At 32.6% G+C, this 60,948-nt stretch overlaps 1 protein-coding gene and 3 long non-coding RNA genes across 4 annotated transcripts; 3 read left to right on the top strand and 1 right to left on the bottom strand.

The window, feature by feature from the left end:
* Window positions 1–5,404: 5,404 nt before the first annotated feature.
* Window positions 5,405–5,898, bottom strand: LOC146904273 (uncharacterized). Its single transcript, XR_015018344.1, has 2 exons — window positions 5,789–5,898; window positions 5,405–5,629 (listed from the first exon to the last, which is right to left on the bottom strand). It is a non-coding gene; the product is annotated as an uncharacterized LOC146904273 (long non-coding RNA).
* Window positions 5,899–26,562: 20,664 nt separating this feature from the next.
* On the top strand, window positions 26,563–27,434 carry LOC146904272 (uncharacterized). Its single transcript, XR_015018334.1, has 2 exons — window positions 26,563–26,987; window positions 27,187–27,434. It is a non-coding gene; the product is annotated as an uncharacterized LOC146904272 (long non-coding RNA).
* Window positions 27,435–35,880: 8,446 nt separating this feature from the next.
* LOC146904271 (uncharacterized) lies at window positions 35,881–37,669 on the top strand. The gene is made up of 3 exons (XR_015018342.1): window positions 35,881–36,719; window positions 36,813–37,054; window positions 37,169–37,669. It is a non-coding gene; the product is annotated as an uncharacterized LOC146904271 (long non-coding RNA).
* Window positions 37,670–48,155: 10,486 nt separating this feature from the next.
* LOC146904270 (putative galacturonosyltransferase 14) lies at window positions 48,156–51,182 on the top strand. The gene is made up of 3 exons (XM_085725052.1): window positions 48,156–48,324; window positions 49,319–49,621; window positions 50,355–51,182. The coding sequence occupies exons 2-3, from the start codon at window positions 49,427–49,429 to the stop codon at window positions 50,637–50,639; spliced, it is 480 nt and encodes a 159-aa protein (XP_085581178.1). The 5' UTR covers window positions 48,156–48,324; window positions 49,319–49,426; the 3' UTR covers window positions 50,640–51,182.
* The last annotated feature ends 9,766 nt before the right edge of the window (window positions 51,183–60,948 follow it).

Below are 60,948 nucleotides of genomic sequence, written 5' to 3'. Positions count from 1 at the left end.
TATTTATTTTTATTATCTTCAATTAAACATCTTTTGATAGTATGTATGTTGACATTCTCTCTTGAGCATGTAACTGATCTCAAATCTTATAATACGATGCAGTCGTTGCAATTCATTTGACGATGCTTCAAAACTGTTAGACGCGATCCACTTGTTTGATAACCAGGTGTATGGTGTAACACATGGACTGTTCATGGGTTACAGAGGACAAGTATGGTTCCAGGCTCAAACTCTATTCGATGAAACGATGCGTATGGATTCTTCAACTGCATCTGCCTTTTATTATACACTCACATATATGGTGTGGCACTTTGGTCAGGTAAAAAGTCCAGCCATTTGAAAAAAAATTGAAATTTTTTTGCATCAGTTATAGTATTGTAAGAATTTTGCTCATTTTCCGTATTTTAATATTAAAATTGATTTTGACATCAGAAACGCGGAGCTAAAATGGTTGCAATTGAAGGAAGACGCCGAAATGTGTGGAAAGGGGAATCGTCAATTTCTTGCTTGGATCTTCACCTGATGTCTGTTGGTGCTGCTTGTGCAATGATTCATTCATGGTTGCTCAATATGCATTGTACGCATGAATAAGTATCATTGTGTCTGTACATGCAATCAACAATTCTCTCATTTGTTAATATATATCTTCTTCTCATTTATGAATTCTATCAAGAATTGTAATAGTAAGAGCTACATACATATTCATATAGTTGATCCTTAAACAATGAAACATTGGCACATGACGTGAACACTCACATTGACACTTAAACATAGTAATGATTTGAGAAAATGGAAATGAATACATGAAACTACACGTGTGGGTGTTGAGTCGGAGACGGACACGGACACGGGTACGCCTTCCCTCGAAGTCTAGAGTGTCTGTTGAAACATTATACATAACATTGTGAATGAAAGATTATTTTACATAATTTCTCTGAATTTCAATCATCAATTTCTGCTTGCATTGAATTAATGATTTTTGTCATGATAATTAGGATTAAAGAGAAAAACAAGAATCAAATGGAGCAAACTACTATTATTCATTCAAATCTTTTTTTTGCACCCTACAACCGGGCAATACAAAGATATTGAAAAAGACACTTAAAAAAGAAATACAAAGATATTGAATTCAAGAACATTAAACTAGAAAAGCAACAAGATACTTGTATTCTATGACAAATTGACACAGACATGGACATTGACACTGAACACTATGCTCCAACACTATAATTTGAAAAAGAAAATTGAACCTAATCACATGTGCCATAGATCGACACATGCTAGACACCCGACAAACATTCGATTTGAAGTCTCATAGCTTCAAGTTTACAAATGGAATTTACAAATGGTTACTCTTGATTGTGATGTGAATCAAGTTTTAAATCGAAATTTGATGTAAATAGAACATAATTTTTAGGCTAAATTTCTATTTTAGTCCTTTAACTATTTTTTTTTTTGTATCGCTTTGGTCCCATAATTTATTTTAGTCCCTTCCGTTAAGGGGTTGACCCCAAATGTCTAAGGTGGACCAACACTATAAATGGTTCACCATAAACCTCGATAATTTTTTAATCTTAACCGTTTAAAGCAACTGTCAGATCCAAGAATCATAGTCCGCTGCCGACTAGCTCTATGGTTTGATTTGTACAACAGTGAATATGAAAGGGACCGGATTTCATCTAATTTTTTTGCATCTTGATATATTCTTCAAGACGATAGAAATAATGGCTGAGACGGCAAAGCAATTAAAAAACTTTGTTGGTGGATTTTCTACCATTCCCTACATTTTTGCAGAAAGAGTTATTACAGTCTCTAAATGGCATTGAGAATCATTTGAGTCCTTGAGTTGTGACATTAAAAAAACATCCTCTATTTTTGGTTGGTGAAAGGATATACTATTATTGATATTCTATGGAACAATATAACAAAGATTCCATAGTTGAATATTGGAGAATAAACTGAATGGAAGTCACTAGGACCTGTTACATCAATCTTGTTGGTGTTGAGAACATTACTACTAGGACAGTTAATTTGTGAGGTTCCCCCCTTCTAGAGAATCATTTTTTAGTTTCTTTAAATTTTATTATTACCAATTTTTACCTTCACCAACTTTGATTTGTTATTATCATATGATGATGGTGAATTCTAGGAGTAGTTCATGAGATTGCTTTGTTACCGGTCCATTCAATTGGGGAACTGTTTGTAGGATAAATATATATATATATATATATATATATATATATATATATATATATATATTGTTATTCATTATGTAAGCTACCAGACATTGGAAATGTGCAGTAAATTCTTTTTTCCTATATTCATTCTCTTCATTTTTCTTTTCATATTGCTTTCACAATGTTGTTGCTTAAATATTGTTTCCTCATCACTTCCCCCTCCAGTGGCATAAAATAGGCAAAAGTAAACGCTTAGGGTGCATTACTCAAAAGCTCACAGGATTTATCGGATCATAACTCCAAACCACATAAAATAGTTACGACCCGATTATTGTTTTTTTGAATTGGAGCGTAACGTTTAGAGGTTCAGCAATCTGAGGGGCATATAAAGCAACCTCCTTGCCTTATCATACACATGATAAATCCACATGAAATCAATCACAAACAAGACACTGAAATTTGGGTTGTTACTATTTGAAGGTTCAAAGAGAAAAATTGTGTTGAAAAGCAAAACATATTTCTTGTAATAGAGCATTGCCAAATGAAGACAAGTTGCTTAAAAGGAACAAGGTTGTGTCTTAGTTTGAGTTAAACCTAGGAGATATTAACAAGATTGCATTCAATGTTTTAAAAGTGAAAAAAATCCTTAAGAAAGAGAATGAGCTAGATGTAGCTTCGGATTGACAGTAAACTACTGTAATTTTTGTGTGCTTCTAGTCCTTTACTGTACTATGGTTATAATCCTTTACATTACTATGATTATAATTCTTGCAATTAGCTAGATGAAATAGCAAGGACTACATCTGCAACTTCAAATGAAATGTTAGTTCTAAAGCTCGTTCCATGTGACCAACCAGCCATAACTTCGCATGAGGGGGACAATGTGTCACTTGCTAGTTAACATCCTTTTTTCTGTTTTCAATAAGAATCATTGTTCAAATGTTAACAAGGACTTTGAAATCTTTCAGCAAGCTCTAACAGACACCAGCAGCAACGCAGAAGCACTCTTCATTACGTATTTATCGAAGTCGTAAAAAAAAGAAGGCAAGTCGTTCAGTAGTTAAAACCCGGTTTCAGGGTCCTCCAACTCCGGGTTCTCAATGAAGATCTTATTTTGGAACATTCGTGGAATGGGTCCCTCATTTATAATGGCATATTCTCTTCTAATTTGGGGGACATATATTTTTGAGGCTGACTTGCTGGGATTCATTATTACTAGGGAATTTGTTGCGCGTAATCACTAGGGGTTGCTTTGGATCGAGGGAGATTCTTCTTGCGATTAAGAAACCTGAATTGATGCCTTGTATCTAGCGAAATAGATGACATAATTGTTTCACTTTGGGTCTTCAAGTTCTTTCTTCTCATTTTTTTGGGGGGATGATTTGCCTGATTTTATTAGGGAAGATTTCTTTAAGGACATATATGGCATGCCGAATTATCGTTTTCCATAATTTTGTTTGATTTTCATCTTTTCTTTCTTAGTTGTTTTTTTAGAGGGTTTTGGTTTGGTCCCCCCTCTCTTGTACAAATTTTCCTTTTTTTTTTGTAGTAATATTTATATGAGTGAGTGGCAGCGGATAGGGGTTTCTTGGAGGTGCCGACCTAGTCGGGATGTCTAAACTTCTTCTTGATGTCTTCCTCACTTAGTTCAGTAAAAAAAAAATTGTTCTTAGAAAATATTTTTTTCATAGGATTCAAAATATTCTTTTGTATACTCTAAATGCTTATGATTTAATCTTTGAAAAATTAGTCTTGATATAAGTTTTGAGAAAAAACCAGAGTAAATTATCGAACCCCAGACCTTGCATATATTATACATTGTCCTTACCAATTGAGCTAACCTCACGGGAAAGCGTGGCTGCTTGTTTCAATTGTATTGGCATGGCTTTCAATTGCAGCAGTGGAATTATACTCAATTAGAGATTCCAACACTAAGAGGTTTCATTCTTCTTGTTTTTTTTTACTTACGTTTTGGTATGAATATGAATTTGTTAAAATTAAGTTTAGATTATTATTTTATTTATGTCTGAGTAGATTTTTATAGAGTCCGGAATATGATAACCGTCGTACCAATGGTACTATGTTAAGTTGTATGCTTAGAAACTGTAGCAGGAATTATTTTGAAGTCTGAAAATTATAGTTTTTAAACGATGAATATTTACAGTGAAAGCTGAAATAACACGATATTGGTGTCATCTTGAAAGAGTGAAACCTGTATCTGACCGTAGAAAATTCAGAAATTGATTTTAAAATTCAGCGAAAGCGTTTTCTTTAATTAATTTAGAAATTATAAATTTCCAAAAAGAGATTTTAAAATTTTAACTGTGCATGCGAAAGCTGGCAGTTATAAGCTTAAAATCTGGTAATGGGCGCGCGAAAGCCAACAATACCTTTAAATATGTTTTCTACTAAAAATAACTTTTCAAGCAAACATTGATTATTTTTCAAACGGAGTTTTGAAGTTGTAAGGCGTACGCGCGAAAAGCGGTCGAATAGATTACAGTCAAGATTCGGTGTCGAACAAGTAAAACCTGACGATCCCTTTAATTTAATCCTCTTGATGCGCGAAAATATTTTCCTGTTACAGTAATAAAATTTAATTTAACAAGTATTCACGGTCGACGTGAATTATGTTCCGGTCTCTCGTCGTTAAAAGTAATTAAAAACAAATTATTTTCCCAATTTTGCAACTAAACTAATTAGCACCGCCTTATATAAACGTGACAATCACTACTACAAAAATGGGATTATATAGCGCTTTTTTTTGTCTTTAGGTAGCGCTTTTGAAGCGCTATTGTAAATGGCGCTGGTAAAGGTAATATAGCGCTTTTTTTCTGTATAAAGCGCTAGCTATAGCAGGGTTTATATAGCGCTTTATGTCAAAAAGTGCTAGCAAAGGTTATCCTTAGATAGCGCTTTCAAAAATAAACGTCATCTAAGACAAGTTTAAAAACAGCGTTTTTGTTTTAAAAGCGCTATGTAACAATAGGTTTAGATAACGCTTTATAAAGGAAAAAAAGCGCTAGGAAAAGCATTTATTTTATTTTATTTTTGTCAAAAAAAATTCCTTTCCAGATAGCGTTTTTTTTATTAATTTAAAGTAATATATATATATATATATATATATATATATATATATATATAAAGTCTGAAATTTAAAGGGAAATGTATATAATTTAGGCACATTATAATTGAGACTATTATTTATCGAATAAAACATAACCATATCATAAAAAATGTATGTATATATAGCATAAAAGTCAGAAATGTATAGCCTCTAATATGGTAACATGGATATCTCTAAGAGTTACAACTAATTAGTTGACATAAAGATCAATATCTTCTATGGTATCATGCAGTCTTCATCTATCTTCTTGGTCTTCTCAACATTTTTATCCAAAACAAGCACACAAATCATCATTCATTTCCAAATTTCGTTCACTCTCCTCCACCTGAATATATACCAGAAAACGCCATTAAGCAATAACGCTATATTATATTAGAGATAAATTCAAAGTACTACTGATCATGAGTAGAAATTAAAGCAAGATTATAAATTAAAACAACTACGTACCACTTCTAGCAAATATATTTAGAAACATTAAACTCACCTTATTATAAAAAAAATCATATAACTTTTAGGCTGATCATGAACCGACACCATTCTTCTTAGATTTCTATCAGTTTATCTTTTGAGTATGTCACACACTTGAAACCATCAATGTACTGTATATATTATAACATTAAAAATAACCATGTTAGTTAATAAACTTAATTATACATAGATATTATACTTTAATATAAAAAAACATACCAACTTTGGAATCTCATTTAGTTTTGAAATGAGAATATCTTTCATAAACCTCATCACAAAGTACCCGCAATCTATACCATTTTCTTGGCAAGGACACTACAAAAAATAAAATAATAAGTAATTGTATAAGTTAGTTTATTTGGTATGCCATGTAGAAGTCACGATGGATGATTATGGAATTGATTAGTAGGTTATACAAAAGGCATATGCATAGTGTATATCATATTATCACATCATTCAATTAGTTTATTAGAAAATAATTCTAGTCACACACAAAAAGTGTTATTGTTTATATATATATAAAAAAAATTGAACCAAAAGAAAAATTATTCATCTTACTAGTTGTGTGGAGTTTAATTAAACCCAAAATCTTTAATAAACAATTGTCAAATTTCAGTAATTATTCATCAAACAAAAATTTTGAATTTTCGATTGTCAAATTCATCCTAATCACTAACAGTGAAGTCTTAAATTTAGTTTGAACCTTGAAAACCTAAAATATCCATATGAAAATATGAAAAAATTAAAGAATATTTGAGTTAAATTGAGGTAAGGAAAGAATGAAGATGGTACCTGAGATGAAGAATTGAGTATTGAAAAAGCTGTAACCGGTCGACGGCAGCGACGATATGATGCACCGCAATTAAGAGTGAGATATAGGTGGTTGGTGATGAATGAATCAATAGAGGTGGTGGTTCTGGACTGAATTTCCTGCACACGATCTAATGAAAGTTTTGAGTAAAGTAGTTTTGGGTTATGTTATTAATTGCTTTAAAAAATACGTTTAATGAAAATTATGTTATAGTTTTTATTTTATCTTTAGGATGCATTAAAATAGGGATTTCCATTAAAATTGGGATTCTTTGTTACTTTTGAGTATATAACAAAAAGAAGTTACGCTTTGTTGTTAGTGTATAAAGCGTTTTTTTTTGTGTAACAAAAAAAGCATTTTTTTTCAAATATAAATAAAAAAACAAAAAACGCAAACTTCATGAAAATTATGTTATAGTTTTTATTTTATCTTTAGGATGCATTAAAATAGGGATTTCCATTAAAATTGGGATTCTTTGTTACTTTTGAGTATATAACAAAAAGAAGTTACGCTTTGTTGTTAGTGTATAAAGCGTTTTTTTTTTCAAATATAAATAAAAAAACAAAAAACGCAACGTGCAAAGTAGGATTTATGGAAAAGTAGGATTTAATGGGACCAGGACATTTGATTTGTTTTTTTAGTTTGGATTTGTTTTTTGGGAAAAAGTTTAGATTTGTTTTTTTTTTTTAAAATTTTAGATTTAGTTTGTTATATATAATATACATAACAAAGGTTTGTTATATATATGATAAAAGAATTAAAAAAGGTTTGTACCAAATTTTTTTATTTTAAAAAAAGGTGTGCTTTGTTACTGCAATCCATTTTTCATTTTTTTTTGAAAGATGCAATCCATTTTTCATAAAAATTCAAAAAATATTTGAAATATGCTATGCAGGGGATCGAACAGGGGACCTGTTAGTTAATGTACATTAAATCAGTTAATAAAATGGCGCTTTTTTTAACCTATAAGCGCTATCTTTCTCAAGCATACAATAGCGCTTTTTTTTAACCTATAAGCGCTATTTAAGGTTGATTTATATATAGCGCTTTTCATAAAAAGTGCCATATACGATTAATCATGTTTTTTATTTAAATAACTATTATTTTTATTTAGCCTATACTGACGCTTTCAATACAAAGCGCTTTATATACTTAAAATGATAGATAGCGCTTTTTCAAAAAAGCACTAGCTAAGACCTCCGTGTTTTAATTTATAGCGCTTTAGTGTTAAAAGCGCTATTTATGAGGCGCTATATTTTCCCAATTTTGTAGTAGTGAATAGATAACGGTACTTGACATTGCTCTCTGTGAGATTCGGCATCTTTTATACTAAAATCGATATTTCCGTGCACTTGCGAACCTATCGGTAAAGAATTCCACAACAACCTTGCAACACATCTTCTTTGACCATATTCCAAAAAGTTTGAAAAAAAGAAGAAGCTATAAATCAATATGGTCAATCTTTGTTTAAAGCATAGACAACATTTTGAACTTCTTTCTGAGAGGGTAGCATGGTAAGCATATTGTTGATGTTGTATGTAATTAGATTCGGAATCACCTCCTAGATTTTGAAAATGATTTGTTTTTATATGAGTGACTATTTTATCTGGATAATCAATAATTTCATCACCATCTATGAGAGCATATATAATTTTGATGTGTATATGTCTTCATAGATGTGTCAGTTTTTTTTTGTTCTTTCTTTTTTCAAAATGCACACTAAGCATACATTACAGTACACTTGACTTTGAACTCAGAATTTAATGTTATGGTCATGCAATCTTGAACAAACTTTAGAGTATTAAATTGTTCTTTCATACATTGTTATCATCAAAACCTTATAGACATTGTTATAAAACTCACTTTGGTTCAACAATGACATTTTCTATGTACTTGAACTTTTTTTAAACAAACATTCAAGATTCATTCTATTTTCACACTTTAGAGGTCTTTCAGGGTTATAATATGCTTATGCTAAGGTGAGATATATTTGGAAAAGTAGGCTAAGAAAACAACTTAGAATTAGATTTTAAACTAAGGATCCCTAACTCGTGAACTATTTCCAAATTTCCTTCTCTGCAGCAAAGCAAGATGGGTTTTCTTTTTATTTGTTAAAGAAACCAATTTTGGCTTTTGAATTTTTATATATATTTTTTTTTGTGTAGACCTGTTTTTTGTGTTTTTTTCTACGTTTCTCTTTCTTTTTCTTTTTTTTTGACAACCAAGTTTTACTGCTACGCTACCTCAAACTTAGAAAGTTGTTAATTCTAAAGTGCAACTCCAAACTTAGTTTCAAATCATACCAAGTTTTTTAAAAAATTTATCGAACTACAAGATAAATCAAAAAGATGACATTACGGGGTTCAAACTTGTTCATCACTTAGCAACTACAAAAGAAATATTGCATGAAGGTTCAAAAGGATTTAGCAAAGGTTATAATAATTATAATAATAAAAGAGTAGTTCGAAAAGACTCAAGGTACCAAAAAAAGTGTCCGTGCGTAAAATAATATGACATGTAGTCTGTAGAGAACGGCCACAAGTATGAGCAAAAATGACATTCGAACATGGAGCACAAATATTGAAAGAACTATTGCAAAAAGTGAAAGATATTTGGCTCATATTCGCATCAATTATGCTATACAGAAAAGGTACGCTGATTATGATGAGTATCTTCCACAACAAGCCCCAATAGTTATCGTGCTCCTAAACATTGCGGGTAAGTCAGCCTTCTGATGTAATGGTCTAAAACAACTTATGAGACTAAAACAATTTGGATTTTTTTTTGATATGGAAACGTATTCCAATTCATGCAAAATTTAAAATGAACAAAGTTACCAGTACAACCATTACTAGGTCAACGATAATGGATTTCCTTCCCTGAAGCATGGGTATTTCAAACATGGAGAAGTACCTGTTCCGGGTACGCACCCGTACTGGGTACCCGTACGGTACTCGTAATTTACAAACCGAACCGTACTCCTTTTAACTTAGTTGTTTCGCTGTGGTTGGGGCAGCAAAAACGTACGGACGGTGGAAGAATAACCAAAATTATTTTGCTTGTTTATTTTATTGTAATTCTCTCTTGCTTTTGATGAAAATAGTAGAGCGGGTGCTCAAAAAAGAAAAAACTCTGAAGCAATACGATGATAGAAGTGTGGTTAAACACATGATCAAAATATGACTAGTATGATACTATTTTTTGTTATAATTAATTTTTTTTCTAAACATGTTTTTACATCAACAATTAATGGTAGTAATTCACTTAAATATTCTCTTTTATTTTATAGCAACGTACTCATACCTTCATTTTTTAAATTTACCGTGTTATGTACAGGTACCAATACCCGTACGTACTCTTGATTTTATAGCAACACATACATTTGCTATTTTCAACTATATTAATAATTTCTTTACTTACATACTCTTGTTTATTATACTTTTTTTTTTCTTCAATCAACAATAAATAGTATGTTGAAAACTTAAAGAAACTCTCTCAAAGGATAAAATTATAAAAAAATAGTAATTCAAATCAAATTTAATACAAAATATCAACTTTCTTAATTCCCGTGATTTTGCCAAAATGGTCTTATAAATAGGGAAGGAGGTGGTATTTCTTTTACAATACACAAGTCATAATTCAATTAAAAACGCTGAATTTACTTAAAGATTCCTTCTAGCATTGCGGCGTTATAACTAAGTCGCATACAATGGATCTACTTCTAGGATAGTGAGTCATAAATGAGTTAACAACTACAGATTTACTTCTAAAATAGTAAAATTAAAATTGAGTAAACAATAATGGATTTCCTTCTTGGATAGTTGAGTCATAACTGAGTTAACAACTATGAAATTATTTCTAAAATAGTGGAATTAAAACCGAGTAAACAGTTATGAATTTTCTTCTTGGGTAGTCGAGTCATAACTGAGTTAAGAACTACGGATTTACTTCAAAAATAGTGGATTTAAAACCGAGTAAATAGTTATGGATTTCCGTCTTGGATAATCGAGTCATAACTGAGTTAACAACTATGGTTTACTTCTAAAATACTGGAATTAAAACCAAGTAACACAATTATGGATTTACTTCTTAGATAGTTGTGTCATTACTGAATTAACAACTATGAATTTACTTCTAAAATGGTGGAATTAAAGCCGTGTAAACAATTATGGATTTACTTCTTGGATAGTAGAGTCATAACGAGTTAACAACTATATGAATTTACTTCTAAAATAGTGGATTTAAAAACAAATATGCCATTATGGATTTCCTTCTTGAAAAGTCGAGTCATAGCTGACATAAAACCTATGGATTTACTTCTAGAATAGCTGAGTCAGAAGTCAGTCATCAATTATGGATTTTCTTATGATGATCTTTGTAGAGTAGTTAACTGAATCAACAATCATAATTAATTTACTCTAAAAGGTTCTTCTAGAATATCTGAGTCATAACATTGTCACACTTGTTTCTAGAATATATCATGATAGCACATATTTACCTATAAAAATAAAGCTAATAACCAGATTTTAGTCATAGTAGTTGAGTAGTTTTATAATCATAATTTTGTATCAAACCCTTTCTTACTACTTCAAGTGTAATAAAACCATATATCTATCATTTAGTCTTTTGTTTTTCTCTTTTCTAAATCTCTCATTTCTCACATTATTGAAAACCCTAATTTTAATAATTTTCTTTAGCAATATACTAAATAATTTTAATGTGGAGATGGTGAATATGAATATACATGTTTGATGAGACATGAAACATGCTTTTACGTTCTTTATTCAAGTTTTATGCAATCTCAATCATTTGGATTTGAGGCTCGGGTTTTGTAAATTTGATTTGGGAATATCTTTCTTTTATTTTTATGTCTTTGTTGATTTAAACTTGATTTGAGTTATTTATCGTAGCAGATAATATCTTATTTTTGAAGTGATTAAATTTTAAATCAAAACCATTTTGACTTGTTAAAAAAGCAAACGAAAATAAATTGTGTTTATAAATTATATTTATGGCATTGGATGTGTTATTTAGGAATTTTAGTATGTTAGGTTATATTTATTGGATGTTGGTGTATGAATTTTGATTGATTGTAGATTGGAATTGATACATCAATAGATACTCTTGGAAGGAAACTCACAATTTGCATGAAAATGAAAACCTACCTTTAATTGATTCATATACCGTTAAATTATATTTATTGGATGTATGATTTATGATTGTAATATTTTTGATTAGATTTTGATTTGTGAATTTTGGTTGATTGATTGTTTATTGAAACTGATAGATACTCTTGAAAGGAAATTTCCCAAATTCCATGAAAATGACATTGTGTAAAGATGTCTTGAAAGTTTCACATTGCTATGATGATTGGTATTCTTGGTTGGTTAGGAAGGGTTGATCATTCCCATAGGTTACAAAATTAATCAACAACAAGTGGCCACTCTTCTCAAACTCCATAAGCAACTAAACATGATTATTAGCAGCTTTAGTCTAGGCCATGTTGAAGAAAAAGAATGAAGCAAATGCAAAACGTTATCACAGCATCAATTATGGAGTTGAATGTGACCACATTTGGCCTGTTTCCTGTCTCTATGGAGTTAATGTTCAAATTAATGCATCAAGCCAAATGTGGTCACTTTCAACTCAATAATTGATGCATTTCAACGATCGTCAGCTTTGGAATATGGAGTTAATGGTTCTTCGCAATCCATTGAGTATCCGAGTGAACAAGCATCTTTTATGCTTATAGATGATGCTTTTCAGCATAAGACCGGGGATGACCGGATCTTGAAGATGTTCGAGCAACTTGCTGCTGAAAAAGCTGGTCACATAAAGAAGGATAGGAGGGGATGAGACAAGACCAGCACTACATATTGTGTCTCTTCCAAAAAATGCATGAGCTGCACATTAAACTAGATGTTGTAACATTTTCATCAATTTTGAATGCTTGCAGGTGAATACTTTGAAAATATTTATTTTTATTATCTTTTATTAAACATCTTTTGATAATATGTATGTTGACATTCTCTCTTGAACATGTAACTGATCTCAAATCTTATAATATGATGCAGTCGTTGCAATTCATTTGACGATGCTTCAAAACTGTTAGACGCGCTCCACTTGTTTGATAACCAGGTGTATGGTGTAACACATGGACTGTTCATGGGTTACAGAGGACAAGTATGGTTCCAGGCTCAAACTCTATTCGATGAAACGATGCGTATGGATTCTTCAACTGCATCCGCCTTTTATAATACACTCACATATATGGTGTGGCACTTTGGTCAGGTAAAAAGTCCAGCCATTTGAAAAAAAATTGAAAGTTTTTCGCATCAGTTATAGTATTGTAAGAATTTTGCTCATTTTCCGTATTTTAATATTAAAATTGATTTTGACATCAGAAACGCGGAGCTAAAATGGTTGCAATTGAAGGAAGACGCCGAAATGTGTGGAAAGGGGAATCATCAATTTCTTGCTTGGATCTTCACCTGATGTCTGTTGGTGCTGCTTGTGCAATGGTTCATTCATGGTTGCTCAATATGCATTGTACGCATGAATAAGTATCATTGTGTCTGTACATGCAATCAACAATTCTCTCATTTGTTAATATATATCTTCTTCTCATTTATAAATTCTATCAAGAATTGTAATAGTAAGAGCTACATACATATTCATATAGTTGATCCTTAAACAATGAAACATTGACACATGACGTGAACACTCACATTGACACTTAAACATAGTAATGATTTGAGAAAATGGAAATGAATACATGAAACTACATGTATTGGTGTTGAGTCGGAGACGGACACGGACATGGGCACGCCTTCCCTCTAAGTCTAGAGTGTCTGTTGAAACATTATACATAACATTGTGAATGAAAGATTATTTTACATAATTTCTCTGAATTTCAATCATCAATTTCTGCTTGGATTGAATTAATGATTTTTGTCATGATAATTAGGATTAAAGAGAAAAACAAGAATCAAATGAAGCAAACTACTATTATTCATTCAATTTTTTTTTTGCACCCTACAACCGGGCAATACAAGACACTTAACAGAGAAAGACAAAGATATTGAATTCAAGAACATTAAACTAGAAAAGCAACATGATACTTGTATTCTATGACACATTGACACAGACATGGACACTGAACACTATGCTCCGACACTAGTAATAATTTGAAAAAGAAAATTGAACCTAATCACATGTGCCATACATCGACACATGATAGACACCCGACAAACATTCGATTTGAAGTCTCATAGCTTGTATCAATCTATACTCCAAAAGCTGGATGATTATGTGATGGACCAGCAGCTTGAGAATGATTAAGGACATCATTCAGAACAAGCAAATTGAAAATGCCAGGTTGTCTCAACCAACTAGCCACCAAATATCCAGAAGATACTAATCTTCCGAAATTACCATCGACAATTTTGAAGGGTGATCCCATTCCATTAAGGAGTGTTTCAATAGCCCTTTTCAAAGCTCCATCACCTGTGTTTTCCCTAACTCATTTTGTTTTTAAAATTAAGTTTTTAACTTTAGTGGGTTTGGAGTACCCTTAGTAATACTCCCTTTAGTATATTTTCTTGTGTATAAAAAAATCGTTTTAAATACATTTATCTCCCTTAAATAAATCTGTCTGTCTATTTACTCATCACTTTGTGTCATCTATTTTTTTCCTATTTTTTTTCTTTCTAAAACTTCTTTATAGAAAATGGAATTTACAAATGGTTACTCTTGATTGTGATCTGAATCAAGTTTTAAATCGAAATTTGATGTAAATAGAACACAATTTTTAGTCCTTTAAGTATTTTTTTTATCGCTTTGGTGTTAAGGGGTTAACCCCAAATGTCTAAGGTGGACCAACGCTATAAATAGTTCACCATAAACCTCGATAATTTTTTAATCTTAACCGTTTAAAGCAACTGTCATATCCAAGAATCATAGTCCGCTGCCGACTAGCTCTATCGTTTGATTTGTACAACAGTGAATATGAAAGGGATCGGATTTCATTTAAATTTTTTGCGTCTTGATATTTTCTTCAAGACGATAGAAAAAATGGCTGAGAGGGCAAAGCGATTAAAAAACTTTGTTGGTGGATTTGCTACCATTCCCTACATTTTTGCAGAAAGAGTTATTACAGTCTCTAAATGGCATTGAGAATCATTTGAGTCCTTGAGTTGTGACATGAAAAACACATCCTCTATTTTTGGTTGGGAACAATATAACAAAGATTCCATAGTTGAATATTGGAGAATAAACTGAATGGTAAAAAGTCACCAGGACCTGTTTCATCAATCTTGTTGGTGATGAGAACATTACTACTAGGACAGTTAATTTGTGAGGTTCCCCCCTTCTAGAGAATCATTTTTTAGTTTCTTTAAATTTTTATTATTACCAATTTTTACCTTCACCAACTATGATTTGTTATTATCATATGATGATAGTGAATTCTATAGTGCATGAGATTGCTTTGTTACAGGTCCATTCAATTGGGGAACTGTTTGTAGGATAAATATATATATTGTTATTCATTATGTAAGACTACCAGTCGTAAACGTTTAGGGTCTGGTATTGCTCAAAATCTCAATGGATTTATCGGATCATAACTCCAGACAACATAAAATCTATCGAGGGTTACGACCCGATCTTTTTTTTTTTTTTTTTGGATTGGAACGTAACACTTAGAGGTTGAGCAATCTGAGAGGGCATATAAAGCAACCAACTTGCCTTATCATACACATGATAAAACAACATGAAATCAATCACAAACAAGACATTGAAATTTGGGTTGTTACTATTTGAAGGTTGAAAATCATTAAATTATAAAAAAAAAATATTGTGTTGAAAAGCAAAACATATTTCTTGTAATAATAGAGCATTACCAAATAAAGACAAGTTGCTTAAAAGGAACAAGGTTGTGTCTTAGTTTGAGTTACAACTAGGAGATATTAACATGATTGCATTCAATGTTTAAAAAGTGAAAAAAAATCCTTAAGAAAGAGAATGAGCTAGATGTAGCTATCGGATTGACAGTAAACTGCTGTAATTTTTGTGTGCTTCTATTCCTTTACTTTACTATGGCTATAATTATTCTTGCAACTAGTTAGTATAAATTTGTTCTTAAAAAATCTTTTTTTCATAGGATTCAAAATATTCTTTTGTATACTCTAAGTGCTTATGAGAAAGAACCGGAGTAAATAGTTGATTTTTCAGGATTAACTATTTGTCCATATGGTAATGCATATCTATGGAAAATATTTTTAGGGCCTGAAATGAAGATATGTTTCCTTGACATGACACCATAATATTCTTGCAACTAGTTAGTTGAAATTTGCTATGTACTTGAAGAAATTTTAAGACATTGCTTCATAGTTCTTTCATACATTGTTATCATCAAAACCTTATAGACATTGCTTCTAAAATCCACTTTGGTTCAACAATGACATTAGCTATGTACTTGAAGAAATTTTAAACAAACATTCAATATTCATACTATTTTCACACTTTAGAGATCTTTCAAGGTTATAATATGCTTATGTTAAGGTGAGATATATTTAGGAAAGTAAGCTGCAAAACAACTTGGAGTTAGATTTTAACCTAAGGATCCCTAAATCGTGAACTATTTCCAACTTTCATTCTCTGCATCAAAGCAAGATGGGTAATAGTAAAACTGCGTATTCTTTTTATTTTTGACGAAACCAATGTTGGCTTTTGATTATCTATATATTTTTTTGTGTGTAGACCCACTTTTTGTGTTTTTTCTACATTTCTCACTCTTTTTCTTTCTTTTGACAACTAAGTTCTATTGGTACTCCACCTCAAACTTAAAATGTTGTTAATTCTAAAGAGCAACTCCAAACTTAGTTTCAAATCATACCAAGTCCTTTAAAATTTCTATCTAACTACAAAATAAATCAAATAGATGACATTACGGGGGTTCAAACTTGTTCGTCACTTAGCAACAACAAAATAAATAGGCTAAACTGCATTTTTTGCCCTCTAAGTTTCATAGTGTTGCGATTTTGGCCCCCTATTAAAAAAATGGCAAAACTCACCCCCATGTTTAGGGAAATATGCTCTTTTGACCCGCTCACATAAGGGACATATGATCTTTTGACCCCTTGTCTTCTCAAAAAGTTGCGATTATGACCCCTTTTTTGGGACATGTGGCGTCTTCTCAGCAATTTTGGGACGAAAGGGACCAAAATTGCAAATAGATGGCCAAAATCGCAACATAAAGGGATTTAGTAAAGGATAATAATAATAATAATAATAATAATAATAATAATAATAATAATAATAATAATAATAATAATAATAATAATAATAATAATAATAATAATAATAATAATAAAAGGGTAGCTTGAAAAGGCTCAAGGTAAAAAAAAAGTGTCTCGTGTGTAAAATAATATGACTTGTAGTCCGTAGAGAACGAAGAACACACATATTGAAAGAACTATAGTAAAAGGTGAAAGGTATTTGGCTCAAAGTCTCATCAATTATGCTATACAGCAAAGATACGATACAGTGGTTATGATAAATATCTTTCGCAGTAAGCTCTAATAGTTATCGTGCTCCTAAATTTTTGGGGTAAGTCAGCCTTCTGATGTAATGGTCTAAAACAACTTATGAGACTAAAACAATTTGAATTTTTTTGATATGGAAATGTAATGTAATTCATGCGAAATTTAAAATGAACAAAGTTACTAGTACCAACATCACTAGGTCAACGATAATGGATTTCCTTCTCCAAAGTATGGGTTCTACAAACATGGAGAAGTATCCGTATTAGGTACGCTCCCGTACCAGCTACGCATACGGTACTTGTAAGTTACGTACCGAACCGTATCCCTTTTTACTTAGTTGTTTCGTTGTGGCTGGTGCACAAAAACGTACAGGCGGTGGAAAAATAACCAAAATTATTGTTTTTTTATTGTATTTCAATTCTCTCTCTTGCTTTTGATGAAAATAGTAGAGGGGGTGCACAAAAAAAAACTTTGAAGCAACACGATGATAGAAGTGTGGTTAAACACATGATCAAAATACAACTAGTATGATACTATTTTTTATTATAATTGATTTTATTATAATTGATTTTTTTCTAAGTATGTTTTTACAACAACAATGGTAGTAATTCACTTGAAAAATCAATTTTTTAATTTTTTTATATTTTATATCAACGTACTCGTAGCTTCATTTTTTTTTTAAATTTATCATGTTACACACAGGTACCGGTACTCGATACAGATACCGTAGCCATACCTATGCTTCATAGATTTCCTTCCAGAATACTTCACTCGTAATTGAGTTAGTGACCGCATATTTAATTTTAATGTTCCTCCTAGAATATTTGAGTTATAATTGAGTAAAAAACCATGAATTTTATTCTAGAATAGCTGTGTAAAAATTAACTCGCCAACCAGAACTTTACTACTAGAATAGTTTAGTTATATCTGAGTTAACTACTACTACCTCCGTCTTTAATTATAAGACTCTTTGGAGAATTTTTTTGTCCCTTTTTATAAAACCTCTTAGCTATTTTCAATTATATTAATTACTTATTTCTTTATTTACATATCCTTATTTTATTATACATTTTTTTCTTCAATCAACAATATATTATACATTTTTTTCTTCAATCAACAATATATAGTATGCTGAAAAAATAAAGAGACTCTCTCTCAAAGCATAAAATTGTAAAAATAATAGTAATTACAAACAAATTTAATAAAAAATATAAGCTTTATTAATTTCCGTGATTTGCTAAAATAGTGTTATAAATACGGACATATGTAGTATTTTCTTTTACAATACACAAGTCATAATTCGGTTAGAAACAATGAATTTTTATAAGATTCCTTCTAGCAAGGCTGACTTATAACTATGTCTCGTACAATGGATTTACTTCTAGGATAGTTGAGTCATAACTGAGTTAAAACCTATGAACTTATTTCTAAAATAGTGGAATTAAAACCAAGTAAACAGTTATGGATTTCGTTCTTGGGTAGTCAAGTCATAACTTAGTTAACAACTATGAATTTACTTCTAAAATAGTGGATTTAAAACCGAGTAAACAGTTATGAATTTCCTTCTTGAAAATTTGAGTCATAGCTGACATAGAAGCTATGGATTTACTTCTAGAATAGCTGATTCATAACTGCGTCAGCATCCACGGTTTACCTTTAATGTTCCATCTATAATAGCTTAATTATAACTAAGTTGGCAACTTTGGATTTCCTTATGACTTAGAAACTTTAGATTTACTTCTAGAATAATTTCATCAAAATTAAGTCAACAATAATTGATTTCCGTTTAGAATACTTGAGTCACAATGGAGTTATAAACCACATATTTAGTTTTAATGTTCCTTCCATAATAATTGATTCATAATTGAGTCGGCAATTATTATAATTATAATTTTACTTATGATGATCATTGTAGAGTAGTTAACTGAATCAACAACAATCATAATTAATTTACTCTAAAAGTTTCTTCTAGAATATCTGAGTCATAACATTGTCACACTTGTTTCTAGAATATATCATGATAGCACATATTTACACCTATAAAACTAAAGCTAATATCCAGATTTTAGGCATTGTATTGAAGTAGTTCTATAACTATAATTTTAAATCAATACTTCAAAGTATTATCTCTCTATCATTTGGTCTTTTGTCTTTATCTTTTCTAAAAGTCTCCTTTCTCACACACTATTGAAAATCCTATACTAAAAAGATGTTTTTTTTATATTAGTTTTCAGTTATTTTTATTATAAAATAAGCATTCACTTAATATCAACACAAGCCACTGTTTTTTTTTTCCACAATGACTTCTACACCAACTCCTCAGCCAAACTACTCCTTATTCCCTGCTCTAAGACCTGTTGAAAACAATCGAAATCACAATCACCACAATACTCATAAACGGCATAAAACCTGTTGGTCTTCTTCCTAAAAGTATGCACCTGTAGCTGCTGTTGCTGTAGCTGAATTTGGTGAAAATGAATGTTGTTGCTGGTGGTGTTCAATCTGTTGGCAGTGGAAGAGCTGCATCATATTCCTCCGCGATGGATTCTTTATTGGATGGTAGGAAATCATGGCTTCCACATGAGTTCTCTAGAAGGAAGTCCACCCGTCTTGCCGCGAAAATGCAGTCTGGAATGCCTAGGGTAACCCCAAACAAGCATGCTCACGGCAATGCTGCAGATGAGGTGCTTTGCTGTCTCTTCAAAGTTGGTAACAATATTGCTGATAGTGATAATAATTTAATTGCATATGAACATAAGTTAAGCGTGGTTGAAGATTATATTTATATAAAGAGTTTGCTAATACTGGTCACTTATTGTTTAACGTTACATGCTTTGATTTTACTGTAAGGAAGCAAAATGGAAGGGTTGCTAAGGGTAAGCTAGTGAGTACTATGATTGGTACTCTTGGTAGGTTAGGAGAGATTAATCTTTCTCTGAGATTGTTTGAAAGTGCTAGTTTTGAAGGGCATGGAAACACCATGTATTCCTTACAATTCATTGATAGATGCTGGTGCAAAAGGGCTAGCAGATTTTGATGTCGTTGTTAAGTTTTATAATGAACTGCTAGGGAGAGGCATATAATGCCAGAACTGTTTACTTACAATTCACTTCTCTCTGTTTGCGCCCCAAAGGGCATGTGGGAAATGGCTCAAAAGTTATTGAGAGAAATGGATAGCAAGGGTATTGTTCGTGATGTGTTTACTTATAACCCATATTGATTGGAAAAGTGTTAAGCATTTTAATAGACATATTTTTTTCTCATCATGTGTCTATTAATGCCCTTACACAATGTGTCCAAATATGTGTTATAAGTAAACACATCATGAACAATACCCTTGCTATCCATTTCTCTCAATAACTTTTAAGCCATTTCCATGCCCTTTGGGGCGCAAACAGAGAGAAGTGAATTGTAAGTAAGCCGATCTGGCACTATGCCTCTCCCTAGTAGTTCATCATAAAACTTAACAACGACATCAAAATCTGCTTGCCCTTTTGCGCCAGCATCCATCAATGAGTTGTAAAACAATCTCAGAGAAAGATTAATCTCTCCTAACCTACCAAGAGTACCAATCATAGTACTCACTAGCTTACCCTTAGCAACCCTCCCATTTTGCTTCCTTACAATAAAATCAAAGCACTTAACTACCAACAATAAATGACCAGTATTAGCAAACTCTTTAAGCATATAAATATAATCTTCAACCACCCTTACCTTATGTTCATATGCAATTAAAATATTATCAATATCAGCAATATTGTTACCAGCATTGAAGAGACAGTAAAGCACCTGATCTGCAAATTTGTTGTGAGCATGCTTGTTTGGGGTTACCCTAGGCATTCTAGAGTGCAATTTTGCAGAAACCAGGTGGACTTCCTTCCAGAGAACTAAGGTGGAAGCATGATTTCCTGCCATCCAATAAAGAATCCATTGCGGAGGAATATGATGCAGCTCTTCCACTGCAAACAATTTGAACATCACTAGCATCATCAGCCTTTTCATTTGCACCATATTCAGCTACAACAACAGCAGCTACAAGTGCATACTAAGGAAGAAAACCAATAGTTTTTATGCCGTTTATGAGTATTGTGGTGATTGTGATTTCGATTGTTTTCAATAGGTCTTGGAGCAGGGAATACGGAGTAGTTTGGTGGAGGAGTTAGTGTAGAAGTCATTGTGGAAAAAAAAGAGAACAATGGCTTGTGTTGGTATTAAATGAATGCTTGTTTGAGTTTTTGAGTTGGTGTGAAGAGAATTCTAGAAGATGATGGGCCATATCCAGATTGTATTTATATTGGTGAACGAAGGCCTCGCCCAAATCATTGAAAGTTTGGATATTAGCACTGTCCAAACTCATGTACCACTTCAAGGCGGCACCAGTCAAAGTATCTTGGAAATAGTGGATATTAGCACTGGTCCCTCTGTTCCGAAGATGGTAAAACCCCTCAACATTGTACCGCCAGCAGAACCTATGAAGAAAACTGCAGTTAAGTCCACATCTAAGAAGAAGAAGACTACTAAGAAGGGTGAATCCAAGGTAGCCCTACCCATGACAGATCTTTATGAAAAAGAGAATCCATTTAAGGCCACTGAGAAAGGTTCCGCTGCTCGTGATACTGATGCTGGAGACGATCCCAAGAATTCTGCAGATGTTGCAGCACGTAGCCGGGAAAAAGGTAACCCTGATTCAACCCTAATTCCTGATGAACCTGTATCTGGTAGAAAACTAGGGTTAGAAGACTTGAATGATGCTATAGAAAGTACTGAGAACGTGAATGTGGATAACCCTGAAAAAGAGACTGGTACTGAGGTCTCTGTTGAAAATACTCCAAAAGAAACTGACTGTCAAGTTAATGTTGGACCAGATGTTGACATATCTTTGGGCCAACCTGTCAAACCAAATAGTGAGGAGGATATTGCTGGTGACAAACAGGATCATAGTATTGAGGCAGACACTGAGGAGGATGAGAACCCTGATAACACCATTAAAAAGTCTCAATCTGGAGATAGTAGTATTCACTCTGAGGAGGAAGAAGAAGAAGTGAATTCTAGTGATAAAGATGGAAATAATGTTGTGGTAAATGTTGATGATCTAGAATCGGATGATATTCCTCTGGCTCAGACCCTGGATGATAGTGTAGCAAAGAGACTCAGAAGTAACAAGGGAAAAGCAGTTCCCTCTGTTAACAAAAGCTCCAAGAAGACTGCTGCTGCAACAACAGAAACCCCAAAAGGCAAGGCAAAGATGACTGGTGTTGGTCCCAGGAAGAGTTGGAGTAAGGTGATTGTGAAAGGTGGTGGTAGTAGTTCTACGAAAAGAAAGGTTGTTTCCTTAAGTGAGTCTGAGTATGATGCTGAGATGGATGTGCTGAACATCACTCTAGAATCCAAGAAAGCTGATGGGAAGAAGTACTTACTAACTGTGGAAGATGTGCCTATTGACAATGTGCCCTTTCATCTTCCAAGCTTTGCTCAGAGGTGGAAGTTCATTTACCATAGGAAGCTTGCTTTGGAAAGATAGTTAAGTGAAGAAGCTTTGAAGATTGAGGAGGTTATGAGTTTAATCAGAGAGGTTGGTCTGGAGAAAACTGTGTGCAAGTTAGGAGAGTGCTATGAAAAGCTTGTTAGAGAATTCTTAGTGAACATTCCAAAGGATTGTGATAACCCTCTTAGGAGAGATTATCAGAAAGTGTACGTTAGTGGAAAATGTGTAAACTTCTCCCTCAACATCATCAATAATTTTCTAGGTGTTGAAGGAGGAGCTGCTGAGGCGGAGGCTACTGACAATCAGAACTGCAAAGAGATCACGACCAATAAAGTGAAGGTGTGGCCAAAGAAAGGAAAAATTTCTTCTGGGAAGCTGAGTTTGAAGTATGTTGTGCTCAACAGAATTGGGGCTGCTAATTAGGCGCCTATCACTCATTCATCTGATATTGCCACAGGTTTGGGTAGGTTCATTTATGCAGTAGGAACAAAAACTAAAATGGATATTGGTAGATATGTATTTGACCAGACTGTGAAGCATGCCAAATCTGATGCTGTAAAATTTCCCATTGCTTTTCCCACCTTGCTTTGTAATATTATGATGAGTCAACATCCAGATCTCGTTTCTGCTGCTGATATGGCCATGAAGAGGGAATATTCTCTTACCTTTCATTAGAAACTGTTTGTAGATAATCATGCTCCAGATCTTGTTGGAACATCTGTTCCTGCTCCTAATACAGGGTTTATGACAAAGGAAGAGATTATTGTAGCTTTGAAGGACACCTGTGTTATGCTGGATGAAAGGAAGGCTCAGTTTGAGCTCATGATCTCTACTCTGGAAAGGAAGGATATTGGTACAGAAGTTGAGGAAGATGTATGTGAGAAGGAAGCAGAAGATGAAGAGGGCTCTGGCAATGAGGATGAGGATGCTGATGACAAGGATGAAGAAGAAGCATCTAGGAGCAGCTCTGAGGTAGAAGAATGAATGTTTTTGTTCCTTTATATTTTGTTGTTTTCCATTTGATTTGTGGGCTATGCCCTGGATAATTTGAGCACTTTAAGTGCTATGGTTTGTAACAACATATTTTCCTGCACTTTATGTTTCTTGGTACTCTTGTTTTGAACATCTCATGCTTTGAAGATTTGTTTCTCTGTTATACCTCTTTATGGCTTTAATCGTTTGACATATTTTATGGCTAAAAAGAGGGAGTAGATATCTATGTCATGATTGTTATCAGTACCATGAGTGCTATGTTTTTGATTCTGTTCTTATGAAGAACTCCTGAGTTGTGTGGTCATACGATAGTAGGATGATTAGCAGATAATGTGCCTGTTGCTGTTGAGACATCTAATTCTGGTATTCTGGTATCTATGTTTGTCTCTTACGGTTATCTGCTTGTATATGCTGAAGCCTTCCCTGTTAAGTTGGATGTGTTTATGCATGCATGTTTTTATGTTGCACTAGGAGTTTGAACATAATTCTGCTTAGTATGCATATATTCAAGGGGAGTATTAGAATATTGTTTGTGCTCCTTGAGGGGGTGTAATTCTCTGTGTTCCTAAATGTTCCTTTGGATGATGGAACATCCTGTTTGAGCTACTGAATGCTGACTGGGAATTTATTTTTCCCATGATTTTATGAGTAGCGTGTTGTGACAGTTGACTGTCTGTTTAGGATGATATATAAATTTATTTCTCCTTATGTGTCCGCAGCTGCAAGACTCTGATTTTCGAGTATGGTACCTGTTTCTCTTACCTACTGTTTCATATGATGATTATTTGTGAAAAATTGTGAAAGTAGGTTCTGAGATCTGTGATATACTTCTTCTAAGTCCTGAAGATTATGTGTGATGACTGAAGAACTATATTTATGGTACCTATTGGTAATTTGAGGTTGTGAACCTTTCTTCAAGGTAGATTTTTTTTGAGAAGATTGAAGGAAAGGTTGCGTGTGTTATCTCTCCGGTTTGATTGGATTGGCCTCAAGTTGTTTTAGCCAAAAATTTACCAAAGGGGGAGATTGTTGGATATTTGTATGTTGGCTTCACTTTTGCCTAAAACAAATATTCACTTCAGATGTGGAACACAATGTTCCAACATCCAGGCTTGGTATCTGTGTTCTGTGTCTTGCCTATGTTTACGCACGCGTTCGCTTGTTTTAAGGAATCCACGCCAGCATTTGTGTTGGTCAAACAGTGTGTAGTTATGAGAAGATCAGAACATATTTGATTTCCTGAGGAAGTGGTAACGACTTAGGAAAGTCTTTGAAGGTGATCATAATGTTCCTATTAATGTGCCTACTTTTTAGGAGTTTCCTTATCCGGTCATGTTGACTGAGTAATGGATCACCAGTTTGATCTGAAGCCCGAATAAGTTTCTGACCCGCATTGCTTCAGTATTTAAACAAGGCTGCAAGACCTGGAGAATCATTCAAGCCATCATTTTGAAGAATAGATCATCTAGGATTTTGAGTCTTTTAATTGTGAGCCTTTAGTGTATCATCTTGATGCATGTTTAGGACTGTGTTTTGAGTTGTAATTTGTGCACTACTTTGAAGCTTTTAAGCAAGGAGTTAGGTAGTCTGTGAACTGCACCAAAGCTGTGAAGCACGGTTGCAAGTTGTTGTGTTTTGAAGGTAACTTCATTTTATAAGTGTCTGTAATTTGAAAATCACAAGGGTTGTGATCAGTTGTAAGGGAGTGAGATGGGATCTCAGATCTAGGAGTTCCTAGGTTGAAATCTGGTTGGGGTAGGTCCTAGGTCATTAGGGCAAACGTGGTTTGCTGAGAGCTTTTGAATACGGACTACACTAGTGGATTTCCTTCCAGGCTTGGTAGCCCCCAGAGTAGGTGACGTTGCACCGAACTGGGTTAACAATCTCTCTGTGCCTCTTTTACTTTTATGTTTATTGTTTTACTTGTCTTTTGTTAGCTTAATGTTCCAAACTTTTTGTTCAACATCTGCTTCTGTGTAATTGGTGTTGGAATATCGCATAGAACATCATAAGTCTAACGTGCCAGAATTTCACTTTATTATTTGGTAAATGATTTGGTAGACTTGCCTAGTCTGACCATCAGGTACTCTGGATTGAGTGACGTAAAATAATCACCCGCTAAACTATTGGGCCAGTTTGGACAAACCCGCTAATTTCCGGTTTGAGTTGGGTTGGATATTAGGTTACCCAAAATATAATTTTTTAATATTAAACGATTAAATGATTGGTTCTCATATTTACTTTTTTAATAAAAATTACTCAACTTTCATTTATTTTTTTTAAAATTGTGTAACACATTTTCACTATATTTTCATGTAAAAAAATTAATAAATGATAATATCAAATAATAAATTTCATCTTAAAGTACTTGCAACAAACTAAAGTTGCATGACATAAAATTGCATTACATCAAAATAACCAAAATGTATGACATCATAATTTGTAACTCTAGCCTGTTTTGATTTTCAATATAGAGAATGTCTTGTGTCAAATTTGAAAATTAGATTTGATTTATGATTAATTTTTTTTTGTGTTATCCTTCTTCCATTGAAAATAAAAATAAATATGTTAGCATTATTGGGCAAGTGCGTTTATTGGGTTTGAGACAGGTTTTACCCGAAATCCGTTATTTTTTTTTTATGGATTTTCAATTTTAAAATCATACTCAATCAATTACCCAACCCAGTTTTTTGGATTTTTTGGGTGGATTTGACCGGGTTTTCCGGGTTGACCTAACCCATGTACACCCGTAATGTCAACTCATTCATTGAATGTGGACAAGGGAGAATTTAAATAAATTAACATTAGTAAATTAATTATTACATATAATTAATGTTTCTTTTAGAATTAGTTGAGTTTATCATAATTGAGTCATACACAAGTCATAATTTTCAATCCATATCTCTCTTCAACTAATACATGTTTCTTCTAGATAGTCTAGTCATAGCTGAGTCATAAGAGAGTCATGCTTGCTTTTAGATGTATCAACATACGACATATTTGGGTCTATAAAAAATGAGGTAAGAACCAATATTTGGTCATAGCATTAGAGTTGTTCTATAACATCTTTCTCACAACATTTTTTTTTTCTTTTCTCATCAAAAACTTTCATAGCTAAAACACACTATCAAAAAAAGTTTTGCTCACAACAATTTAGCTTAGATTCTGAATGGATTTGTATCCTCATCTTGTGTTTGAATTAACACATAGCGGTTCATAATCATTCTAAAACCATTCACATTTATTTGAACCTATTAAATTCTTTTGAAGTTTTAAATTTCAATACTTAATTTTAATGCTGAAAGGGTGGGCATGGTTGGAAGAAATCTCAGTCATTTAGATCTGTGTCTTTAGTGTTTCTTCAGCATCAATTGTGATTCAGGTATGTAGTAGGATGTAAATCTGGCACCAGATATCAAAACTGATTGTTATTCGGTTAGTTTAATTTATATTTTATTTCAATATTCAAATCCATAATTTGAAATCAAAAATCAAAATAAATTGTGCTTACAAATTATATTAATTTGACTTGTGAATTAGAATTGTAATATAAATTGTGAATTTCTGAATCTTGTTTTCAGTTTGCAGGTTACAATTACAAGCTAAATTATGAAGGGCCTGTTTGGTTTGGAGTTTGCAAGCACAAACGCAAATGTGCGGGATTTCCAAAGCAAAACTACCATGATTTCTATAAGCTAGCATTTGAAGTTTTTGAGTTAACGTGGTGAGTTGCCGTCGTGGATTGAAAAACGTAAAAGCAAATAGGTACAAAGTCTGTAGAGATGAAAATTTTGTGGCTGTGAGTAATTAAAAGGTTAGCATTGACATATCTAATGATCTTGCCTTCTCCGTTTTATTAACATTGCATAATCATTCTTATTATGAGGATATCTCTTTCTTCCAACTTTAACTTTGACTATCAATTTTGAAGATAAATTTGTTTTATTAACTTTGACTATCAATTCTTATTAACATTGACATATAAATCTTTAAAGCATTTTGAAAGTGTATGAAAATCATGGAACCTCTTGTGTAAAAACCCTTATTTCATGAGCTTATTCCGCAAAATATTATTATGTCATAATCATTCTTATTATGAGGATATCTCTTTCTTCCAACTTTAACTTTGACTATCAATTTCGAAGATAAATTTGTTTTGTATCCACTTTATGGAAAAAAGTTTGAGAATAAGACAAAATTATATTGGTCAAATCCATATCAAGATGATGACCCTAAATTTGACGTAGTTTGATCTGAAAGTATTAATGGGATTACTTGACTAATTAGTTACTCCCAACAAAACAATAGAGTTGTACTATGGAACGCAGCTATCGAAGTATTTAAGGCTATTCCTACCAGCCTTCCTGAGATCGTATGCTTTATAGATGTCGAAATTACTCGACATGGTTTTGATTATGATTATATTAGAGATGACTATAAGTTGACTCAACCTAATGTCCAATTGAAATGGTTATGCTGCTAGTGATAGTGACATTAATGATATACTGTTAGAAAATAGATCTTATAACCTACGAAGTAACATTATGAGGAAACTTAAGTATGGTGTCCCTCATAATTAAAGAGATAACATAGTATGTCCTAGAATATTTTATTTGATCTATCTTCTTACATTATATCATGAATGTAATTGTCCCTATCATTGTCACCGAGTCAATTATAGATTACTTGTTGGATCTCCTTTTAGTTTTCTCTATTGAAACCATAACCAAAACCATGTCGAGCAATTTCAACAACCATATAAGGTGCAACTCATGAAGGCTGGTAGGAATAACCTTAATAACCTCGATAGCTGGCTGCCATAATACAATTCTATTATTTGCTTGAGAGTAACTAATTAGATGAAGAATCTCATTAATACCACCATATCCCACAACATCAAATTTAGGGTCATCTTCTTGAAATAGACTTGGGCAATCTAATTTCGTCTTATTCTTAAAGTTCTAATCATAAAGAGACTACAACATAAATTTATCATTGAAATTGATACTCAAAGTTTAATTTTGGAGGAAAGATTTCTCATCATAATAAAAAAGGTTATGGCATAAGAATATTTTTCATAACAATCCATGAAATAAGTATTTCTGAACAAGAGAAACCATGAGTTCCATACACATTCAAAAAGCTTCAAAGATTTGATAGATAATTTTGATAAAATGGAGAAGGCAAAAGTGATGGTGTTTAACGATACAAACATATCCAAAATTTCCAATGCAACAATGTTGTGATTTCAAGAAGCTAGCATTTGAAGCTTATACTATAACATGATGAATTGTTATAGTTTTAAAAATCCAACAAGACAGTTAGAAAAGAGAGACTAAGAAAGGAAATAGAAATGTTCCATAGACACCCTATCAATTCTTAAATCCACTTGACACCAATTGAAAAATCATTCAAGAATAAATAAAAATAATTTCATTTATTATCTAAAAACTTCTTTTATTTCGATTTATTTATTTTAATTTATTATTAATAATAGTCATGGTGTTTTACGTTGACCATCACAAGGTTGTTGGAGCATCGCCACTATCCATAGTAAGACCTTTGAAACTCCATCGTCGACCATTGTAAGGTCGCCAAAGCTGCACCATATTGATTGTCGGACGTCCACCATTGACCACCACTATGAAATAGAATAGTAGGTGTTAAATGAATATAGTCATTAAACGAGCATGTCTCACACCCTATAAAATTAAAGTGTGACTAAAACAACCTGGTCCACACAAATGTTTCCTCTTCTCACCCGTGTGAAGAAAAGGATAGTGTTCAACTTAAGGGATGGCAATTGGATCCAATTTCAATCTGGGCACCGGTAAAAATACTCATAATGGTGGATAAATATCTTCATTGTTGGGTCTTGACATAGGTAATTATCCTCACATTTGAATGGATATGAGTGTTGGTACAAACACTCTAGTGTCCAAATCGTCCTATAACCCGCACATATATTGACTATAACTATATATTATATAAGAATGCTAAAATTAATTAATCATAAGACTTTGATATTCATTGTAACATGCACTTTTTTTTAATACTTAATATGATTTTTGCTTGGAGGCAAAAGAAGAATGTTTCGATAATGATTTATGGTGGATAGGTTTGCAGGAGCTTATATAGATTCGTGTGTTACTCATTTTAATCAAATGGTGATTTGTTTAGAGGTAAAAAATTGAAGAAAACCAGACATGTTATTTGATTGTCTGTAGTGTGGTCTTTGTGGAAAATTAGGAACAATGTGATATTTGAAGGGTGTACAACAAGTATTAGCGCAGTTGTCTCAAAATTCTTGTACCCTTAGTACTCCCTTTAATATATTTCTTTGCTTATAACAAAAATTGTTTTAAATATATTTGACAATCATAATATTCTTATTGAAGAGAATAGTTCGTACATTTATCTCCCTTAAAAAAAATGTCTATCTATCTATCTGCTAATCACTTTGTGCCCTCTATATTTTTCTTATTCTTTTCTTTTCAAAACATTTTTTATAAACAAACGCATTTACAAATGGTTACTCTTGACTGTTATCTGAATCAAGTTTCAGATCGAAATTTGATGTAAATAGAACACAGTTTTTGGTATGATCGTACTTCTAATAACCATTGCAAGAAAATTGTGTTTTAACGTCAGTCAGAAACCCACTCTAACAGGGTAAAAATGGACGCAACACTAATTTAGCGTCAGATTAGCGTCCGTCAAGAAAATTTATGTTATTTATTATTGTTCTCTTTAAATCTTGGTACGTCATGTGGGGCTCTAATTCTAAGGGTAAGTTAGTTAGTATATTGATTAATACTCTAACCTATGTGCAAGATAAACGCTCCCTAGAATACCAATCAACATACTAATCAACTTCTCCTTAGAAAATCACTTTCTCTTTCCTCGGAGCAAAATCATAGGATGCACTTCCATCTATAGCACTTACTACACAACTTCATTTTTACGGAATTTTTGAGTTTCCTTTCAAGAATATCTATCAATTTCAATCTACAATCAATCAACCAAAATTCACAATACAAAATCTAATCTAAAATATTACTATCAATTAATCATAAATCACATATCCAAAAAATAAAATTTAACAGAATATGAATCAATTAAAGGTAGGTTATCATTTTCATGCAAATTGTGAGTTCCCTTTCGCCAGTATGTATCAAATTATCAATTCCAATCTACAATCAATCATTCAATCCAAATTCATAAATCAACATCTAATTTAACATGTTAAAAGTCCTATACAACACATCCAATGCCATGAATATAGTTTATAAACACAAATTTATTTTTGATTTGTTTAAATATGATTATATTTGATATAAAATTTACTGAGTAGAAAAAGAAGATATTATGTATTGCAATGAATAACTCAAATCAAATTAACGCCCACACTAAATTGTCTAGAATATTTAGCGTAAGCATTAACTTAGTACTTGATGCATTAAAATTACAACATAAATGAATATATACTAACTTTGTTTTTGAATATTTCACCAAAAGATGCACATTGCTAAATACATTATGGTTCCTATATTTCAGATTTTGCTTTAAAATATTCAGTTCTCGAGAGAGAACAAACATCGGAAAAACCAAGTATCAAAGTGTTCCAAATATTAGCAACTATATTCGTGCAGTCATCATGTAACATCCATATTTTTAGAAACCCGAACTGAGAAGCTTGTCTAGATAAAGAAGTTTGAAAATCCAGCAAGATGGGGAAGTGATTTGATTTATGCCTAATCAAGAGGAAACGGATAGAGAGTTGCACATGTCTAACCAAAAGTTGATTCAATATGACCTATTCCACTCTTTTTATCTGTGTCTTGAGCCTCTCCTACCATTTGTCCAAGTAAATTAGACTCCTATGGTTGGAACTTGAGTTCTCTCTAGAGTACTATGGTACTAACTGGAGACCTGACCTTCTAATTGGTGTTGAGTTGTATCTACAAATTCAGAGTCAGATTCATTTGAAATTCTTACTTCATCAACAAGCAAGTTATTATGTCCTTTTTTTTTTGAATCGGCAAATATTATTAAACGCCATCCCTGCAAGACGCAAGGTATGGACGAAACAAGATACAAATGGTGCCACATATAGACGGTACACCTTAACCACCTAAAAATGCCCCTGAAGATAAACCCACCAAAACACATCACCACCTAAAACAAACTCCAAATAAAAAAAACAAGCACTGTAAACACGATATCCACCACCGCCCATCGTCACTACTCACCCACAATGAACACCCTCAAAATAAAACTCCCGGAGCCCAACACCCAAGCTGAGCCACATTTTGAAGAGCACCCAAAGAACTGACTCCCGATCTCTAACCAACTTGAATCATGTCTTTCGTCTTACATATTGTGTGCTAGTTTTCGATGGGCCGATTCATTTGGATTCGAGATCGGGAGTCGGGGTCTAGCTGCAATCTTTGCGTGACTGGATTTGGTTTTTCTCTGGTGTACCGGGGCGAGGGGTGCCCTGGTAAGTTATTGTGTCCTGCATTCTCAACTTGATCAGTTAGGTGAATCAACTCAACAAGTGACCTATTTTGAGTATCCTTTTTCTTTATGAACTTCATTGCTTTTATTCGCTTCTGCATCTTTCTTTTGGTCATCAGTGCATTTATTTGCATTTTTATTTGAACTTTTGTGGCTGTCTGAGACCATTTCTTATAAATTTCTCAATGTTATGGCCAACCATTTTGCTGTTGTTAGAAAAAGCAGACAAATTATCATAATCCAGCAACAGAAAAAAATATCCATTTCTTTCAACTAGTACTTTGTACTTTTATTTTGTAGCCAAATCAATTATAACGCTGACAAAATGTCCAAAAGTTCTGTCATGGATAGGCTTGCTAGTAGCTGCATCTGAACATAAATGACTTCCCACACAGCTAGCAATTGCAGATAAAATTCTTGGGCACCAATATTATTGTTCTTGTGATAAACCATAAATGCGCACAGAAACCTAGGTTCAAATTCATCAAATGCTCATGCATGCAAACAATTTTCGCCTCCAGAGTTACTTCCCTTACTCTCCAAAAACTCTTATCACCATTTTATACTATCAACCAACAACATTTTAGCCGCTTCAGTAGTTAATTATGCCATCCATTCAACTCTGAAACCTGAAAAGATAGTCTTCCATGTAATCACCGATAAAAAAACTTATGCGGGTATGCACTCGTGGTTTACGCTAAATTTGACTGGTTGACTAGAGAAAATGTTCTTTTACTTGAAGCTGTAGAAAATCAAAATGGGATCAGGGATTACTATCATGGAAATCATTTAGCCGGAACCAATCTTAGTGACACGAGTCCACATAAATTTGCATCTAATTGCATCTAATAATTTAGCCGGAACCAATCTTACTTTAATCCTCATTATGTTGTGGATTAATAATGAGGATTAAAGTGTTCATCATAATTTTAAATTTTTCTTTGCAACATTTTAACTGGTTAGGGAAAACACAGCAAATTGATGGTGATGGAGCTTTGAAAAGGGCTAATGACACACTCCTTAATTGAACGGGATCTCCCTTCAAAATTGTTGATGGTAATTTGGGGAGATTAGTATCTTCTGGAGATTTGATGGCTACTTGGCTGAGACAACCTGGCGTTTTCAATTTGCTTGTTCTGAATGATGTCCTTAATCATTCTCAAGCTGCTGGTCCATCACATAATCATCCAGCTTTTGGAGTATAGATTGATACACGCTATAAGACTTCAAATCGAATGTTTGTCGGTTGTCTAGCCTGTGTCGATGTATGGTGCATGTTATTACGTTCAATTTTCTTTTTCAAATTATTACTAGTGTCGGAGCATAGTGTTCAGTGCCAGTGTCCGTGTCTGTGTCATAGAATACAAGTATCTTATTGCTTTTCTAGTTTAAAGTTCTTGAATTCAATGTCTTTGTATTTCTTTTTTCAGTGTCTTGTATTGCCCCGTTGTAGGGGAAAAATAATAATAATTAATGAATAATACTAGTTTGCTCCATTTGATACTTGGTCTTCTCTCCTTTCTTCAGTTTTATTATTTCATCATATATGTAAGAGTTATACCAATGCATATTACGTACGGGTACAGGTACCGGTACCCAATACGGATACCGTAGCCATACCAATTAATGCATCATAGATTTCCTTCCAGAATACTTGACTCATAATTGAGTTAGTGATCACATATTTAATTTTAATATTCCTCATAGAATATCTGAGTTATAATTGAGTCAAAAACCATAAATTTCTTTCTAGAATAGCTGTGTAAAAATTAACTCGCCAACCAGAACTTTACTACTAGAATAGTTTAGTTATATTTGAGTTAACGACTATGGATTTACGTTTAGAATAGTTGTCATAATGGAGTCACCGACAATTGATTTAGTTCTAGAATACTTGAGTCATAATTCAGTTAGAAACTATATATTTACTTCTAGAATAATCCAGTCAAAACTGAGTTAGCTATAATGAATTTCCTTATAGGATTGATTATTTAGAAACTATATATTTGCAATGATGGATTTATTTTTAGAATAGCCGAGTCAAAACTAAGTTTGCAGTTGAAGAGGGGGTGCAGTTTAAATCTAGGGATGGCAAAAAAATCCGCACCCGCTGATATCCGCCACAGATACAGAGTGTATACCTTAATGGTTATCCATGGGTAAAATAAACAGATATTTTAACTATCCATGGGTAATGCATGGATATTATGTTTTGTTAAAAAAAGATTTGTTTTTAATTTTCAGGTAATAGAAAATACAATTTTCTTTATAAATGTTATCCATGGATATTTGTATAAACCCACGGATAACTCAAATTCGTGGATTACCCGCTAAACGGATATTCGCGTGGATATGGATAGGGTACGGATTTCATATTTATACAACGGAGCGAACACGGATATCACACTATCAGCATCCATGAATATCCATTTACATCCCTATTTAAATCTAATATATAGATCATCAATACTACTACCTCCGTCTTGTATTATAAGACTCTTTTGAGAATTTTTTTCTCCCTTGTTATAAGACCTCTTTGCTATTTTCAATTTTATTAATTACTTATTACTTTACTTACATATCCTTATTTATTATACATTTTTTTCTTCAATCAACAATAGTATGTTGAAAAAAATAAAGAGACTCTCTCGCAAAGGATAGAATTGTAAAAATAATAGTAATTACAAACAAATTTAATACAAATTTAAACTTTCTTAATTCCCGTGATTTGCTAAAAGGGTGTCATAAATACGAACAGAGGTAGTATTTTATTTTACAATACACAAGTCATAATTCAGTTAGAAACAATGAATTTACTTATATTCCTTTTAGCATGGCTGACCTATAACTTTTTTTTTGGTGGTGGCCGAGATTTGAACCCCGGACCTTGCATATTTTTATCCATTGTCAATACCAACTGAGCTAAGCTCGCGAGGACGCTGACCTATAACTATGTCACCTACAATGGATTTACTTATAGGATAGTTGAGTCATAACTGAGTTAAAACCTAAGAATTTACTTCTAAAATAGTGGAATTAAAACCAAGTAAACATTTATGGTTTTCCTACATGGGTAGTCGAGTCATAACTAAGTTAACAACTATGGATTTACATCTAAATTTAAAACCGAGTAAGCAATTATGGCTTTCCTTCTTGGATACTCGAGTCATAACTGAGTTAACAACTATGAATTTAATTCTAAAATAGTGGTGTTTAAAAGTGAGTAAACATTTATGGATTTTCTTCTTGGATAGTCGAATCAAAACTGAGTTAACAACTATGAATTCACTACTAAAAATGAAAAAATTAGTGAGGGAAATTTAGAGACAGAAAACATGAAATCCCTCTCTAATTCCGTCACTAAATTTTGCGACCAAGTAATTTTTAAGGGATTGTATTTTTCCGTTACTAAACTTTGAATTTCCTTCTGACTTAGAAACTTTAGATTTACTTCTAGCATAGTTTCATCAAAATTAAGTCAACAATAATGGATTTCCGTTTAGAATACTTGAGTCACAATGGAGTTAGAAATCACATATTTAGTTTTAATGTTCCTTCCATAATAGTTGATTCATAATTGAGTCGGCAATTATTAAAATTATAATTTTACTAATGATGATCTTTGTAGAATAGATAACTTAATCAACAGCCATAATTAATTTACTTTAAAAGTTTCTTCTAGAATATCTGAGTCACAACATTGTCACCCTTGTTTCTGGAATTGATACATCGATAGATATGCTTGGAAGGAAATTCACAATTTGCATGAAAATGAAAACCTATCTTTAATTGTTTCATATACCGTTAAATTATATTTATTGGATGTATGATTTATGATTGTAATATTTTTGATTACATTTTGATTTGTGAATTTTGGTTGATTGATTGTTTATTGAAACTGATAGATACTCTTGAAAGGAAATTTCCTCCATGAAAATGACATTGTGTAAAGATGTCTTGAAAGTTTCACATTGTTATGATGATTGATATTCTTGGTTGGTTAGGAAGGGTTGATCATTCCCATAGGTTACAGAATTAATCAACATACTTACTAGCTTACCTTTAGCAACAACAAGTGTCCACTCTTCTCAAACTCCATAGGCAACTAATCATGATTATTAGCAGCATTAGTCAAGGCCATGTTGAAGAAGAAGAATGAAGCAAATGCAAAACGTTATCACAGCATCAATTATGGAGTTGAATGTGACCACATTTGGCCTGTTTCCTGTCTCTATGGAGTTAATGTTGAAATTAATGCATCAAGCCAAATGTGGTCACTTTCAACTCAATAATTGATGCATTTCAACGATCGCCAGCTTTGGAATATGGAGTTAATGGTTCTTCGCAATCCATTGAGTATCCGAGTGAACAAGCATCTTCTATGCTTATCGATGATGCTTTTCAGCATAAGACCGGGGATGACCGGATCTTGAAGATGTTTGAGAAACATGCTGCTGAAAAAGCTGGTCACATAAAGAAGGATGGAGGGGATGAGAGAAGACCAGCACTACATATTGTGTCTCTTCCAAAAAATGCATGAGCTGCACATTAAACTAGATGTTGTAACATTTTCATCAATTTTGAATGCTTGCAGGTAAATATACTTTGAAAATATTTTTTTTATTATCTTCAATTAAACATCTTTTGATAGTATGTATGTTGACATTCTCTCTTGAACATGTAACAGATCTAAATCTTATAATATGATGCAGTCGTTGCAATTCATTTGAGGAAGCTTCAAAACTGTTAGACGCGCTCCAATTGTTTGATAACCAGGTGTATGGTGTAACACATGGACTGTTCATGGGTTACAGAGGACAAGTATGGTTCCAGGCTCAAACTCTATTCGATGAAATGATGCGTATGGATTCTTCAACTGCATCCGCCTTTTATAATACACTCACAGGTATGGTGTGGCACTTCGGTCAGGTAAAAAGGCCAGCCATTAGAAAAAAATTGAAGTTTTTCGCATCAGTTAGTATTGTAAGAATTTTGCTCATTTTCAGAACTGAAGTTTAATAATAAAATTGATTTTGACATCAGAAACGCGGAGCTGAAGTGGTTGCAATTGAAGGAAGACGCCGAAATGTGTGGAAAAGGGAATCGTCAATTTCTTGCTTGGATTTTCACCTGATGTCTGTTGGTGCTGCTTGTGCAATGGTTCATTCATGGTTGCTCAATGTGCATTGTACGCATGAATAAGTATCATTGTGTCTATACATGCAATCAACAATTCTCTCATTTGTTAATATATATCTTCTTCTCATTTATGAATGCTATCAAGAATTGTAATAGTAAGAGCTAGATACATATTCATATAGTCGATCCTTAAACAGTGAAACATTGACACATGACGTGAACACTCACATTGACACTTAAACATAGTAATGATTTGAGAAAATGGAAATGAATACATGAAACTACACGTATTGGTGTTGAGTCGAAGACGGACACGGACACGGGTACGCCTTCCCTCTAAGTCTAGAGTGTTTGTTGAAACATTATACATAACATTGTGAATGGAAGATTATTTTACATAATTTCTCAGAATTTCAATCATCAATTTCTGCTTGCATTGAATTAATGATAATTAGGATTAAAGAGAAAAACAAGAATCAATGATATAGAAAGATATTGAATTCAAGAACATTAAAATAGAAAAGCAACAAGATACTTGTATTCTATGACACATTGACCCAGACATGGACACTAACACTGAACACTATGCTCAGACACTAGTAATAATTTGAAAAAGAAAATGAGCAGTGCTATTTAGCACGACTCAATCACCCATGACAACACACAAGATTCGAATCGACGGATGGCATACAATGCATGGGAGGAGAGAGAATTCAAGCAGTGCTGCCCATCATTCATCCAAAGGCTATGCATGTGTCGTGCGTTCTCGTGCATGTAATTGTGTCAGTCGAAGAAGCAATTTCCAAAAAAAATTGAATGTAATCACAGGTGCCATACATTGACACATGCTAGACACCAGAAAAACATTCGATTTGAAGTCTCATAGCTTGTATCAATCTATACTGCAAAAGCTGGATGATTATGTGATGGACCAGCAGCTTGAGAATGATTAAGGACATCATTCACAACAAGCAAATTGAAAATGCCAGGTTGTCTCAACCAAGTAGCCACCAAATCTCCAGAAGATACTAATCTTCCCAAATTACCATCAACAATTTTGAAGGGTGATCCCATTCCATTAAGGAGTGTTTCAATAGCCCTTTTCAAAGCTCCATCACCTCTGTTTTCCCCAACCAGTTAAAATATTTTAAAATTATGATCAAGACTTCAATCCTCAATATGGTGTGAGTTCATAGAAGAGACACATTCTCTAGCCCTTTCCTTAAAAAAAATCAACATGGTGATTTGTTTAGAGGTAAAAAATTGTAGAAAACCAGACATCTTATCTGATTGTCTGTAGTGTGAGAAACAACAAGTATTACTGCAGTTGTCTCGAAAATTAAGTTTTCACCTTTAGTGGGTTTGGAGTACCCTTAGTACTACTCCCTTTAATATATTTTTTTGTCTATAAAAAAATCGTTTTAAATACATTTATCTACCTTAAAAAAAATACATCTGTCTATCTATCTACTCATCACTTTGTGTCATCTATTTTTTTCCTGTTTTTGTTTTATTTCTAAAACTTCTTTATAGAAAATGGAATTTACAAATGCTTACTCTTGATTGTGATGTGAATCAAGCTTTAAATCTAAATTTGATGTAAATAGAACACAATTTTTAGGCTAAATTGCTATTTTAGTCCTTTAACTATTTTATTTTTTTGTATCGCTTTGGTCCCATAATTAATTTTAGTACCTTCCATTAAGGGGTTAACCTCAAATGTCTAAGGTGGACCAACACTATAAATGGTTCACCATAAACCTCGATAATTTTTTAATCTTAACCGTTTAAAGCAACTGTCATATCCAAGAATCATAGTCCGCTGCCGACTAGCTCTATGGTTTGATTTGTACAACAGTGAATATGAAAGTGACCGGATTTCATCTATATTTTTTGCGTCTTGATATTTTCTTCAAGACAATAGAAAAAAATGGCTGAGGGCAAAGCGATTTAAAAACTTTGATAGTGGATTTTCTACCATTCCCTACATTTTTCCAGAAAGAGTTATTACAGTCTCTAAATGGCATTGAGAATCATTTGAGTCCTTGAGTTGTGACATGAAAAACACATCCTCTATTTTTGGTTGGTGAAAAGATATACTATTATCGATCTTCTATGGAACAATATAACAAAGATTCCATAGTTGAATATTGGAGAATAAACTGAATGGAAGTCACCAGGACCTGTTTCATCAATCTTGTCGGTGTTGAGAACATTACTACTAGGACAGTTAATTTGTGAGGTTCCCCCTTCTAGAGAATCATTTTTTAGTTTCTTTAAATTTTGTTATTACCAATTTTTACCTTCACCAACTTTGATTTGTTATTATCATATGATGATGGTGAATTCTAGGAGTAGTGCATGAGATTGCTTTGTTACAGGTCCATTCAATTGGGGAACTGTTTGTAGGATAAATATATATATTGTTATTCATTATGTAAGACTACCAGACATTGGATATGTGCAGAAAATTCTTTTTTCCTATATTCATTCTCTTCATTTTTCTTTTCATGTTGCTTTCACAATCTTGTTGCTTAAATATTGTTTCCTCATCACTCCCCCCTCCAGTGGGATAAAATGGGCAAAAGTAAACGTTTAGGATCCGGAATTGCTAAAAACTCACCGGATATATCGGATCATAACTCCATACCACATAAAATCTATTGAAGGTTACGATCCGATCGTTGTTTTTTTTTTTTTGGATTGGAGCGTAACTCTTAGAGTTTGAGGATTGCCAAATGAATAAAAGTTGCTTAAAAGGAACAAGGTTGTGCCATAGTTTGAGTTACAACTTGGAATTATTAACAAGATAGCATTCAATGTTTAAAAAGTGAAAAAAAATCCTTAATTAAGAAAGAGAATGAGCTAGATATAGCTATGGGATTGACAGTAATTTTTGTGTGCTTCTAGTCCTTTACTTTACTTTACTATGGCTATAATTTATTCTTGCAACTAGCTAGTATAAATTTGTTTTTAGAAAATCTTTTTTTCATAGGGCTCAGTATTCTTTTGTAGTATAATCTAAGTGCTTATTAATTAATCTTTGAAAAATAAGTTTTGAGAAAGAGAATTTTAAACTGCAATTTAACTCCCCCGTTTTGTGTATATTTGTCTGACTTTCAAATATTGGTGCAAAGGTCACAAAATCCACTAGAAGATGCTACTTGGGAGAATTAAGAAACTCTCATGGCAGTTTATTAGGCGTTCGATCTTGAAACCAAACCTTTATTTAGGGCCTTTAATAACTTTTTTACTTTCATACTCTTATTTATTATACATTTTTTTCTTCAATCAACAATAAATAGTATGTTGAAAACATAAAGAGATCGTCTCTTTCAAAGGATAAAATTGTAAAAACGATTGTAATTACCAACAAATTAAATATAAATATAAACTTTCTTAATTCTTGCGATTTTGCCAAAAATGTCTTATAAATAGGGACATATACAGTATTTTCTTTTACAATACACAAGTCATAATTCAGTTAGAAACAATGAATTTACTTATAAGATCCCTTCTAGCAAAATTGAGTTATAACTAAGTTGCCTACAATGGATTTACTTCTAGGGTAGTTGAGTCACAACTGAGTTAACAACTATGGTTTTACTTTTAAAATAGTGATATTAAAACCGAGCAAACAATTATATGGATTTCCTACTTGGACATTTGAGTCATAACTAGGTTAACAACCATGTATTTACTTCTAAAATAGTGGAATTAAAACCGAGTAAACAATTATGGATTTACTTCTTGCATAGTCAAGTCATAAGTTAACAACTATGGAATTAAAATCGAGTAAAGAGTTATGGATTTACTTCTTGGATAGTCGAGTCATAATGAATTAACAACAATGGATTTACTTCTAAAAAGTGGAATTAGAATAGAGTAAACAATTATGGATTTACTTCTTGGATAGTCGACTCATAAATGAGTTAACAATTATCAATGGTTTAGATGTGTGTTTAGTCCCTGCACTTTTGCCCAGTTTCGGCATTGGTCCCTGCGCTTTTTTTTGTTTGACATTGGTCCTTGCACTTTGTAAAACTTTTGGCTTTAGTCCTTCCTTTAACTTTCCGTTAAAAAAAAACACAAAACTAACGGTGTGCCACGCGGGCCATTAATGACATGCCACGTGGCACACTAAAAGACAAAAAAATATTTTTTTTTTGAAAAAAAAAATAATCAATTTTTATTATTATTTTATTCATTATTTTTTACTTAAAAATATCATTAGTCACTGCACTTTCAACATTTTTTGATATTAGTCCATTGGTATTGGTCCCTAAACTTTTTTTTTGTTTCTTAAAAATGAAATTATTAAGTTTTAATTATTGTTTTGTTCATTATTTTTATTGAGAATAATCATTAAAAAAAATTAAGTTTTAATTGTATCACATTGCAAATGAAAATTGTATCGTATTAACACCATGACAATAGATAAAAATTAACAAATTAGATGGAAATTAAAAATTAGAACAGGATGGTGATGGAAATTAAAATCCGAAGGTTAGGGTTGAAGTTGAAACCCTAAACCCATTTGTTCCCTCTTTCTCTTCTCCAGTGTTTTCTTCTTCTTTCTTTTCTCATCTTTTAGATTTTCTTAATTTAATATTTTGTCAGACTCAAATGGCTCGAGAAATAATATAGAGCATTTGCGTATTGGTTATGTAAATTGTGTTAGAGATGGGAAAAATTTAATGTCTTCATCAAACCCACCCCCATAAATGTCACTCATGTTTCATGCATATTCATCCTCCATAGACACATGCATCACAAAACTAAGTATATATGTATATATTAAGTAAGAGTTTTGCTAGAAGACACCTTTTATGAAGGTGTATTTTAGCAAGTTATTCTATGAGCATTTGCTAAAAGACACCAACTAATTTTTATGAAGGTGTCTTTTAGCAAAGTTATAACTAAAAAGTGGAAATCACACCTTGAGGTGTGAGTTGCTAAAAGATACCTTCATGGGTGGCTTCTAGCAAAACCCATTAAGCAACTCCATGTTAAAGAAAAGCATGAATTACATATCTTACATTTTTCTATCAAATTTGATCCTTCTTTTTTTTTTTTTTATCAAGCTTGATCATTCTTTTAATCCTAATAATTTTTTTCAAGATATATCAAGAAAAACTAAACCAACATTCATGTTGAAAAACATATTGTTTATTTGTTGCATGCGTTAGCGCAGTAGAAAGAGCGGACAGACGGGCACGTGAGTGCCCGTTTGAACGCTAGTTTTAATAAATCAATTTATTAAAATAATAATTAAAATTAATTATTTTCATTTATTAATTAAAATTTTGTCTTTTAGTGTGCCACGTGGCGTGTCATGATTGGCCCACGTGGCACACCGTTAGTTTTGTGTTTTTTTTAACGTAAAGTTAACAGAAGGACTAAAGCCAAAAGTTTTACAAAGTACAGGGACAAATGCCAAACAAAAAAAAGCACAGGGACCAATGCCAAAACTGGGCAAAAGTGCAGGGGCTAAACAAACATTTAAGCCATTATCAATTTACTTCTAAAATAGTGGAATTAAAACCGAGTAAACAAACAATTTTGGATTTACTTCTTGGATAGTCGAGTCATAAATGAGTTAACAACTATGGATTTACTTCTAAAATAGTGGAATTTAACCCGAGTATACAGTTATGAATTTCCTTCTTGAAATAGTGGAATTTAACCCGAGTATACAGTTATGAATTTCCTTCTTGAAAAGTTGAATCATAATGACATATAGAACCTATGGATTTACTTCTAGAATAGCTGAGTCATATCTGAGTCAGCATCCATTTTTTATTTTAATGTTCCATCTATAATAGCTTAATTATAACTAAGTAGGCAACTTTGGATTTCCTTCTGACTTAGAATCTTAAGATTTACTTCTAGAAACCACATATTTAGTTTTAATGTTCCTTCCATAATAGTTGAGTCATAATTGAGACGAAAATTATAATTTTACTTACGATGATTTTTGTAGAATAGTTACCTGAATCAACAAGAATAATTAATTTACTTTAAAAGTTTCTTCTACAATATCTGAGTCATAACATTGTTACACTTGTTCTTTTTTTTTTGGTATAGTTGTCCCACTGGTTTATATAATATATCTTGATAGCACATATTTACATCTATAAAAATAAAGCTAATAACCAGTTTTGGTCATTGTAGTGTAGTACTTCTATAACCATAATTTCGAATCAATACTTCAAAGTATTATCTCTATCATTTGGTCTTTTGTCTTTATCTTTTCTAAAAGTCTCCTTTCTCACACACTGTTGAAAATCCTATACTAAAAAGATAATTTTTTGATTAGTTTTCATTTATTTTAATAAAAATGAATGAAAACTAATCAAAAGAACGTCTTTTTAGTAATACCCAAGTTAAGAAAAAATATATTTACTAATTTTTTTATATAATATACTAAATAATTTTAATATGAGATGGCAAATATGAATCTACATGTTAGATCAGACATGAAATATGCAATCTGAATTATTTGGATTTGAGTCTCTGGTTTTGAAATTTGATTTGGGAATATATATCTTGCTTTTAGTTTTATGTCTTTATTGATTTAAGCTTGATTTGAGTTATTTATCGTAGCAGATAATATCTTATTTTTATACTGATTAAATTTTATATAAAATCCATAATCTTATATAACAAATGAAAATAATTTTTATATCAAAACCATAATCTGTTTGTTTAAATATTGTATTTGACTGTTAGACTTTCTTGTTCTACCATGGTACATCTTGTGCTAGGTAGAATGCTTCTTTGTTGCTAATATATTCCATTTTATAGCTTGTTAAAAAAAACTAATGAAAATAAATTGTGCTTATAAATTATATTTATGCATTGGATGTGTTATTTAGGATTTTTAGAATGTTAGATTAGGTGTTGCTTTATGAATTTGGATTGATTGTGGATTGGAATTGATAAATTGATAGATACTCTTGAAAGGAAACTCACAATTTGCATGGAAATGAAAACCTACCTTTAATTGATTCATATTTTGTTAAATTATATTTATTGGATCTAGGATTTATGATTGTAATATTTTTGATTAGATTTTGATTTCTGAATTATGGTTGATTGATTGTTTATTGAAATTGATAGATACTCTTGAAAGGAAATTTCCAAATTCCACGAAAACGACGTTATGTAGCAAGTGTTAGTTAAAAGTTTCACATTGATTGAAAATGAAATGTTGAAAGTTGAACAACATATAAGTGAGAAAATTCATAAACTCAATGTCTTAACGTTTTAGGTAAAGATGTGTGCTCAACTTACTTGTGTGGATGCTTTGATCTTGGTCTTACCTGTGTGGATGCTTTGATCTTGGTCCAATGTTTATGACCCAAGAAATGAAAACACATGCATTAAATGTTTTTTTGGTTTTTTGTTTTTTGAACGGCAAATGCATTAAAGTTTATTTGCTCAACGAGTTTGATTTTGGATTAGTGGTTGAATCTTGTTAGTAACTCAATGCTATGAATGTGTTACGAGGAAAGGGAAAGTATGTTTGTAAGGGTAAGTTGGTGAGTACGATGATTGGTATTCTTGATTTATTAGGAAGGGTTGATCATTCCCATAAGCAACTAAACATGATTATTAACAGGTTGGTGTTTAACAATACAAACATATCCAACATTTCCAATGCAAAATTGTTGTGATTTCAAGAAGCTAGCATTTGAAGCTTATGCCCTAACGTAGAAGAACTGAGTTGAACGTGTGCCTGATTCAGTGGAAATCCAACAAGACAGTTAGAAAAGAAATAGAATTATTTCTCATGATTAACTCATCAATAAAATAAGAGAAATAATCCATAGAAACCCTGTTAATTCCTAAATCCATTTGATACCAATTTAAAATTATTCAAGAATAAAAAAAAATAATTTCATTTATTATATAAAAACTTCTTTTATTTTAATTTTTATTAATAATAGCTATGGTGTCTGTCATTGACCATCGTGAGGTCGTTGGAGCATCGCTGCCATCCATAGTAAGACCTTTGAAACTCCATCATCGACCATTGTAAGGTCGACGAAGCTCCACCATATTGATTGTCGGACGTCCACCATTAACCACCACCATGACAAAGAATAGTAGGTGTTAAATGAACATAGTCATTAAACCAGTGCTATGTCTGCACCTAAAAAATAAAAGTGTGACTAAAACAACCTGGTTCACACAATTGTTTCCTCTTCTCACCGGCGCGAAGAAAAAGATAGTGTTCAACTTAAGGGATGGTAATTGGACCCAATTTTAATGGGAACCCGTAAAAATACCCATAATGGTGGATAAATATCTACATTGTTGGGTCTGAACATGCGTAATTATCCACAAATTTGTATGGATAGGACTGTTGGTTCAGACACTCTAGTGTCCAAACCATCCTATAACCCGCACCTATAACAATATTTTATATAAGAACACTAAAATTAATTAATCTTAAGACTTTGATATTTATTTATATGCACTTGTTTTAAATACTTTATGTGATTTTTATTTAGCTAAATACTATAATATCTATAGTATTAATTAATATACCTTTAAAATTATGAAGAAGGATGCATTCAAAGCGATGACATTGCAGGACCCCTATGTGTTTTGCTTGGAGGCAAAAGAAAAATGTAATCACCTACTCTCTAGCCCTTTTGCCTAAAATGTTTGAATATTAATTAATTAATATACTTAGAATTATATTGATTGATTTGCCCTCGTGAGCATAACTCAGTTGGTATGGACAATGCATAATATATGCAAGATCCAGGGTTCAAACCCCGGCCACCACAAAAAAAAAAAGAATTATATTGATTCGTGTGTTACTCGTTTTAATCGGTATGGTGATATGGTGAATTGTTTAAATGTAAAAAAATGAAGAAAACTAGACATCTTATTTGGTTATCTGTAGCGTGGTCTTTGTGGTAAATTAGGAACAATGCGATATTTGAAGAGGGTACAACAAGTATTAGCGCATTGTCTCATAAATCAAGTTTTGTATCTTTAGTGGGTTTGGAGTACCCTTAGTACTCCCTTTTAGATATTTGTTTGCTTATAAAAAAAACGTTTTAAATATATTTGACAATTATAATATTCTTATTTAAGAGAACAGTAAATTTATCTCCTTTAAAAAAAATACATCTATCTATCTATCTGCTAATCACTTCGTGCCCACTATTTTTTTTCCTTTTTTTCTAATTTTTTTCTTTCTAAAACTTCTTTATAGAAAATGGAATTTACATATGGTCTTGATTGTGATGTGAATCAAGTTTCAAATTGAAATTTGCTGTAAATAGAACACAATTTTTGGTGTGATCGAACTTCCAACAACCACTATAAGAAAATTGTTTTAGTGTCGGTCAGAAACCCACTCTAAAAGGATAAAAATGGACGCTAACACTGATTTAAACTGATTTAACATCAGATTAGCGTCCGTCTAGAATTTTTTTGCGATTTATTATAATTTTTCTCTTCAAATCTTGGTACGTCATATGGGGCTCTAATTCTAAGGGTAAGTTAGTTAGTATATTGATTAATACTCTAACCTATGGGCAAGTTCAACCCTCCCTAACCAACAAATTCTTTAATACCAATCAACATACTAATCAACTTCCCCTTAGAAACTCACTTTCCCTTTCCTCGTAGCAAAATCATAGCATGGACTTTCCTCGTAGGAAACTCACAATTTGCATGAAAATGAAAACTACCATTAATTGATTCATATTTTGTTATAGCATGGAGTATTTGTTGGATCTATGATTTATGATTGTAATATTTTCTCAAAGAGTTTGACTTTGGATTAGTGGTTGATTCTTGTTAGTAACTCAATGCTATGATTGTGTTGTGAGGAAAGAGAATGTGAGTTTCTAAGGGTAAGTTAATAAATATGATGATTGGTATTCTTGGTTGGTTAGGAAGGGTTGATCATTCCCATAGGTTACTGAATTAATCAACATCAAGTAGCCACTCTTCAGAATTACATCCTTGAAGAATTTATGTGATTTATATTTTTCTCTTGAAATCTTGGTACGTCATGGAGGGCTCTAATTCTAAGAGTAAGTTAGTATATTGATTAACAAAGAATACCAATCAACATACTAATCAACTTTCCCTTTCCTCGTAGCAAAATCATAGCATGGACTTACTAACAAGAAGCAACCACTATTCCAAATTCAAACTCAATGCGGGACTTCCATCTATAGCATTGGCTACACAACTTCATTTTTACAGAATTTTTGAGTTTCCTTTCAAGAATATCTATCAATTTTAGTCTACAATCAATCAACCAAAATTCACAAATCAAAATCTAATCTAAAATATTACAATCAATTAATCATAAATCACATTGGACAACCAAGTATCAAAGTGTTCCATATGTGGACTTTACTAGATGACTGCACGAATAACAATTATAACTCTTGACAAAATGTCCAAAAGTTCTGTCATGGATAGGCTTGCTAGTAGCTGCATCTCAAAATAAATGACTTCCCACACTGTTAGCAATTGCAAATAAAATTCTTGGGCACCAATATTCTTGTTCTTGTGATAAACCATGAATGCGCATGGAAACCAGGGTTCAAATTCATCAAATGCACATGCACGCAAACAATTGCTGCCTCCAAAGTTACTTCCCTTACTCTCAAAAACTCTTACCACCATTTTATACTATCAGCCGATAACATTTTAGCCACTTCAGTAGTGGTTAATTCTGTCGTCCAGTCAGCTCTGAAACCTAAAAAGATAGTCTTCCATGTAATCACCGATAAAAAATCTTATGCGGGTATGCACTCGTGGTTTGCGCTAAATTCAGCCTCCCCTGCTGTGGTTGAAACCAAAGGCATTCACCAGTAATTGACTGGTTAACTAGAGAAAATGTTCATGTACTTGAAGCTGTAGAAAATCAAAATGGGATCAGAGATTTCTATCATGGAATTCATTTAGCCGGAACCAATCTTAGTGACACAAGTCCACGTAAATTTGCCTCTAAATTGCAAGCCAGAAGCCCAAAGTACATATCGTTACTCAACCATCTGCGCATATACCTACCACAGGTAGGTTGGATTCAACAATGATACTCTTCCTATTTTCTTTCTTCATATCTCACTCATTATTGTAGATACTTTTCAAATCTTAATTTGTGAAATAAATGATAGTGCAATTTTTAAACTTTTGTCATCTTATGTTTGATGCAATTTTCCATTTTACAGAATATATTTTGTGTTGATTGTTACATAATGAAAGTGATGGTTTGGTGGACAGTTAATACTGTTAGGTGGTTAGACAGGTGAAAGAGATATTAGCAGAAGCTTAGCTTAATTGACAGTATCGGCAACACACTCTTTGTGATTAGTTTATTATTTTGAAAAATAAATTGCATTGTCTTGTAGATTCATCTCTTTTAAAAAATTGTGTTGAGCATGTATGAAATGAAACGATTCATTGAATGCCAAATTGAGTGTGTTGCTTGTATTTATCTGTTTCCAGCTCACTCAATTTGTTAATCCCCTCTATTGAATGCCAAATAGAGGTTAATATTGAAGGTATTTATCTGTTTCCAATATTAATAAATAGAGGGGAAGAACATAAAAGAGGTTATCTGATTTCTGAATTTGTTAATATTGGAAAATTAAATGTTAGCATAGTTGTTTAAGGGAAAACCCTTTATTGGAAGGAAAACCATTGATAGGAGCATCCTCTCCTTTTTCTGCCTAAGATTCAACAAATTAAATGTATATCTGTTCTTTATTTTTCAGCTTCCTTGCTTGTGTGTTTTTGGAAAAAAAAATGAATGGAGTGATGTTCCCCTCTGACCATCTCTCCTTTTGTTGTTTGGCATGTAGATAAATAATTGTAAATTTTAAATTGATTTCATTCATCAGTAAAGCAACATTCAGAACTTACATACCGAATATAGCTGATATTGTCAACTTTAACAATGGCATTTTATGATGGAGGAATTATTTTTCTTGTCATTTTCTGGAGATGTTAATTAATATTTGTTTCATATACTTATGGTAATTATATATGTATTGTTTTGTTAAACAGCTTTTCCCAAACCTTGACAAGGTAGTCTTTTTGTATGATGATGTGGTGATTCAACGCGACTTGTCTGCACTTTGGGAAATTGACCTTGAAGGAAAGGTAAATGGCACCATGGAAACTTGCAGAGGAGAAGATGATTGGGTAATGTCTAAACATTTTAGGAACTACTTCAATTTTTCTCATCCCCTCATATCAAATCATTTGGACCCTGATGAGTGTGCATGGGCGTATGGAATGAATATCTTCGATCTTGGTGCATGGAGAAGAACTAATATAAGAGAAACTTATCATTCCTTGCTTAAAGAGGTAAAAGTTCATATAAACTCAGACTTATTTTGGTTACAAAAGGAAACATATAAACTAAAACTAATACCACTTCAGTGTATCCAAATTTTTAAACTATTGTTGTTCATCCATAAATTAATTATAAGGCAGTAGTTATGTGGGAACACAGGTGACCTTTTGCTTCCTTTTGCTTTTGTTTATTTGAATAGCTGTGTTATTTTGACACAAAATGAGAGAACAATTGGTTGGTTAACGCTGTTCAAGTACATGGTTAATTACGTTCAGTGGATATTTCATAGATATTACAGGGTGTCATAACTCATTAACCATCCGTTGGACACAATTTACCATGATTTTCAACGTCATTGACCACGACTTTCGGGTGTATATTTGAACACCAATCACGGTTAGTGGATATCATGTATATTTGAACCCTTGAAAGTCGTAGTGCATGAGGTTCAAAATCATGGTTGGTTACTTTCAGCGGATGATCAGTGAGTTGCAACACCTTGTTATATTCACTATGTATCTATTGAACATAATTAACCACATATTTGAACTGCAATAACCATCTAAATTGTTGTCAAAATCTGTGTAAAAATATTATTTTCGTATTAGAAAGAAAACCCTTCCTCTCATTTTTTCTGAAATCGAGATAGGGTGATGGAGGTAGGAAAGACTTGGTTGGTCATTTGTTCTTCAATTTTTTTGTTTACTTAAGACTATATTATTATTGACAACTTCTCTATGGCAGAATCTGAGGTCAAACCTAACAATGTGGAAGCTAGGAACCCAACCTCCTGCGTTGATTGAATTTAAAGGTCACGTTCATCCAATTGATCCCTCTTGGCACATGCTTGGCTTAGGCTATCAGAGCATTACGAATATTGAGAACGTGAAAAAGGCTTCTGTTATTCACTACAACGGCCAGTCAAAACCCTGGTTACCAATTGGCTTTGAACATCTTCGGCCATTTTGGACCAAGTATGTCAATTATTCAAATGATTTTGTGAAGAACTGTCATATCCAAGAATCATAAACCGCTGCCGACTAGCTCTACGGTTTGATTTGTACAACAATGAATATGAAAGGGACTGGATTTCATCTAATTTTTTCGCGTCTTGATATTTTCTTCAAGACGATAGAAAAAAAAGGCTGAGAGGGCAAAAATTGGGGTATGACAGAACAATATAACAAAGATTCCATAGTTGAATATTGGAGAATAAACTGAATGGTTGAGATAAAAAAAAGTCACAAGGACCTGTTTCATCAATCTTGTTGGTGTCGAGAACATTACTACTAGGACAGTTAATTTGTGAGGTTCCCCCCTTCTAGAGAATCATTTTTTAGTTTCTTTAAATTTTGTTATTACCAATTTTTACCTTCACCAACTTTGATTTGTTATTATCATACAATGATGGTGAATTCTAGGAGTAGTGCATGAGATTGCTTTGTTACAGGTCCATTCAATTGGGGAACTGTTTGTAGGATATATATATATATATATATATATATATATATATATATATATATATTGTTATTCATTGTGTAAGACTACCAGACATTGGAAATGTGCAGAAAATTCTTTTTTCGTATATTCATTCTCTTCATTTTTCTTTTCATATTGCTTTCACAATGTTGTTGCTTAAATATTGTTTCCTCATTGTTTTATCTTGGTTTTCGGGTGTTAAACATTGATTAAGTTTGAACCTTTTTAACCTTTGATATCTCATTTTTTTCTTGGGAAGGGAAAAATAAGAAAAACCCTTGAGAATCGAGGTCCGGGAGTTGTTTTCGTTACGGGAAGGTGTTAGGCACCCATAACAACTATAGTATCCTATAGGAACCGTCTTTACTTTCTACGCGCGCGCTTTATTTTTAAATGCTATTGAAAAACAATATTTACACCTAAGAGTTTACTAAGTCAAGAATTGGAGGGAGTAAAAAGTGTTTGAATTTTGTTTTATTGGACTTGGAGAAGTTTTGACTTCTTGCCTACATACCCTTTTAAGGGATCAAACTCCATGTAGTTCTCTTCAAAAAAATGTTTTTGTTTTTGTTGGTTGATTTTAATTTTGAAAAATGGAATTTTGAAGAATAAGAGAGGGAGGCCTCAAGGGCATAAGATTTGGAAAATGTGAGGTGGAATTAGTTATTTTGCAAAAAGGTCCAAGTATTATTAGAATTCATTGAAGTTTTTATTTAAGAAAATAAAGGGAAAATTCAATGGGATTTTGATCCCAAGGTTTCTTTGGAAAATTATTTGAGTGAAGTTGTTCATATTTTTATTGGAAAAGAGAATTTTTCTAAGTGTCGTGATTCCTAAACATACATCTAAAGCATACATTCCCTAGGCATACATCTAAAGTATCCATGTGACGTGTGTGCATGTGTCGGTGCTTGTGTCGGTGTACATCATTAGAGTCCATTGTCCTTTACATATGCCCAAGTTTACATGCTATGGTCTTGCAAGAATTTAAATTGCATAAAGGAAATTACAAAATTCCTAGGTTTTACATGCTAAGTCTTGCCAAAATTTAAAGTGCAAGAAGTAAAAGCTAAGAATATAAGATGGAGGATGAGATGCTTATGGAATGTATGAAACATGAAACAAGGTGGTTAGTAGCACCAAATATAATGAAGAAAATGATAAGGCAAGAAAATACTAAACAAATGCAAAAAAAAAAAACACAAAGATAAAATGTTAAAACATACTAGAAATTAACCACAACACTTCAAAATGCACATGACTCACAATTTTCACATTATGACAATTTTAAAATGAGTTTTAATGCAGCCAAAATGTGAGAATTAGAGGTTTATGCTCAAATTACAAGATTGTGATTCATTCCTAGATGTATTTACCATTTTATTTTTACAATCAATCATTAATATGCCTTGTAAAGCAAGTAACTAATCACACGTGTTCACATGCAGCAAGAAATACATCCAAACAGTAAGAAACTCATCACAAATTCACACATCACCAATCACAAACATATATCAAGAATTAGAGCCAAAATTATGCACATTTTCACAAGCTTCTTAACATAAAATTCAAGAAATAAAACAAGAAAATATATCAATATTTTTTATAAAGTTTTTCAGTGCAAAAATAATACAAAAACATCACAAAAATGTCAAGAAGTCTCTACAAATTTTTATGGAATTTTTATAAAAGATTTTAAACTTAATAGAGGTGCAATTAGCAAAAGCAGTATACAAAATAGCAAGAAAACAAGTGAAGAACGAAGATCTGCAAGAGACAGGCCCAGGCCCAAGATATTGGATGGATCTGGATTATCCAAGAGCCTCAGAGGCGTTGGATTGATCCAGATCTTCCAAAACCTAGATCTAAGGGTGGAAAACGAAGCAGAGGTGAACCAAGGTTGAACCGGTCTGGTTCAGAGGTCTATATAATGGCCTAGAGACCGGTTCAACTCATTTTTCACTTCTCTCTCTCTCTCTAAGCTCTCTCCTAGTGAGAGAAGCTCTGCAATTCTCTTCTTCTCTGATCATCTTCTCCGACGAACACAACGACGGAGGTACGGTGGTCCGCCGGTGGCGCCGCCGTACCTGAATGCTTTTTCTGGAAATTTTCACATCGTTGTGTTCGTCTGAGTCTCCTCTTTATGATTATGAAACTAGTTTTTTGAAATAAAGCCTGGATATGAACAGATCTACACTTGAATCTTACGGCTTCAACATATTCAAATCCTTTCGAATCTTCTTGAAACGAAACCCTAATCTAACCTATTTTCTACACTGATCAATATGAGCTTGGATTTGCAAAATAAACGGTGAATCTTCGTTGATCTACATTTTAGGGTTTTGGTTTCAAAAAATTTCAATCTTTTCAAAGTTTTGTGAAAGAACAAGCCTAAAAACTTGTTAACCTACTTCGATCCACCGTTTATTTGTGCTTACGAACTTTCGTTGAGCTTTTGCGATGAAAAACAAAAGAGTTTTGAGAAACTACATGAGTTTGATTTGGAGATTCGAACAAAAAGATCCTTGAGAGCTTCTGGTAAGTTTGAACCGAAAATAAATCGGTGTTCTTCTCTTCTTCTTCGTCACTGGTTCAAAACTTGCTTCGATTCTTCTTCTTCTCTTCTTCAATCTTCTTCTTGTGATCGCCTTGAGCTCGAATTGCAAGAAGAGGGAAAAAACAGTTCGATGATGATGATTTTCGCAGAGAATCACTGAGAACTGGTACGAAATTCACTTCAATTTGGTTCAATTTGTGATTCTGGAGAATTAGGGTTTGATGAATGTTCTTTGTGTTCTTGGAATTTCTGTGTTTTGATCGTAACTGAATGGAGAGAGAAAGTATGACTCTGTTTGTGATGATTTGGCACTGAATGAATGGTATTGTTCTGTGCATTGATGAGTTGGCTTATATTTATAGGCCAAGTGTGATATCCGAACCAATGAGCTTGTGACATGTGTACTTGGACTGAAAATGGCTCGGCCTTGGCTTAAAACTGACCTGAGGACCTTCCTGCAATTTTTAGAACTTTGGGACCAATCTGCAATTTTTTTAAAAAAGACTAGAAACAAGGACTTGAAACTTAGAGGACTGTTCTGCAATTTAGAAAAAGGACTAAAAACAAATTTAAAACCAAAAGGACCTAAATGCAAAAAATAAGGACTTAAATGCAATTTTTAAAAGTTGGGAGGACTAAAATGCAAATAAAAAATAAAATTGGGTAAAAATGTAATAACGTAAAGTGAAACCAATAAAAAACACAAGAAGGACTAAAATGAACCAACTACTAAATGAGGTACTTTAAAGTAACATCTCTCTGTCAAAATTTCATGTGAAATGACTAAAATGCCCCTAGGGACTAAACTGACTCAAAATATCTCAGATGCAATTTTTGAAATGTATTTTGACATGGAATTGAAGCAAGAGTTTATATAAACTAAATGAAAAAACTCAGAGACCATTTTCAAAGATTAAAGGAAAATTTTTAACACATGAAATGACTAAAATGCCCCTAGGGGCTAAACTGACTCAAAATGACTCAAATGCAATTTTTTGGAATGGATTTTGACATGGATTTAATCAAGAATTTATTCAAACCAATTGAAAGGTCTCAGAGACAATTTTCAAAGACTAAAATGAGTTTGAAAGCAGGAAATGACTAAAATACCCTTTTCCATGATTTTTGCAAATAAACTTGAAATAATGTGCAGGGAAATATGCAATTGATCAGAGACAAATTCAAATGACTTGGAATGCAAGAGAAACACTTTTAGATGACTTGAAATGCAAGAGAACATAGACAAATACACAGTTGAAAAGATTTTTAAAGCAAAATTGGAAGATAAAGCAGAGTAAAATATCAGTGTAAAACAATAGCAAATTGGTAATCTTCAATAGTAATAGACACATATCAGAGATGGAAAAACAATTTGAGTAAGTATTTTTAGGTCCAAAATTAGGGTATAACACTCATCATTCCCCCTCCGGTTTCTGTATTGCTCAAAAGCTCACAGGATTTATCCGATCATAACTCCAAACCACATAAAATATTGTTTTTTTGAATTGGAGCGTAACTTTTAGTAGTCGAGCAATCTGAGGGGCATACAAAGCAACCACCTTGCCTTATCATACACATGATAAAACCACATGAAATCAATCACAAAAACGACAATATAGCATTGCCAAATGAAAAGTTAATTTAAAGGAACAAGGTTGCATTCAATGTTTTAAAAGTGAAAAAAATCCTTAAGAAAGAGAATGAGCTAGATGTAGCTTCGGATTGACAGTAAACTGCTTTAATTTTTGTGTGCTTCTAGTCCTTTATTATGGTTATAATTATTCTTGCAACTAGCTAGATGAAATAGCAAGGACTACATCTGCAACTTCGAATGAAATGTCAGTTCTGAAGCTCGTTACATGTGACCAACCAGTCATAACTTCGCAGGAGGGGGACAATGTGTCACTCGCTAGCCAACATCCTTTTTTCTGTTTTCAATAAGAATCATTGTTCGAATGTTAACAAGGACTTTGAAATCATTCAGCAAGCTCTAACAGACGCCAGCAGCAACACAAAAGCACTTTTCATTACGTATTTATCGAAGTCGCAAAAAAAGAATGCAAGTCGTTAAGTAATTAAAACCCAGTTTCAGGGTCCTCCAACTCCGGGTTCTCAATGAAGATCTTCTTTTGGAACATTTGTGGAATGGGTTCCTCATTTATAATGGCATATTCTCTTTTAATTTGGGGGACATATACATTTTTGAGGTTGAATTGCTTGGATTGATTATTGCTAGGGAATTTGCTGCGCGTAATCACTTGGGGTCACTTTGGATTGAGGGAGATTCTTCTTGCATTTAAGAAACCTGAATTGGTGCCTTGTATCTGGTGAAATAGATGACATAATTGTTTCACTTTGGGTCTTGAAGTTCTTTCTTTTCATATTTTTGGTGGGATGATTTGCCTGATTTTATTAGGGAAGATTTCTTTAAGGACATATATGGCATGCCGAATTATCGTTTTCCATAAGTTTGTTTGATTTTCACCTTTTCTTTCTTCGTTGTTTTTTAGAGGGTTTGGTTTGGTCCCCCCTCTCTTGTACAAATTTTCCTTTTTTTGTAGTAATATTTATATGAGTGAGTGGCAGCGGATGGGGGTTTCTTGGAGGTGCTGACCTAGTCGGGATGTCTAAACTTCTCTTTGATGTCTTCCTCACTCTTAGTTCAGTAAAAAAAATATAAATTTGCTCTTAGAAAATCTTTTTTTCATAGGATTCAAAATAATCTTTTTTATACTCTAAATGCTTATGATTTTGGTTTTCCAGCTTCCTTATTTTCACCTTTTCTTTGCCTTGGGACACGCAATTTTGAGTTGGAAGGTGTTAACAAACACACTATTAGATAGTTGAGTCATAACTGAATTAACAACTATGAATTTACTTCTAAAATAGTGGAATTAAAGCCGTGTAAACAATTATGGATTTACTTCTTGGATAGTAGAGTCATAATGAGTTACCAACTATGAATTTACTTCTAAAATAGTGGATTTAAAACCGAGTATGCAATCATGGATTTCCTTCTTGAAAAGTCGAGTCATAGCTGACATAAAACCTATGGAATTACTTCTAGAATAGCTGAGTCAGAAGTGAGTCATCAATTATGGATTTTCTTCTAGAATAGCTGAGTCATAGCTGAGTCAACATCCAATATTTACCTTTAATGCTCCATCTATCAATAATAGCTTAATTATAACTAAGCAGGCAACATTGGATTTCCTTCTGACTTAGAAACATTGGATTTCCTTCTAGAATAGTTGCTTCAAAATTAAGTCAACAATAACGGATATCCGTTTAGAATGTTTGGTTCACAATGGAGTTGGAATCCACATATTTAGTTTTAATGTTCCTTCCATAATAGTTGAGTCATAATTGAGACGGTAATTATAATTTTACTTATGATGATCTTTGTAGAATAGTTAACTAAATCAATAACCATAATTAATTTACTTTAAAAGTTTCTTCGAGAAGATCTGAGTCATAACATTGTCACACTTGTTTCTAGAATATATCATGATAGCACATATTTACACCTATAAAAATAAAGCTAATAACAAGATTTTAGTCATAGTAGTTGAGTAGTTCTATAACCATAATTTTGTATCAAACCCTTTCTTACTACTTCAAGTATAATAAAACCCTATATCTATCATTTAGTCTTTTGTCTTTCTCTTTTCTAAATCTCTCATTTCTCACACTATTGAAAACCCTAATTTTGATAATTTTATTTATCAAAATACTAAATAATTTTAATGTGGAGTTGGTGAATATGAATATACATGTTTGAATATACATGTTTGATGAGGCATGAAACATGCTTTTACGTTCTTTATTCAAGTTTTATGCAATCTCAATCATTTGGACTTGAGGCTCGGGTTATTCAAGTTTTATGCAATCTCAATCATTTGGATTTGAGGCTCGGGTTTTGTAAATTTGATTTGGGAATATCTTGCTTTTATTTTTATGTCTTTATTGATTTAAACTTGATTTGAGTTATTTATCATAGCATATAATATCTTATTTTTATACTGATTAAATTTTAAATCAAAACCATTTTGACTTGTTAAAAAAGCAAATGAAAATAAATTGTGTTTATAAATTATATTTATGGCATTGGATGTGTTATTTAGGAATTCTAGTATGTTAGGTTATATTTATTGGATGTTGGTTTATGAATTTTGATTGATTGTAGATTGGAATTGATACATCGATAGATACTCTTGGAAGGAAACTCACAATTTGCAAATGAAAACCTATCTTTAATTGATTCATATACCGTTAAATTATATTTATTGGATGTATGATTTATGATTGTAATATTTTTTTATTTGATTTTGATTTGTGAATTTTGGTTGATTGATTATTTATTGAAATTGATAGATACTCTTGAAAGGAAATTCCCAAATTCCATGAAAATGACATTGTGTAAAGATGTCTCGAAAGTTTCACTTTGCTATGATGATTGGTATTCTTGGTTGATTAGGAAGGGTTGATCATTCCCATAGGTTACAAAATTAATCAACATACTAATTACTAGCTTACCTATAGCAACAACAAGTGGCCACTCTTCTCAAACTCCATAAGCAACTAAACATGATTATTAGCAGCTTTAGTCTAGGCCATGTTGAAGAAAAAGAATGAAGCAAATGCAAAACGTTATCACAACATCAATTATGGAGTTGAATGTGACCATATTTGGCCTGTTTCCTGTCTCTATGGAGTTAATGTTCAAATTAATGTATCAAGCCAAATGTGGTCACTTTCAACTCAATAATTGATGCATTTCAACGATCGCCATCTTTGGAATATGGAGTTAATGGTTCTTCGCAATCCATTGAGTATTCGAGTGAACAAGCATCTTTTATGCTTATAGATGATGCTTTTCAGCATAAGACTGGGGATGACCGGATCTTGAAGATGTTCGATCAACTTGCTGCTGAAAAAGCTGGTCACATAAAGAAGGATAGGAGGGGACGAGACAAGACCAGCACTACATATTGTGTCTCTTCCAAAAAATGCATGAGCTGCACATTAAACTAGATGTTGTAACATTTTCATCAATTTTGAATGCTTGCAGGTGAATACTTTGAAAATATTTATTTTTATTATCTTCAATTAAACATCTTTTGATAGTATGTATGTTGACATTCTCTCTTGAGCATGTAACTGATCTCAAATCTTATAATACGATGCAGTCGTTGCAATTCATTTGACGATGCTTCAAAACTGTTAGACGCGATCCACTTGTTTGATAACCAGGTGTATGGTGTAACACATGGACTGTTCATGGGTTACAGAGGACAAGTATGGTTCCAGGCTCACACTCTATTCGATGAAACGATGCGTATGGATTCTTCAACTGCATCTGCCTTTTATTATACACTCACATATATGGTGTGGCACTTTGGTCTGGTAAAAAGTCCAGCCATTTGAAAAAAAATTGAAATTTTTTTGCATCAGTTATAGTATTGTAAGAATTTTGCTCATTTTCCGTATTTTAATATTAAAATTGATTTTGACATCAGAAACGCGGAGCTAAAATGGTTGCAATTGAAGGAAGACGCCGAAATGTGTGGAAAGGGGAATCGTCAATTTCTTGCTTGGATCTTCACCTGATGTCTGTTGGTGCTGCTTGTGCAATGATTCATTCATGGTTGCTCAATATGCATTGTACGCATGAATAAGTATCATTGTGTCTGTACATGCAATCAACAATTCTCTCATTTGTTAATATATATCTTCTTCTCATTTATGAATTCTATCAAGAATTGTAATAGTAAGAGCTACATACATATTCATATAGTTGATCCTTAAACAATGAAACATTGGCACATGACGTGAACACTCACATTGACACTTAAACATAGTAATGATTTGAGAAAATGGAAATGAATACATGAAACTACACGTGTGGGTGTTGAGTCGGAGACGGACACGGACACGGGTACGCCTTCCCTCGAAGTCTAGAGTGTCTGTTGAAACATTATACATAACATTGTGAATGAAAGATTATTTTACATAATTTCTCTGAATTTCAATCATCAATTTCTGCTTGCATTGAATTAATGATTTTTGTCATGATAATTAGGATTAAAGAGAAAAACAAGAATCAAATGGAGCAAACTACTATTATTCATTCAAATCTTTTTTTTGCACCCTACAACCGGGCAATACAAAGATATTGAAAAAGACACTTAAAAAAGAAATACAAAGATATTGAATTCAAGAACATTAAACTAGAAAAGCAACAAGATACTTGTATTCTATGACAAATTGACACAGACATGGACATTGACACTGAACACTATGCTCCAACACTATAATTTGAAAAAGAAAATTGAACCTAATCACATGTGCCATAGATCGACACATGCTAGACACCCGACAAACATTCGATTTGAAGTCTCATAGCTTCAAGTTTACAAATGGAATTTACAAATGGTTACTCTTGATTGTGATGCGAATCAAGTTTTAAATCGAAATTTGATGTAAATAGAACATAATTTTTAGGCTAAATTTCTATTTTAGTCCTTTAACTATTTTTTTTTTGTATCGCTTTGGTCCCATAATTTATTTTAGTCCCTTCCGTTAAGGGGTTGACCCCAAATGTCTAAGGTGGACCAACACTATAAATGGTTCACCATAAACCTCGATAATTTTTTAATCTTAACCGTTTAAAGCAACTGTCAGATCCAAGAATCATAGTCCGCTGCCGACTAGCTCTATGGTTTGATTTGTACAACAGTGAATATGAAAGGGACCGGATTTCATCTAATTTTTTGCATCTTGATATATTCTTCAAGACGATAGAAAAAATGGCTGAGAGGGCAAAGCAATTAAAAAACTTTGTTGGTGGATTTTCTACCATTCCCTACATTTTTGCAGAAAGAGTTATTACAGTCTCTAAATGGCATTGAGAATCATTTGAGTCCTTGAGTTGTGACATTAAAAAAACATCCTCTATTTTTGGTTGGTGAAAGGATATACTATTATTGATATTCTATGGAACAATATAACAAAGATTCCATAGTTGAATATTGGAGAATAAACTGAATGGAAGTCACTAGGACCTGTTACATCAATCTTGTTGGTGTTGAGAACATTACTACTAGGACAGTTAATTTGTGAGGTTCCCCCCTTCTAGAGAATCATTTTTTAGTTTCTTTAAATTTTATTATTACCAATTTTTACCTTCACCAACTTTGATTTGTTATTATCATATGATGATGGTGAATTCTAGGAGTAGTTCATGAGATTGCTTTGTTACCGGTCCATTCAATTGGGGAACTGTTTGTAGGATAAATATAT

Source organism: Medicago sativa, chromosome 7 (assembly GCF_051527215.1).
Source record: "Medicago sativa cultivar Bolivia chromosome 7, Bolivia_mono, whole genome shotgun sequence".
Lineage (NCBI taxonomy): Eukaryota > Viridiplantae > Streptophyta > Magnoliopsida > Fabales > Fabaceae > Medicago > Medicago sativa.
The sequence above is the reverse complement of the archived record's forward strand: the minus strand, read 5'-3'. Positions and strand labels throughout refer to the sequence as shown.

What these genes read in the sequence shown, in the direction of transcription:
- LOC146904270 (XM_085725052.1), top strand. Translation starts at nt 49,427, where the DNA reads ATGGAAACTTGCAGAGGAGAAGATGATTGGGTAATGTCTAAACATTTT. An exon ending in ATCATTCCTTGCTTAAAGAG is followed by an intron (nt 49,622 to 50,354) that starts GTAAAAGTTCAT and finishes TCTCTATGGCAG; the next exon opens with AATCTGAGGTCAAACCTAAC.